Source organism: Nicotiana tabacum, chromosome 4, assembly GCF_000715075.1.
Source record: "Nicotiana tabacum cultivar K326 chromosome 4, ASM71507v2, whole genome shotgun sequence".
In the NCBI taxonomy this organism is placed as follows: Eukaryota; Viridiplantae; Streptophyta; class Magnoliopsida; order Solanales; family Solanaceae; genus Nicotiana; species Nicotiana tabacum.
Window position 1 is genome coordinate 83,311,269 of NC_134083.1, and position 54,981 is coordinate 83,366,249.

Here is a 54,981-nt window from a genome sequence, read left to right on the forward strand (position 1 = left end):
ATTTTGAGATAAGTAAAAACATGAGGAAAAAAAAAAGATAGAATAGTCAAAATTAAGTACAGTCAGACTTCTCTATAACGGCATCCATATATAACAACACTTTACAATAAAAACCAAGCTTTTCCGGAACCAAATTTCATGTTATGTTATAATATATGTTTTTTATAACAGCACTTTAGTATAACATCTAAAAATGAAATAATGTCTGAGTCCTAAAATACAATTCGTTACTATATATATATATATATATATATATATATATATATATATATATATATATATATATATATATATATATATAATGCAGTATATGAAACATTGAACAAAGATGTCCTCAAGGCCAAAACATACTCTTGAGGAATTAGTGATTATTAGAGAAAGGAAAAGAGGACGATTCCATAGCAAAATGCAAGGTAGTCTAGAAACTTGCCAACTTAATATTCTCTACGTTACTTAATATTCCAAAATCAACAAGTAAGCTCCAAATATACATTAAACATCAAAATACTTAAAATTATAAAAAACAAAACCAAAATTTTAAGAAAAAACTAATGATAACAAATTCTGCACATTTCTTAATGTTCAAAGGCCAATTCTATTGTCCAAGTACAAAATGGATTGTGATGGCATAAAATTCATTTCCTGCACCAACTCATTAATTAAAAAAAAAAATGATTTCAAAAATTCAGCTTACGATAAATATACTTCACCCTTTTTACTCCTTTTGATGCTATCCAAACTCATATATGCTCCAATAAATCACGAAATCCACAAAAGCAAAATAACGTAATAAGAATTTTCTTAAGCAGAAGAAAACCTTACCCAAAAAGAAAATGATGGATCAATATTTCCTTTCTTTCCCTTCCTTGTCCTTGTTTCATTTTGGTGAATTCATTAGTTGGGGAAAGGAAAATTCTAAAAAGGGAAGAAGAAAGAAACCAATTTGGAGGGGAAATATGGCAGTGGAAACGGTAGGAAAATTAGGGAATTAGGCCATCGATATTCCCTTACTTCTCAAGTTTTGAATTTTACTAGTCTTTCGGTTGGAATTTCCTTATATAGAAATAATAAGAAAAAGAATGGTAGAAATTATTGCCAGCAACTTCGCCGGAAAATCACTCTAGTCAGTCTATGCATTCCAACTGGTGAAAGCCCTCTCACTCCCTTTAAGCACTTCCAGTCTTGTTTAAATATCGTCAAAATACAACAGAAAAAACAAATCCTCTATAAAAGCTTGTTCCAAATCTGAAAAGGGTTAAGTCTGAAAGTTGTTTATGGTGGAAGTTTGTAGCTTAAGGGTGTGTTTGGTATAAATATTTTCTTGAAAAACAAGTAGTAATTTTATTTATTTTTTGGTGTTTGGTACGCAAATTAAGGAAAATAACTTCTCAACAGTATTCATAAATAATTTAGATACAATAAACATGAAGTCATAAACTTTCGAATCAACAACCTTCCTAACCCATAAATTTGATAAACTTCTGAACCGCTAAACTTTCGAACACGCAAATCTTCGAACCCGTAAACTCTATAATTTCTAAATCCGCAAACTTCCAAACATATAAACCTCTGAACTCATAACTTTGGAACTCGTAAAATTTTGAACTTGTAAACCGAAAAAATAAAAAAAAACAGCACTGAAAATATTTTAAAAAAAATTGCCGGGGGGGAGGAAGGGTTAATGGTGCAGAAAAACGAAAAAAAAACAGAAAATAGAAATTTAAAAATACAAACAAAAAAAATGAGAGGGGTGGGGTGGGGTGGGGGGTGACGGAAAAGAAAAAAACTGAAATCTGGAAAAAAAAAATAACTTTTTGGAGAGGGGGAGGGGGTTGGGGTTAGATGTGAGAGTAAGTAGAGTTTTTGAAAAATGTTTTCCTAACTTTTTTCAGGGAAGTCATTTTCCTCCAATTTCAGGAAAATATGATATCTAGGAAACCATTTTTCAAATTATTTTGTGCAACCAAACAGTAAAAAATGGGAAAAATATTTTTCGCCATACCAAACACACCCTAAGTCTATTCATTCCAACCGGTGATCTCTGCATGGAGATTGTTTAACAAATTAAGGGGTCGTTTGGTAGCCGGTTAGAGAGCAGTTATCCATGTATTCAACCTAGGATAACTTTATACATTATTTGGTTAAAAAGAAGGGGAAAATAATCTCCACATGGAAGCTAGCATAAGTTATACAATGTTTGGTTGTTTTTTCCTCTTTTTCACATAAAATGTAATATTGCTAATCCAATGTTTGTTTCATGTTTTTCTTTTCCGCATAACTAATAGATGTATAAGTTATGAGGGAATCTATATATTATTTATGCAGGATAGAAGGTAGAATAACTTATACATATATTAATAATACATGTGTTAAAACACAAAACGACAAGAATACCTTTTATTCAAACTTCGTGGTCGTTTGGTGGGAAATGCGATTGTAATTTTCGATCAGCACATTTTTGGACATAGATGACCGCAAAGATTGCCTAAGAAGAGAGAACTTGTTATATGAACATGTTTTAAAAGAACTACGATAATATTGTGAACTTACCTTTAATTGTTGTAAGTCGCTTTATTTTGTGTAAATAACTATCCCATATAGTGCAACTATATTTCTATGTATGTTCACTCTGATCAAATGTATTTTATTTTAATTCACACGTATATACTGACCCCATCAGATGCTCAATCAATTGGTTGAAATAATTGGTGAGAACAAAAATATTAATAACGGACTAAAAAGTCAAATGCCTGAGCTATGAGAGAAAAATTCATACTTCCCATTCCTATGTAATTTAGCATAGCAACTGCTAACATTGATAGAAAAAACTAAAAGGTCTATGTACTGCTTTGAAACAATTGAGATATAAGTCAAATTATAAAATTTTGGATAATTAGCTTCACTGTAAGGTAACACAATTGACATTTAATTCAGATGTTTAACTAACTTTATACTTAAAAATATTATCCCCAAAAAATACATTGATGTATAGCTTGCATGCAATAACCATTGTCTTTTTAAGAATCGCTTAAAACTACTTGAATTCAAATTAAGTATATCAGACATCTCGATTCTCAAACCTAAAATGCTAATTGAGCAAATATATACATTTATTTTTTAAATTAATTTAGAGTATATTTTTACACACTACCCCCCCCCCTAACCCCCCCCCCACCCCCCCCCTTTTCTAGATTATTTTCTTACTATGAAATTTTATATAATTCTTTCATTTGAAAGGAAGTTTGACTTATTAAAATTAGCTACATAAGAATTTAAAATATATTTTTATATTTTAATTTATTTCTTAAATTATGTCAATTGTCTATGATTTTGATTTTAGTTTTATCCATTATAATGTTCTCAAATGCGTGTATCTTATCCATGTAGTATGACTTCTCATATTATTATTTAAAAAAAACTTTTCTTGTCAAGGATTAATAAGTTTTATCCTTTTATATATCTCTACAGTAAAATTGTTTATTTACATATATTTTTTCTCCTTTTTAATTCTTTGTCCATATTATTGTGTTACTCATAACTTAAAATAGTTCATATCCTTGTCTGTTACTCCCATTATAATATTATAGATAAATTAGACTTTTTTAATTATAATAGTTTTTTATTTAGTTTTATTCTTTTATTCTACTGCTCAAATTAATACTTAAATTTATTACAGGTAATATCAATATTAATTATTTATTATCTTTATTTATTTAACAATTTATGTCAAATTTTATCCTCTCACACTATCTCTACCCTCTCTTTTTATATTATTTTTTCTACTATAAAATTTTATATAGTTATTTTATTTAGTATTTAATCCAATAATGGACAAACAAAAAAGAAGAAGAGCATCCACTCATATTTTCTTATACTTCACCAAAGTCTTGAGGTATTCTTTTCCGTCCTTGGAGTTTTCTTTTCCTATTCAGAAGCTTGGATGATATATGATTTTTTTGTTTTTCAATTCAAAAGTTTAGAAAATAATTGAGTTGATTTGATTTTAAGAAATAAATAGACATAAGATATATAGATTATTTTTTATTTTATTCTTAATCTTCTTCTTCTTCTTCTTCTTATTATTATTATTATTAGGAGCAGCATTAGTGTGTATTGATAATACTTCCATATTTATCTTTATAACTAGTGAAATTTTTCGCGCTTCGTGTGAATATAAGAAATATCACTAAATTTTAAAAAAATAAAAATAACGACATATAGTGGATGAGAGAGATATTTTCTGTAAATTAATATGGATATAAAAGATAATTCTACATACTGATAAATCATATACTTGTCATTTTAATTAGAATTAGATTTTAGGTAACTGTATTTTTTCCTGATTTTCTTTTTAAAAGGAAATAAAAGAGAAAGGATTTTTAAGAAAAAGATTTCACTTACATATATTATAATTAATGAGGAGGAAGTGAGAGGTTAATACATGACTCTTTAAGTACAATTATATGTTAGAGGCATGTAAATAGATAATTTTTTCATTAGATAGTAAAACATCAGCTTTGCTAAAATTTCTCCTATTCAAATAAAAGAAATATGAAATAAAAGTAAAGAAACTAATAACGAAAATAAAACAAAACAAAAGAAAAGAAATATGTGGAAATTGCGGCGTATTCTTTTTTCTATTCCTTCTCGTTATGCCCTTTTTAGCCTTCATCTTTGTCTTTTCTTTTCTATTCATTAGTTTCCCTCTCATATTCTCCATTCCAAGGAGAACATAGTACTTCACTTCAGAATACTTGCTCAATTATTTGTATCCTATCAGCAAATTAAAAAAGCTTTTTTTGTCTTACAAATAATAGGCAATTCAAAGAAGAAAATCAAAAGATAACTTTCAAAAAGAAAGATAATTATCACAATACTTCAAAAAGAATCAAAAGTTACAAAATAAACCAAATACTTTATTTTATTTTGTCGTACATATAATACATGATCCAATCATATGAATAAAATAAAAGACAATTTACTACTTACTTTATAAAAATCACAAGTAGAAATGACGTAGAAAATAATTTCTATTATACAAGAAACAAACATGCCGATGGCTCAGCAAAGAAGAACTTGCGTCTGCGACTTTTAGCTATAACACTTTTTACTAACTAAAAGAAATAAGAAGTGTTGCCAAAATATCCAATGAAGGGCGTATTTCAATATTTAAAATTTATCCCTTTTACACAATGAGTTGTTATTGGTTACTGGTTAGTAGTTAGCAGATTTCCAACAAAGTTTAACTCATAAGTAATTAATTTGAGTCTAAACGAAAATGTAGACTTGCGACAATCAAACGTTCATAGAAAATAAAGCAAAAGAGAACACACGAGAAAGTAAATAGAGAAGAAAAAGATACAACTTGAGACCTTAATCTTAAGAAAATAGAAGGAAATAGAAATGCAAAATCAATGTATAATTTTTCGAGTTCTTGTCGACACCCCCTCCCGCAATATCGATCATTATTCAAGAGCCTTCTTCCTCAAGCCAAACTAAAACATGAATCAAATATTGCCGTAAATATGACAGCATTACTATTTCAGGTAAAGAATAAAAAGGGTTGTCTTGGGTAGGGGTCTCATGAAACAAAGTTATGAATTTATATAGGAAAAAATAGATAAATACCATAAGGTATATATTTTAATTTTTAAATTAAATATGTGGGGGTTATGAATATAAAAGGCATGGGAGTTATGGATATTATTAAGAGTAGAAGTTAAGGTAGTATGAGTTATGAAAATAAAAATTTAAATTTTAAAGTAAATAAAGGACAACAAAGATAAATGGAAATGATATTCAAGTGCTAAAGCTACGTGAGCTTTGTTCTAGAAAACTACTACATGTGTTCCTTATTACTCATTTACTCCATTGTGTTAAATAGATTAAATGAGAGAAATGGAGGGGAAGATTAAAAAAATGAGATAAATTATCATAAACTACACATTAAACATTTGGAGGTTATGAATATGAAAGGGATTGGAGTTATTGAGACTATTAAAAGTATAGGTTATGAAGATAAAGAGTTGTGAGTTATGAAAATAATTTTTTTTTTAATATAAAATAAATTGAAAGAATGATGAAAAATTCCCAAAATAGGAGAAAAAAGATAAATATATTTCTTGGCTTAAGAGAGGTGCCACCTCACTTTTATATTGCTCTCTTTTATATATTGAGAGAGATATTAGTTAAGATAAAGGTATTATTTTTATCCTTAAACTCATTATAAAAAAAAATCTTATTAGTCAAGATAGGGCAGTTGACTGTATCTTTAGAAAAATATTCACTTTCTTTCCATTCCAATTCAAAAGAATCTTATTTACTACCTTTACATTTATTTTTTCTTTAAAAAAATCTTACCTTTCAATTTAAAATAAATATTATTATGAATATTATCCTAAATTGCCAAGTGACTTTATAATAGCTTGCCACTTGACTTAACCACAATGCTAACTTTCTTCCTTTAATTTAAATTTTTTTTTGAAAAAAATCTTACTTTTCAATTTAAAATAAATATTATCCTAAATTGTCAAGTGGCTTTATAATAGCTTGCCACTTGGCTTAACCATAATGCTAACTTTCTTCCTTTAATTTTTTTTTTATAAAAAATTTTTACTTTTCAATTAAAAATAAATATTATTATAATTATTATCCTAAATTGTCAGAGTGGTTTTATAATAGCTTGTCACTTGGCTTAACCACAATGCTAACTTTCTTCATTTTATATATATATATATATATATATATATATATATATATATATATATATATATATATATATATATATATATATATACTATAAGTGGGGATAACCGGGCAGCTCATGGTCAATATGTCTGCCGGGCAAAATTGTGGGTTATCTTCAATTTTATTGCTTTTTTTCTTTTTAAAATTGTAGGAATACTCTGCTAAAGGATTCAAGCATTTTCATTTTATTTTTCAAAGTGGACATGCAATCTCTTTTTGTATAACTCCAGTTTAAATAGATAGAGCAAAAGAAAGAATTTTACAACAAATTATATATGTTTTGATATATACAGTGAACTCACAATGAAAGACAATCTATCCACACAAAAAAATACTAATATATTTCCGTGTTTAAAATGAACAGACACGTGCTTTTAAAGGAGCTTATAGTTAAAAGATAATAACCATTGTTTGAAATAATAATTTATTTTAAAAAGATGAATTTAATAATTAAATATAAAGTAACGAGTCAGCTGTAATAGTTCAAAGATAAAAAAAATCTTATATTTTATTTTGAATTAACTTAATTGATTTTATGATACAACAATAATTGTTGCACATAATATTGTTCTTGAATACCAAAATATTCGTTGTACCAAATAATGGGTTATCCAATATTTTATTTTTAGTAAAAAAAGAAGTCCATGCATATGGTAGAGGTCAGATTAGACTTCAAGAAAATGATCGGAGATTACATTCTAAATACTGCTTTAAAAATGGTATTCTTTTCCATGCATTTGCAAATAAAATAAAAGAAATGCATATTCAACAATTTTGAGATATCCTGGATGGTTTACTTCTACTAATTGGATTTTATCCTCCTATTACCAAACGAGCTTGTAAATATGCTCAAAGCGGGATAAAAGTAAGTTGTGGCTGAAAGAAACAAATCAATCCCAAATAAAAAATCATAAAAAGAAGTAGTACTATGCATCTTTCAGCTGCTAATTCTTTTTAATAGTTTTCTTAATACTGAATCTTTTTAATACTTGACGACAAACAAATTACGATTGTATGGATAATTAATAATCTCTAATGATAGACGAGTAGACAAAAGCAGAACTCGATGAAATCGCGTATCATGAAACACACAGCTTGCACATTATACCTGAAAGCAAGATTAAATCATAAAAGTCAATAATTTCATTTAAATCAATTTAAATATTTAACTCAAAAGGTTAAGTGAAAAGGAAAATCTCACAGTATTGGGCCCGTGATGAGCACGGGTCAACTTTTACTAGCAGAAGATATAAATGTGAAAATGTTTAAGCTAAATGAAACGTTACGGCCGGAAAAGAAACAGAAGGAAAAAATGAAACGTCACAATTTTTTTGGCTCAACCAATTAAGTTAAAGGTGTTTTTTAAGGGGTTTCTATGACAAGATAAAGGAAAAAATGGGAGAAAAAAACAAAAAATTGAGAAAAAAGATAAATTGAATTCCTTATTTATAAAAGGTGCCATATCGCTATCTATTGTCCCTCATTTTTGGACGACTCTATTCTAAATTTTAATTGCACCAGATTCTCTACGGAATTAAAAATCTTATTTCCATTATGTAAAAATTAAAACGAATATTTCTTGTCTAATGAATTAAGTTGTAGTCTAGGTTATCATTTGAGAGTAATAATTGTGTTAAAATAGGCTTCACAACGTTTGTCGGAATGTATGGTACATGTCACTTGGTCACGTGATTGGGAATTTTAGACATGGACCAAACGTTATTATTTCACAGTAATGGAACACCTAAGCAGAAAAGGTTTTTGTCCTGTATGAAAAACAAAAATTGCCAAAATACATGTGTTTCGATAAATCACGAGTTTCATTGCAAAAATTAGGCATCATCTGGTAAGAAAAACTTTTTATTAGTAAGGAACATTGTCTCTTTCCCAAGATTGACGAATCAATTAATTGGTCATGTCCAATGTGTCTGTATTCAAAAGCAGAGGATTTAAAGAAAGGAACACAGCTGTCAGCACAACGATAGATAGACATTCAACTTTCAATTAAATGTTACTATTTTATAGGAATATAAAGAAAACTCTACACTTAAGAGGACAGTTAAAGAATCTTCGAATATGTAGAGAGAATATCTTAACGTATATGGCTTTATACTTGCAAATATGTAGAGCAACATCAACAAATCCAATGTAACAACTCTTTACTCAAAAAAAAGATAAAGTTGAATTTATACGTAGTTTTAAGGATACGTAATATAACTTGATACAAATTAAAAAAATAAGTAAAAGTATATCGAATATTAACTGTAAAAAAAATGAATACAAACCCAAATTGAATAGAGAGTGATTGATAAGAAAACATGATGAATCAATATCAAAGTCCAAAAAGGATAATATTTGCTAGATGTTATGTAAATCTCAGTAAATCTGAATGTGTGAATGAATGAATGTCCCTTTACAAATGATAACCACTCTTAATATAGTGGATGAATCATACTTTGGGTATAATTAAAAATACATAGTGAGGATCCCATGATAGATTAATTAATTGACTTTTCCTTGATTCAAGCCGTGATTTCCGCAGAGATTCTCTCCCCACTTGCAGCTATAACGGCTTTTTTATTTCTTGGCTCGGTCTCGATCTTGGCCGATCTCAACCTTGATCGGTCTCTAGGTCTCGAGCTCCATCTTGGCTGATCTCGATATTGATCGGTCTCTAGGTCTCGAGCTCGATCTTGGTCGAACTCGATATCGATCGGTCTCTAGGGTCCGAGCTAGACAATCTAACTTTGCATCATGGCTTCGATATTACAATGATGGACCTCGGACTATTATGTTCCAATCTTGATTTGTCATAAGAAGGGCAAACTCGGTTTTGACCGTATACAATCCTGCAGGTAGAATCTGGGGAAGGTAATATGTACACAGATCTTACCTCTAGTATGTGAAGGTAGAGAGACTGTTTTTGATAGATCCCGGCTCAAAGATATACTTGTAAATATGTATGCAATAAAAATACCTCTTTAAAGTAAATTTACATAAATAACACTTAAATATCCTCGATCATCTCACCTCAATTTGAGCAGGAGAAAGTAAGGAATTTAAAATTGGAACGTCACAAATGAAATGGAGAAGTAAACAAGGCAAGCCTTGGTAAAATGGCCGGCGTCCTTGACTATTTGTAGATACATGAAATTAAACATCTATATACTTAGTAGTTAGTAGAGCCATATTGGATAGGCTTGGCCGGTAACCATACATGTTTAGCTAACCTTATCACAGTGAAAATACAATTAGACAGAGAGTGATACAACAGCAACAAAAGTATGACATTTAGCTTCTAAGTAGAATGGAAAATTAATGGTTGTTTTTAAATGAAGAATTAACTCAAATAGTCGCCGACCCAACATTAGAGCAACAACAAAGTTGTATTTGTGTGATTGAACGGTCACATATTCGAATTGTGAAATATCTAAAACTGTTCCTTAGAAAGAGGTTGCTTCCTCATCTCGGCCAGCCGGCGAGAAAACAGTGGTGGAGCCAGACCTTGAAGAACTTGTTCCCGGAGGGTGCGTTATTGATTCCGATTTAATAGTAGAGAAACCCTTATCGGTTGTTGGTCGATGCAAGCCGGTATCTCGATATATATGCTCGATACCAAAAAGTCTTCTTGATCTGGTGAAAAAGGACTGCAATTGGGAAAACAAAGAGGTTGTGATGCCGGCACCTGGGGAGGCGATCACTATCCACGTGGAAGGGTATCTGAGTGTTTACACTTATCCTTTCACGCTGGGTCCCCTCGATTCAGTAATCGTTGATTTTTGCAAGAAATACCAAGTGACCCTAGGTCAAATTCACTCTTCTTTCTCGAGGATTGTGATACTGCTTCGTTTCTTTGTGAGCAAAATCGACAGGCTTCCCTTCACCCTTGACCACCTCGTAAGATTATTTAGCCCCTGACTTTACCGAGGTGGGCTGATAAAGCTTCAACACCGGTCCACCAAGGCGTTCACCTCGAGCATAGATGAAGACAAAGATCGGGGGTTGGATGGGCCAGTTTGTTTGAGTGAAGACCTTGAACCTAATCCCGGCTGAGAGTATGCCATTTTTCGAGATATGGAACATGAAACGTATGTATGATCCCTTTTTTTTTTTTTTTTTGTTTTTACTTCTTCATCTTTTCTTATCAGTGTTTTTCTTGAAGCAGACGTTGCTTGGATGCCGGGTGCGGTTCCCTACCTCGAGAACTGGGTCAGGAACCTGGTTTCGACGTCAACATACATCGAGCGCGCGTGGCGCGATTTGTCAAAGGGTCGGTGGGAGGCTCGTACTCATGGTAGGCCTTCTTCTCGGCTTTACCGATTTGCCTATCGTTCAAGCATTTTTTCTCAAGTATGAGTTTATTTACTTTCTCCTTTTGTAGGTCTCGAAAAGGATGCGGTTATGAGACCCTCGCCCAGAGATGAAGAGGCTTTACCGCCTATATCAAAATCAATGACGGAGATTAAGAGAAAAAGGGCCTCGAACCCTGAGGGTCAAAAACCCAAGAAGAGAGCGACCCATAAACCCAAAGGGAACACAATCCCACTGACTATGGAATAGGTCCTGAGTTTAAGGAAAGAAGAAGAAGAAGAAGAAGAAGAAGAAGAAGAAGAAGAATGTGACTCTGGGCTGGTGGCCTGTGCACGAGCTAGCACCGATATTCAAAAAAATTTGGTACCAGTGGAAGTTGATACTACTTCGTCCAGGCTTGATGAGGTCGGGGAGGAGACTTTGACCCAAGTTCCTGAGCCGAGAGGGACCGAGGATGTTTTACCTCGGGGAAAAGAGACCGTCGAAGAGGCGGTGGATGCCGGTGCAGGAACCGAACTTAAGGCTCCCCAAGACGAAGGTTGCGCCCCGAAAAACCTACTTGGGACAATAGAGATCGGGGATTCCCCCTTGTTTCCTTCATTTTCACAGTCGATGATACGTGACGCTCAGGTCGTGGAGGCCTATCATGGGGAAGAAGCCCATGAAGAGGAAGACCCTTTACGTGGTTATTTTGTCGGGGTAGAAGATGTCACCGATCTTGGTGACTCAAAGGCTCCGAAGAAAAGCTCGGGGGAGGTGGGAGTGTCATGCCTTTTCAACGAAGCTCAACAGGCCCTGAATCGGGTAAGTTCATATTTTCTCTTTCTCAATTTTCATACTTGTACTTTTCTTTCCTTGTATAATTCCTTTTATCTATTCTTGTAGGCTTCTGCGCTTCATCACGAGGCATTCCTACGATCCCGAGGGGAGATGAGTAGGTATGAAGCCAAAATCCGAAGGCTTACTAAGGAGAGAGATGCCTTCAAGCTTCTCAGTGAGCAGAAAGAAGGAGAAGCAAAAGGATTTCGGGATGAGCTAGACGCAACTCGAAAAGAGCAAGCCCATCTAACCGAGCAGGTAAAAAGAAATTTTGAAGTTAATGTCACTGACTCGGGCGTGATGGCTAACAGTTCAGTCCCACAGGTCCAACAAAAGTTTGATGTTATCAGGCAGCTTCATGTTGAAGTGGACGCAGTGAAAATGGAGGTCGAGGAGTGGAAAAAGAACATGGACCGCCTTGTCTCAGAAAAGGAGGTTACCTGAGCTCAACTAGCCTTGGCTGAGACCCAACTCCGAGGTTTGAAAGAGAAGGTCTTGGTGCAAGCCAAGAAAATCGAGGATTTCCAGTCTCGGTTGGACTCAGCAACCTTTGATCGAGAGAGACTGGCTACAGAACTTGCAGCGGCCAAATCGGAGGTCAAAACAGCCATGGCAGATGCTAATGCAATGGTAGCCGTCTACCGGTCCGATGTTGCAGCTGCTCAGGTTTGAGCAAAGGAGATTGCCGAAGCGGCTCAGGCTCGAGAAAAATGGGTTGTCGAACATGCTAAATGCCAGTCTCGAAGGGAGACTCTCGAGGAGATCTATGCTCGTGGCTTCGATCTTACAGCCGAGATTGAAAATGCTAAGGAGCTCGAGGCCGAAGCTAGAGTGTTGGCCTTTCCTGATGATGATGATGATTCCGGGAGTATGAGCGGATCTGAAAGCGAAGGGGGCCTCGAGGGTGAAGATGCTGCTCCCGGAGAGGACTAAGTCCTTTAGGATTAGTATGTTTTGTATTTCTTTTAAGACTGTTTCGGTCTTTTGTAGAGAAACTTGATCGGGACATGCTGCCCTTGTAAATGATTTTTGACATATATAAAAAACTTTCTTCCTTATAGAATTGTGAAGTTGTATTCTAAGGTCAGGGTTAAGATAATTTAATCAAAACCGAACTAGTGTAGCCCTTAGGCCTTTTGATCGAGTGAGTGCTTGCTCGAGCTCGAAGTAAAGTAAGGTTTTTAGTTGAGCGAGGACGGTCTCTCGAACTCAAAGCAGAAAACAGCCCTTAGGATTTATGGTCGAGTGAGTGCTTGCTCGAACTCGAAGTAAAGTAACCCTTAGGTTTTTAGTTGAGCGAGGACGGTCTCTCGAATCAAAGCAGAAAACAATCCTTAGGCTTTATGGTCGAGTGAGTGCTTGTTCGAACTCGAAGTAAAGTAACCCTTAGATTTTTGTAAAAAGGATTGTTTATGGCCTTGTCCCCTTTCCAGCTTGAAAGAGTTTCTTATCATTCGTATTTGTGAAAGTTGTAATGCCTTAGCATGAAATAGGGAATTGTTCAAGAGTTCCAACAATTTTGAACTCATTAGAGTTCTCGAGGCTTGATATTATCGAAGCCTTTTATGATTTTGCCTAGGGTAGCCTTTCTAACCCTGTTTTGTTACGAAATTCGGACGTCTCTGATTCGTGTTAATTCGTACGTAGCCTCTTTAGTCCGTACTTTTCGTCTTGAGCTTATTTGTTTTACTTCGAGCTTGCCTGAAGTATCAGTCCCCGAGTGGGGTGGCCGTGGCCTATAAAAATCCCTCTTTAGTTCGGGATTTTCCTCTTGGGCTTATGATCTTCGGAGTTTATATAATTTGATCTCATTGATTTTTTGGACGACAGCCCCCGATTTGTGGGGGTAATCATTCGAACTCCGGTCATGGTCAACCCTTAAGCTTGTTTTCATAATAGATTGAGAATATGAAGTAGAAGAACCTTTCTAAGTTATGAGATATCGGTAAAAAAGAAATTTCTCTTTATAAGTCATTACACATGCATACATGTTTTGTGCCAGGGCTTCGAGCAAACTACGCGGGCATGGTTCGTTTGACCATTTGGCCCTTACAAATTTTTCCTATCGAGACCCTGTTGCCATGAAGTAACTTCCTTGCATCGAACTTGTTTATTCGAGGGCAATGCTTCCCCCCAGTTAGTATTCGAGGTTGATTGTAAAGAGGCCTCGGATACTGTTGAATTGTTCTAAGTTAGCACGATCAATGGTTGCCTCATTAAAAACCTCACCGGAAAACCCATTTGGGACAAAACCGGTTTAAGGGAAAAAGAGTGCAATGCGTGCTTTCAGACCTAAAGGCTTCATGTTGAAGAATCCATCCCTGTTTCTGGTCAAACACCTGCAAGGGTTAGTTTCAAAATACAAATGAACATGTGAGGGTCATACCTTAGCAGTAGTATCATTTTATGTGTGATACGTTCCAATTACTCGGTAGTTGTTTGCCGTTTATCATACCTAGCTTGTAGGATTCTTTTTCGATGATTTCGAGAACCTGATACGGTCCTTCCCAGTACGGACCCAGTTTCACTTCATTCGGATTTCGGGTGTTGAGGGTGACTTTTCTTAGCACCAAGTCCCCGATTTTAAAATGTCGAATATTGGTTCTTCGATTGTAGTACCTCTCGATTCGATATTTTTGGGTGGCCAATCGAAAGAGAGCGACTTCTCGTCTTTCGTCCAATAATTCTAGGCTCGTATTCATGGTCTCGTTATTTGACTCTTCTGTTGCATATCGAAACCTGATGCTAGGTTCTCCGACCTCGACCGAATCAGAGCTTCGGCGCCATAAACCAACGAGAATGGTGTTGCTCCGGTAATGGATTTCGATAATGTACGGTATGCCCATAGGACCTCGGGTAGTATTTCTCTCCATTTTCCTTTGGCGTCGGTCATTCTCTTCTTAAGATTTTGGATGATGGTTTTTTTGGTCGATTCAGCTTGTCCATTCCCGCTGGGATGATAAGGTATTGATAGGATCCTTTTGATCTTGTGATCCTCGAGAAATTTAGTTACTTTCCTGCCGATGAATTATTTTTCATTATCACATACAATCTCGGATGGCATCCCGAATCTACATATGATGTGGTCTCAAATGAAGTCTATCACTTCTTTTTCTCTGACTTACTCGAAAGCCTGTGTTTCAACCCATTTAGAGAAATAATCAGTGATAAACAAAATAAATTGAGCCTTACCTGGGGCCGATGGGAGGGGGCCAACGATGTCCATTCTCCATTTCATGAAAGGCCATGGAGATAGGACCGAGTAGAGTAGCTCCCCGGGTTGATGAATCATGGGCGCATGTCTTTGGCATTTGTCGCATTTTCGAACGAACTCCCTTGCATCCTTGCCCATATCGGTCCAATAATACCCTGCTCTGATTACTTTGTGGACCAGCGAATCGGCACCAGAATTTTTTCCACAAGTGCCCTCGTGAATTTCCCGTAGGATTTAATCGGTATCTCCTGGTCCCAAAAATATTGCCAATAGTCCATCGAACATCCTTCTAAACAGCATTCCGTCTTCGGACAAGGTGAATCGTGCTGCCTTTGTGCGCAGAGCTCTCGATTTCTTTGGATCTGATGGAAGCTTCCCGTTCTTGAAGTACTTTATATATTTGTCTCTCCAATCCCAGGTTAAACTTGTGGAGTTTATCTCGACGTGACCTTTTTTGATTACCGATCTCATGAATTGTAGGACAGTCCCCGAGTTGAGTTTGTCATCTTCGACCGATGAACCTAAGTTTGCAAGAGTGTCGGCCTCGTTATTCTGTTCTCGGGGTACATGTTGCAAGGTCAAATTCCTTAAATCGATGTAGAGTCACATGTAGTTTATCTAAGTACCTCTGCATTCGATCTTCTCGGACTTCAAAAGTCCCATTAACTTGGTTTACCACGAGGAGGGAATCACACTTAGCCTCTACGACTTCCGATCCCAAGCTTCTAGCTAGTTCGAGACCTGCAATCATGGCCTCATTCTCGGCCTTATTGTTAGTCAATTTTATAGTTCTAATAGACTGTCTAACTACATTACCTGTGGGTGATTTTAGTACGATGCCTAGTCCGGACCCCTTCACGTTTGAGGCACCGTCCGTAAAGAGGGTCCAGACTCCCGAAGAGGTACCCGATTTTATAAGTAGTTCTTTTTCAATCTCGGGTACGAAGGCCAACATAAAGTTAGCCACGAAGTCCACCAAGATTTGAGACTTGATGGCGGTTCGGGGTCGATACTCAATATCATACCCACTGATTTCTATGGCCCATTTGGCCAATCGACCCGAAAGCTCGGGTTTGTGCAAAATATTTCGAAGAGGATAAGTTGTTACAACATATATCGGATGACACTGGAAATATGGTTTTAGTTTCCTAGAGGTACTTATTAAAGCAAGCGCTAATTTTTTTAAGTGTGGATATCTAGTTTCGGCCTCGTTCTTCTCGAACCAGGACTCCACTTACCGTTATCTCCGAGACAACTAAGTACAAGTAAAGTTGTTTGTCCATTTTCGGGGTATGAAGTAGCGGCGGGCTCGATAAATACCGCTTTAGTTCTTCCAAAGCATGCTGGCATTCTGGAGTCCATGCAAAGTTGCTCTTCTTCTTAAGTAGTGAGAAATATTGGTGGCTCCTATCTGAGGATCTCGAAATGAATCGTCCTAGGGTGGCTATCTGTCCTGTTAGCCTCTGCACGTCTTTTACATTATGCACTACCGTGATATCTTCTATAGCTTTGATTTTGTCGCGGTTGATCTCGATTCCCCGATTGGACACCATGAAATCAAGAAACTTACCCGAGCCAACCCCGAATTCACATTTTTCGGGGTTGAGCTTCATATTGTACTCCCCCAGTATATCGAAAGTTTCCTGCAAATGCTTTAAATGGTCCTCTGCTCGTAGGGACTTAACTAACATGTCATCAATATAAACTTCCGTTGATTTTCCTATTTGTTTTTCGAACATTCGGTTTACTAGGCGTTGATAAGTTGCACCAGCATTTTTAGACCGAATGGCATTACGTTATAACAGTAGGTACCGTACTTAGTGATAAACGAGGTCTTTTCCTGGTCTTCCAGGTTCATCTGTATCTGGTTGTACCCCGAGTAGGCATCGAGAAAACTGAGAGTCTTGTGGCCGTCCATGGCATCGATCATACGATCTATATTAGGTAAAGGGAAAGAATCCTTAGGGCATGCTTTATTCAGGTCTTTATAATTTATATGCATTCTAAGTTTGTTTCCCTTCTTAGGGACTACCACCACGTTCGCTAGCTATTCGAGGTATTTTACTTCTCGAATAGATCCTATTTTAAGAAGTTTGGTTACCTCGTCCTTGATGAAGGCATATTTGACCTCGGACTGGGGCCTTCTTTTTTTGCTTTACCGGATGGAACTTCGGATCCAAGCTTAGTTTATGAGTGGTTATTTATGGTGGGATCCATGTCATGTCAAGATGGGACCAAACGAAATAGTCCATGTTAGCTATAAGAAATTGGATAAGCTTTTTCCTAAGCTCGGGATTTAACCTCGTGCCCAGGTATACCTTTCGCTCGGGCAGACGTTCGATTAGCATGATTTGCTCCAGTTCTTCGACCGATGATTTGGTAGCGTCGGAATCATCAGGGACCATGAAGGATCGAGGGATCCCATAATCATCATCTTCGTCAGTCTTCTGCTTCTCTAGTTGGGTCGAGGCCGACGTTTGTGATTGCTATTTGGTGTCCTGTTTCTCCTTTGAATCTCATCTTTTTGTCGATGATAGTGATGATATCAGAATCACTTCATCGACGACAAACATTTCCTTTGCGGCCGGTTGCTCCCTGTAGACTTTTTTGATTCCCTCTGGTGTTGGGAATTTTAGAACCTATGAAGGGTCGAGGGTACTGCTCTCATGTTGTGGATCCATGGCCTCCCGAACATGGCGTTATATCTCATGTCGCTCTCAATCACATGGAACTTTATTTCTTGGATGGTCCCGTCCATGTTTACTGGCAAAATTATCTCACCCTTAGTAGTTTCACACGCCATATTTAATCCGTTTAGTACCAGGATTGCGGGCACGACCTGGTCCTGTAGACCGAGTTGCTCTACGACCCTTGATCGAATGATGTTGGCCGAACTACCTGGATCAATTAACACACGCTTAACTTGAGTTTTATTCATAAGTACATATATTACCAGGGCATCGTTATGAGGCTGCATGATTCCTTCCGCGTCTTCGTCACTAAAGGACAAAGTTCCTTTAGGTATGTAATCCTGAGTCCGAGATCGCTTCTCTCTTATAATCTATATCTTAGTGCATTTAAGCACCGGCCCCTGGGGGACATCGATCCCTCCGATGATCATGTGGATGATGTGTTGTGGCTCTTCTTGTTCGTTTTGTCTATTGAAATCTCTATTTTTAAAAGGGTTTTTGGCCCGGTCACTTAAAAACTCTCGAAGGTGCCCTTCATTGAATAACCGAGCTACCTCCTCTCTCAACTACCTGTAATCTTCAGTTATGTGGCCATGGGTGCCATGATACTTGCACATTTGATTGGGGTTTCTTTGGGATGGATCGGACTGTAGAGGTCGAGGCCATTTAGTATCTTTGATGCGTCCGATAGCCAACACGATGGTGGATGCATCAATGTTGAAGTTAGATTCTGATAACTATGGTGCTTCCTTAGGTCCGGTATGCCTGTCGAACCCATTTTTGTTCATCAGCCCCCGAGACCCTTAGCCTCAATTATTTCTCTTTTCGCCTTGTACGGAGTTGCGCCTGGGTTCGCTACCCCTACGATCTCCGTTATACGGCTAATAACGGTCCTTGTTCGACCTTGGTTCTCGGTCGATGTCCCTTTTAACAACGGACCCAGAACCCAAATGGTCGTCGTCGACTCTAATGTTCGATTGATATCGATTGTGTATATCAGCCTAGGTAACAACCGAGTACTCGATCAAGTTCTGCTTCAACTGTCGTGAATCCATCGAGCTTCGTTCGTTTAGTCCTTGGGTGAAAGCTTGAATGGACCAATTGTCAATGACCGGTGGTAGATCCATTCGTTTCATTTGAAAACGAGATACGGACTCTCTTAGCATCTCGTTATCTTTTTGCCTTACATTGAAAAGGTCCGACTTCCTGGTCTCGACCTTTATGGCTATGGCATGTGCTTTTACCAAAGAATCTGCAAGCATAGCAAAAGAATCGATAGAGTTAGGCGGTAAATTATGATACCATATCATTGTCCCCTTTGACAAAGTTTCCCCGAACTTCTTTAATAATACGGATTCGATCTCGTCATCTTCTAGATTGTTCCTTTTAATGGCACATGTGTAAGAGGTGACATATTCGTTGGGGTCGGTCATCCCATTATATTTAGGAATTTCGGGCATGCGAAACTTCTTGGGGATTGGTTTGGAGCTGCACTCGGGGGGAAAGGCTTTTGTACGAATTTTTTGGAATCCAAGCCCTTCAATATTGGTGGTGCCCCCGGGATCTGATCAACCCTGGAGTTATAAGTTTCTACTTTTTTGTCGTTTGCTTCAATCCTCTTTTCTCCTGACTCAATTCGTTTTGTCAGTTCCTCGAGCATCCTAATAATTTCGGGATTAGTCCCTGATTCTTGTTCATTTGATCTTACTACAGTTGGCCCCGTTTTGTGGGTGTCTTCTCGGGGTGGACCGGGCTCGGCCCTACTCGGTGCCTGAGTTTGGCTCTGCAACTGAGCTATTGCTACCTGTTGAGCTTGCAATATTTCGAAAATCATACGCAGGCTGATCCCGTCTTCTCCAACATTTTGGGTATTTCGAACTGCAGATCGAGTTCCACCATGAATGTTATTTTCGGGGTCGGAATGTTGGTTCGCCTCAATGGACACATGCGAATTAACGTCAGTTCGATCTATGGCCTAAGTTCCAACGGGGTCGACGAGTAGCCTTTCATCCCCGATCGTCAGGTTGTTGTTCTCATCTTGAAGGCCAGCTTCGTTGTCGACAGGTAGGGCTATTAATTGAGAGTTCGTCATTTTTAACCTGAAATCAAAGACACTTCCAAGAGCAAGTGTAAAATAGTGTATTTTACAGAGATTCGTACCAAATAACTACTATTATCCTTAGTCCCACGGTAGGCGCCAAATTATTTACCCGAAAAATGGATAAAGTTGAATTTATACGTAGTTCTAAGGATACGTGGTATAACTTGGTACAAATTGGAAAAATAAGTAAAGATATATCGAATATTAACTGTAAAAAGAATGAATACAAACCCAAATTGAATAGAGTGTGATTGATAAGAAAACAGGATGAATCAATATCAAAGCCCAAAAAGGATAATATTTGCTAGATGTTATGTAAATCTCAGTAAATCTAAATGTGTGAATGAATGAATGTCCCTTCACAAATGATAACCACTCTTAATATAGTGGAATCCTACTTTGGGTATAATTAAAAATATATAATGAGGATCCCATGATAGATTAATTAGTTGACTTTTCCTTGATTTAAGCCGTGATTTCCGTAGAGATTCTCTCCCCACTTGCAGCTATAACGCCTTTTTTATTTCTTGGTTCGGTCTCGATCTTGGCCGATCTCAACCTTGATCGGTCTCTGGGTCTCGAGCTCCATCTTGGCTGATTTCGATATTGATCGGTCTCTAGGTCTCGAGCTCGATCTTGGTCGAACTCGATATCGATCGGTCTCTAGGGTCCGAGCTCGACAATCTAACTTTGCATCATGGCTTCGATATTACAATAATGGACCTCGGACCATTATGTTCCAATCTTGATTTGTCATAAGAAGGGCAAATTCGGTTTTGACCGTATACAATCCTGCAGGTAGAATCTGGGGAATGTAATGTGTACACAGATCTTACCCCTAGTATGTGAAGGTAGAGAGACTGTTTTTGATAGATCCCGGCTCAAAGATATACTTGTAAATATGTATGCAATAAAAATACCTCTTTAAAGTAAATTTACATAAATAACACTTAAATATCCTCGATCATCTCACCTCAATTTGAGCAGGAGAAAGTAGGAATTTAAAATTGGAACGTCACAAATGAAATGGAGAAGTAAACAAGGCAAGCCTTGGTAAAGTGGCCGGCGTCCTTGACTATTTGTAGATACATGAAATTAAACATCTATATACTTAGTAGTTAGTAGAGCCATATTGGATAGGCTTGGCCGGTAACCATACATGTTTAGCTAACCTTATCACAGTGAAAATACAATTAGACAGAGAGTGATACAACAGCAGCAAAGTATGACATTTAGCTTCCAAGTAGAATGGAAAATTAGTGGTTGTTTTTAAATGAAGAATTAACTTAAATAGTCGCCGACCCAACATTAGAGCAACGACAAAGTTGTATTTGTGTGATTGAACGGTCACATATTCGAATTGTGAAAGCAGTCATTGATGCTTGTATTGGGGTAAACTGTAAACTATTTACATTACACCTCTTGATATGCGGTCCTTCCCGAATTATGCATACTTCGTATACTGGATTGCCCTCTTAATCACCTACCCAACCACTTAAACTACGATCTTTTAAATTTGGCTTCCCAAGAAAGTAAAATGGAGCCAAGAAAACAACAATAATATGTTGTAGAGGGATGAGTTTCTAACAATCGCTCTAGTATCAGCCGCTATTCATTTTGATAATTTCCTCATTAGATTAGACTTTGTATTGGACAACAACAATATCAAATGTACTTTTTATTTTATTTTATGGAATTACCAAGCTTAAAATTAGACTGTCAACAAGCAAAATAATAGCTTGTTTGGCCAAACTTAAAACAAGCAGAATAATAGTCTATTTAGCCAAACTTCAAAAATCATTTTATTTTCAAAAATCAGTTTACTTCAAAAAATGCTTTTGAATTTGAAGAAAATTGGCCAATCAGGCTATAAGGTGGGAGGCGTCGAGTGGGGAAAGAGCGATTCTGAATCTTACCCTTATTATTTTTAAAAAGATAGCCACTTTGCTTTGAAGTTTCAATATTCAGCAGAAGGACAACTAATGAACCATCTATGGTTTCGGTGATTTGCTGATTTTCGGGAATCATATTTGTCTCACATTCTTGTCTAATGTATGCGCGCAGAAAATATAAAAAGAACAAAAAAACACATTCTTTGATAATTTGTCATTAGATTAGACTTTTTAATGGACAATAACAATATTAAATTAGACTTTTCTTATTCCGCTCAAGGGTTGGTTGAGATGGTTGGTGGAAGATCTTAAATTGATTTCACCAGTAATCTACTCAGTCACAGCCACTTTATTGCACAATAAACAGAATACGAAGTTGTAATGCTTGGAGTAGGGAGGGACTGATTCTTGCCCCTTTTATTTCTAAAAAAAGAATGCCACTTTGCCTGAGCAAAAGGACATCCAATAAACCAACCATGGTTTCTGTGATTTGCTTATTTGGACATCTATCTGTGTATCACATTGTTCTTGTCTAATGTATACGTGCAGAAGATAAAAAAAAGAAAACCATATTCCTTTTCCCTTTTTTTCCCATTGTCCTCTGGCGGTGTCCAAGACCACCTTAATAAACACTCTTTACATAAGTGTTAGAATAATTTGAACACCCTTATTAAATTTTTTGATTTAGCCGCCGAAAGTAATCATGCTTAATTCTTGGAACATGGTCCTAAAATCTTTGTATCGACTTCAACAAAATTTCTTCATTTCCCAGTTTCTCTATCTTTATGTAAGTGCCAAGATTCTCAATTCTCACTTTGTCGGCTCTGCACATTCAAAAACACCCTGAATATATGCTGGTTTCTCTCTTAATATAACCTGCTACCACTAACTACATTCTATAGTGAAATTACTCTTCCTCTCTTTATTCTGCACAGAGACAGAAGCAGCTTTCATTAGTGGGATATTTAGTGGTAATATTTGGTTCTTGAATGTATATCCATCAAGATCTGTAATGGGATAATATAGTGGGTACATTTTTTGCGGGAGAAGTCCAAGAAGATAAAAGGGTCAGAATATGGACGGCTGTTTTTTTATTAGTAGCATTTCTTTAAGCTTTTGTATGGATCTGGTAGGTTTGGTTTGCTTATGCAGCTGAGCATAACTGATGCATTTTTGAATAGTACTATTCCGAAATTTTGTTAGCTGTTAAACCAGCTTACATTTGATTAAGGAAGTATAATTTCCAAATTAGTAGGTTTTAGTTACAGGGTCATTTTCAGTGGAACCTCACAAGGTGGAAAAGGGCAAGAATATGAAAAAGGGAATTTTAAGCAGTAAGATAAGGCGTTGGAATCGTGAGCAAATAGCAGAACAGAAGAGAAGGGGAAAAAGGGGGTCCATGTTCTGATCACGTGCTGCTGCCTCATCTTTAAGAAGATAGATATAATAAAAAACAATTAAGCGTTACTTTTCGAGCCTGTTCTTTTCAGCTTCACTATCTATCTATCTATCTCTTACCAAGATTCATCCCCATTTTTGCTCTTGTTGTGCTTTAGAGGCAAACATCAATTCTGGTAAGTTTTTCATCCTTTTAGTTTTAGTGAAAGCTATATGCACTATTTCATAAACAGCCCTTTTCATATTTTCACGTTTTGCTTCTTTTTGCCATGTCAAGATGTGCTTTTTGTTTGTCAATTGCATCAACGTCATGAAATCAAGAGTGTGACTTTTAGTGGTCGATGAAGTGCGTTGAGAGGCATAAGAACTCTGGTTCAAATACAAAAACACTGAGTGATTTCTTTTACCGATAATTATATTGGAGGAAGGTAACATGTACCCTGAAATTAGTCGCAAGCTGGCCTGGACATTATGGTTATAAAAGAATTTGCATAAACATCATGATTGTGGAGCAAAAAAGAAAATCATTTTTTTTTGTTTCAATTTGAACATTCTTTTAATTATTTCTTGCCAAATATAGATGTGGGCTGTGGCATTCAAGAGTCGTGTAGGTTGGGGAGTTTGGCAAAGTAGGCAATCCACTTACTACACTATATCACTGTAGTATTTTGTAGTATACTATTAACTTGGTGACCTGTAAATTTTGTACATATACATATAGAGTAGAGTGGGAGGGGAGGTGTGGGGAGTGGGGACCGAGGTGGGAGGAACTTATTATGGTCCTTACAAATAGCCTTAATTTACGTGGGGCTCAACTTTGGTGTGATTGATTTGATAATGCAACTGCCGTTGAATCATGTGCTTTTGGTTTTCGTTAATCTCACACACACACTTGTACGTTTTCTTGTTTTCTTCTTGCTCCTCTTTACACTGTGCTAATCAAAAAATGGAACTGTTAAATACATAGTCTTAGCTGTAGCTTTTGGTTGAATCTAACCATTTGTTTCAGAGGCAGCAAAGAGTAAGTTTCCCTTTCCTTGTTTTGTTTGTTAACTACAATAAGAAAGAAATGCAGATGCCTATGAGTTTTTACTTTTCTTGTTCCTTCATTGTGCACAAATGCATTCTGCTGCAAGCTGAAGCCATTAAGTGGCCAAGTGGGGTTAATAAAAATGGATTTTCATGCCTTTTAACTTCTTTATTAGGGGATGGAAAATGGAGATGTGGCTCAGTGCCAATTAGGTGTTATACATTGAAATGTTGCTTCAAAAGTCTTTGTGAATATTTCATTTCTTTCAGGATTTATCACATGATAAAGAATTTATACTTCAAGTGACCCAACTTAGTCTAAGAAGCTGCTGAGGAGAATGGATATCGACTACGGGAAGTGTTGGGACACTTCAAAGGTGTGTATATTTCATTGTCCTTCAGTCTGCGGAAGCTTCGAAACCATAAAAGCATAATCTTGAAGTTTTTGGACTGTATTGATGCTTGTATCATATTGATGAATTACAGTCATAATCTTTCTGTCTTTACTTTGTTAATTTTGCATGATAGAAGTCTTGGAAGAGTACACTGATTCTGGCATACCAAAGTCTTGGGGTAGTGTATGGTGATCTCAGTATTTCCCCTCTCTATGTCTACAAGAGCACATTTGCAGAAGACATCCATCATTCCGAGACCAACGAAGAGATTTTCGGCGTTCTCTCTTTCGTTTTTTGGACTTTAACCTTAGTTCCTTTGTTCAAATATGTCTTTATCGTACTTCGAGCTGATGATAATGGAGAGGGTATGTACCATAAATCCCAAAGATGTTTTTGGTATTTGGTCTAATTAACGAGTATTTGGTCATTAAACTGACCTTTATAGACTTTGTTTTTGGTATTTGGTCTAATTAACGAGTATTTGGTCATTAAACTGACCTTTATAGACTTTCTGCTGCAGGTGGTACTTTTGCTCTCTATTCCTTAATATGCAGGCATGCCAAAGTAAGCCTTCTTCCGAACAGACAAGTTGCCGATGAAGCTCTTTCTACCTACAAACTTGAGCACCCTCCCGAGACGAAGAACAGCTCAAGGGTGAAGTTGCTTCTTGAGAAACACAAATTCTTGCACACTGCTTTGCTAATCTTGGTGCTTCTTGGCACTTGTATGGTCATTGGAGATGGACTACTTACTCCAGCCATATCTGGTAGGCTGTTTTCCGTTAAATTCATGTTCTCTAGAATTATCATAGATGCTGATATGGAATCTTCTTTCATGTGCAGTATTCTCTGCAGTTTCTGGCCTTGAGTTATCAATGTCTCGGGATCACCATCAATGTAAGCTGCTTCATCATTGCACATCAATGAAAACTGGGTTATTTCTTTTCTTCCTTTTATTTTGAAATGTATTTTCTGTATAAGTGTTCAGCACCGCATATCTTTAAAGAAGTTATTGTTTAATTATGACTCACTTCCACTTTTATCTACTTACATCCATGTTTTTTCTTATGCAGATGCAGTGATTCCAATAACTTGCTTCATATTAGTCTGTCTGTTCGCATTACAACATTATGGCACACATCGAGTTGGTTTTTGTTTTGCACCAATTGTGTTGATCTGGTTACTCTGCATCAGTGCTCTTGGATTATACAACATTATCCACTGGAATCCACTTGTTTATAAAGCTCTTTCCCCCTATTACATGGTAAAGTTCCTGAAGAAAACAAGAAAAGGAGGATGGATGTCTTTGGGTGGAATTCTCCTCTGCATAACTGGTAATATGTCTTCTTATACTTTTTTTTTGTATCACTTTGGTCATAAACTCTGTTTTTTCGATATATGCTCTGAAGTCCGGTATGCAGCTTTTATAAAAATCAGGTGCTGCCAGCTAGAACATTATAAAAGTGACACTATTCTACCTTGCTTTGTGTGGGTTTACCTGTTCATGTGTCAGGTGCATGTTCTGTGGCATTTAAAATCAAGTCAATTGGCAAAATATAGGGTCAAATTTGCGCTAGCACGTGAGCTATGGTTCCAGGATTAGTTGACGTCTATTCTAGAAAAAATTAACATGAAATAAGTTTAGCATGCATCATCAACCTGGACTTGATTGAAATTAGTAACATGAGATTACTTGGTTGGAAAGTGCATATATGTGAATCAGGAATAAACAGATGAAGTATCTGTTCAGTCCAGGTTCATATAATACAATTAGCCAATAGCCAGAGGCGGCTCAATAGTATTGGAGGCCTAAAGCCAAGACGTAAACTTGTTTACTAATTTTAGATATTTTTATTAAAGTTTATTTTTTTTTCTTTTTGAGATGCAATTTCATCTTGACGATGTAACCAACCCCTTTAATCTTTGTTGTAACATTACTAACCTTTGATAAGATTTTATTAAGTTTAATTTTGAATTTTTTCTTTTCACATGACCGTCAACATAACTTACTATATAGCACTGCCTCCCAAAGTAACAATCATGTAGAAACTTGTATTTACAAAGATGATAAATATTTTACGATCTAATTAGCTTGAAGCGTGCCTATAGAGATCTTCAAAGAAGATATCTTACAAAATTAGAGTTGTAAATAAAATTTATTCAAGTTAGAGTAAGAAGACCTAGAAAGTAACTGCAAATTTAACTGCCTTTTACATTCATTTGAATTTTCTCAACCAACTCCGAAAAAAGACAACATCAAATATAAAACTATGTTATTAACGATTGGTGACAAGGTAGCAAAAGATGGTTGAAAAAATTTCTTATCACTATTTAATAATAAATACAATTAATATTCAAATTACATATTATAAGAGTAGCTTTTGGGGCCTCTAATTTTGTGAGACCTAAAGCGGCCACTTTAGTGGCCTGGGGGTTAAGCCGCCTCTTCCAATAGCTAAATATACTCTCTCTGTCACAAAATGGTTGTCCGCTTTCCCTTTCCAAGATCTAAGCAAAGTTATCTTTGAGAATTTTTAAAGTATTATTTCATCACTTTGACATGGAAAAGGTTGCAACTTTTATTTCTCTGTTGTAGTTTCAGAATGTCTTTGAGTTTTACATTTGAATAAATGAATTAATTCTATATCCAATATAGCTCCAAATACTGGTCAAATTGATCATAAGAGAAAAGAAACAAACAAAAATGTGAAGCAGAGAGAATTGTATATGGATGTAATGTTTGGCCTGATACTTATAATAATTTGATATTCATCGTTATCCACCTTTCTCATGCTTTGAAGCTAAAATGTGAAGGATATATTCCTAGACGGGTAGACTTGGTTAGGGTATAATCACGGTATCAACAGTTTACTATAGAATAGGACATAGTGATTCACTGCAACGATTACCCAGTGTTTCATTATTGAATGTTGAAATGTTTTATTATTGTATAACAGGTTCTGAAGCAATGTTTGCTGATCTTGGACACTTCTCATATTCTGCAATTCAAGTAAACTCCATGAACCAATGTTTTGTCTTTCTGAATGCTTACAGCAGTAGATTGTATTTCTAATTTGTTATCCTGCCACAGATTGCATTCACCTTTCTGGTTTATCCAGCGTTAATTTTGGCATATATGGGTCAAGCAGCTTTCTTATCAAAGCATCACCACACCATTCACAAGATTGGTTTCTATGTATCAGTTCCAGGTAACATTTTTCATTCAATCAGTTGGTAGAGGAAACAATATTAATCAAGTTCATGTGGTACAAGGGCATGCATAGTTATGTTTGATGTGGGCTGACCAATCTCTCGTTTTAACTTGATTGCTTGGTACTGTAGTTTTCTGGATGGAGTTTGAGCTTTCAGTTTAAACACTTAAGTAGATAAATTTGTAACGTCTCTTTTCAAGAAACACAATCAGTTTGGTATTTAACTAGATACTGAGTTTAAGACAGTAATTTGACATGTATAATATAGCTCGTCCTCAAAAGAAAATAATAATAAATCTTTGGTTGAAAGGTGACAGGGAAAACATCTTTAAGATTTGATGGTTAAATGACGTTGAATTGTTGGAAGTTCTGAAAGTTTTATAGAATAATATCACCCATGAAATGGTCAAACATGTGTGATATCTTTAAATGGAAAGATTGTTGGGACTGAGGGAGTAAAATTTTTACATTCAAAGTGAAAACAAATCAGCTCCAGGGACGTCTACTACCGTTCTTACTATTCTAAATGACATTCCCTATGCATGAATCATCATTTGTACAGTAAATTAGCTACCCGGAATGCAAAGTCAACCACTGTTCTAGAATGTGAGAATTTTGTTGTCAGCAGAAATTGCAAACATGCTAGTTGATATCCTTAGAAATGTATTTAGTGTTTAACTTATTCAAGTCCTTCCGTGATGTAACTGCATATGTATGAAGTTGAAGCCTGAATGGCCTGACGTATAAACATGATACAATTATTTTGGGACTGTTATCCAGTTGTTGCATTAAGACATCTGAAGTGAACTAGTGCCTATTGTGAAGGGCGTGGACTCTGAAAATGATTTTTTTGAAGTGCAAGTCAAGTCTGTCTATTCTCAATCAAACTGTGGGTATTTCCAAAGTGTTTACTGCATTAAGGTGTTGAATGGGATTGGGTTATATAACTCCTAGTAGTTATTTTATTTTTCATGAACATAAGCCGGTTTTGTAGAACAAGCTTCTTGATCATGTTCATCCACTTTCATTTGAATTCTATGCATATTTATCAGTGAGTTATTCCTTTTCTTTTTCATTTAACTGCAATGTAGATTGCGTGAGATGGCCAGTGCTAGTAATAGCAATTCTGGCTTCCGTTGTGGGAAGTCAGGCAATCATCAGTGGAACATTCTCAATTATCAACCAGAGTCAATCCCTTGGTTGCTTCCCAAGAGTCAAAGTTGTTCACACCTCTGCCAAAATACATGGCCAGATATACATTCCTGAGATCAATTGGATACTCATGATTCTTTGTGTTGCTGTGACTATTGGATTCAGAGATACAAAGCACATGGGAAATGCGTCAGGTACTAGAACCAACCGCGCGTTCTCCAATCCACTTTATAAAGGCATCAAATACTATCTACTGTCAGTCATTTTTAAAGCCTTTTACTGTTATGCTTAACTTCTTAGATGTGGCTTATTGTGTATCTTAAAAATCTTTTGTTCCTTCTTATGCTAGATGTTTCCTTGCTATGTTCTATAGAAAAAAAATGATTCATTTGCCTAGCTTTCTTACAAGACAATTCGTTGCTTGTTGCTTTTATAGTGGCTCATCAGCTTTTTCCTTCTTCTCCGCCTAAACAGCTGCCTTTTGTTTTCTTTTTTCGATTCGTCCTTCTTCTCCCTTCTCTTTATGATTATGTAGCTGTATAGAAGTTCAGAAAACACTTAACTTGCTACTTCAGTGTTATCTTAAGGCGTCGCAATTTCTTCCTTTATCAATTGCAGGACTAGCAGTGATGGCGGTGATGCTGGTGACCACTTGCCTTACTTCATTAGTTATCATCCTCTGCTGGAACAAGCCTCCAATACTGGCCCTCGGGTTTCTCCTTCTATTTGGATCTATTGAGTTACTCTACTTCTCAGCCTCTGTCATTAAGTTTCTTGAGGGCGCTTGGCTTCCAATCCTGCTTGCACTCTTTTTGGTTACTGTCATGTTTGTTTGGCACTATGCCACAGTTAAAAAGTATGAATATGATCTGCACAACAAGGTTTCATTAGAATGGCTGCTGGCACTAGGTCCAAGCTTGGGTATTACTCGAGTCCCTGGCATCGGCCTCGTATTCACTGATTTGACTTCTGGGATTCCTGCCAACTTCTCACGTTTTGTTACCAACCTCCCTGCCTACCATCGCATACTTGTTTTTGTGTGTGTGAAATCCGTGCCTGTCCCTTTTGTGCCCCCGGCTGAGAGATACCTTGTAGGCCGCGTTGGTCCTGCAGCTCATCGTTCCTATAGATGCATTGTCCGTTATGGTTACCGAGACGTTCACCAAGATGTCGACTCCTTTGAATCCGAACTTGTCAGTAAGCTGGCTGATTTCATCCGGTATGATTGGTACAAGACGCACGGAATCATTGACAACGAGGATGACGGCTCACGTTCTGGTGCATCGTCGGGAGAATGCAGACTGACCGTTATAGGAACCCTGGCTTTCTCAGGTACACCAGCTTTCGAGCTCGAGGACAATGTGCAACTGGCAAGTGTGTCCGTCGGGTTCCCTACAGCTGAAAGTGTGACAGATGTCATCGAGATGCGACCAGTGGAAAGAAGAGTGAGATTTGCCATAGATAATGAGTCGGAAGTCGATTCACGGGAAGAAATGGATACTCAGCTGCAGGAGGAGCTAGAAGATTTGTATGCAGCACAACAAGCTGGGACAGCATTCGTATTAGGACATTCACATGTAAAAGCAAAACAAGGATCATCTATGTTGAAGAGGTTGGCTATTAATTATGGTTATAATTTCCTTAGGAGGAATTGTAGGGGTGCAGATGTATCCCTCAAGGTGCCTCCAGCTTCCCTTCTTGAAGTTGGGATGGTCTACATTGTTTAAGTTGTAACAGACCAACCACGCATCTCGCTTTCCTCGTATAGCTTTGTATCTTATTAGAACGTTCTTATTTAGAGAGGTAATTGTAATTATGCAGATTACTGAAGTTAATCATTTTGATCTCTTATCTATTTAAATTTAAATTTTGATGTATCATTAGAGAACAGAGAAAGTATAAAAACAGCCGCAAATATAAGGGCTGTTTGTGTGCTCCTTCTTGACAAAATACTAACAGAAACAGCTAATGCAGTTAAGAACTCCTTTTTCTATTTAGTAACTAATCTAATTCAACACACACAGTAATATTTTCTTTTATAACGATGGTGTTAAAACAAACTTGTGCACACCGCAATCACTTGCTCGCTTTTGGCAGTGATTCAATTGTGGTTGTTAAGATTGTTACGCCAACTGTTTCACCACTAATTAGTCATAGCCTTGGGACAAATATAAAACTTATTCTGCTTCTCTTAATAATAATTGTCTTTGTTTTAAAACGAAAATAAACAACAATAATAACAACAAACCCAATTTGATCCCATAAATAGGATCTGTACGCATACCTTACCCCTACCTCATAGAGATAGAGAGGTTATTTCCGATAGATCTCAGGCTCAAGAAACAGTCAAGCAACCAAGTATGTTTTAAAATGGAAATGAGGTGCCAAATATTTTAGACCTTATTTCTTATTCTGAATATAGGAAGAATCTTGGACAAAATTCATTTACCACATGATAGAGGCCAGTGGTCAAACATTCTTGCCACTTGTAAGGGGTGCGAGATAGTACTATTATTAATGGGAAAGGTTTCAAAATTTGATGTTAATTTTAGTTGTGAGCCAAAAGCCACGCCATCTGTTATCAACCACCAGTTATCACTGGCCCTGCATTTTTATTCTGAAGTCTAAAAATAACTATGCCACAAACAAATTTCTCAGCTTCCACCCCATAGATGATAGACCAATATAAAGCTGCAGCTTGGAAGTGAAATTACTCACTAGTAATTAAACCTCAATTCAAAAGCAATGGGACTCAGAGCTATTCCCATTACAGCTTCTCAAAATGGTGTTATGCCTAACTATTTGGGTGGTTCAGAATATTTCCCTAGATGCAGTAGTAGTATTCTTCCTAGCAGTAGAACCTCAAAACTTGTATTCGCAGTTTCAGCAAAGGCAAAGAAAGAGGATACAGAAGAACCCAAGGAAAAGAAGAAGCAATCTTTGTTTTCAAGTGTAACAGAAGCTCTGGATTTTTCTCAGGTTAGATCAGCTAAAGACGCCGAGCTTATCGATGAAGCTAGAGAAGCAACTCAATCTGGCGAGAGGATGTCCAGAGAACAGGTTTTTTTCTTGCCTAATTGGCAAGTATTAATCATTTGCCAATAACTTATGAGTTTAACTTAGATATAACTACACAAAACGTTCCAAAAAAATAGAATTGGTAACCTGAAAAACAAAATATGTTATACAACATGTTAAAATATATTGATAGTATAAAAAAAAATTCACTTTCGGTGTATAAGTTATGTCTATTTTTTATTAGAATTAAGCAAGTCATATTACCTATTTACTCATGAAGACCTTTTAATGGCCTTTCTATAGTATGGAGCTCTGAGAAGGAAGATCGGTGGGACATACAAAGATTTCTTCAAGTCCTACATTGAAGGTAATTAATTATAACTGATCAATTTAACATCTAGAAAATAGTGAGTTGCTGGTAAACACCCTCCACTTTCAACCAAGAGGTTAGTGAGTTTGAGTGAGAGTTCTTGGAGGGAGGGAGCCGGGGATCTATCGGGAACAGTCTCTCTACCCATGGTAGGGGTAAGGTCAGTGGCGGAGCCATAATTTTCGTTAAGGGGTATCAAAATTTATAAAAGTAAATATATCAAAAAAATTAAGGAGAATCAATACACGGTATATATACATATAATTTATTTTTTTACCTAGTTACACAGTGTATTTTTCCCGCGAAGCAAAAGGGTATCATTTGACACCCCTTCCTATAAGATGGCTCCGCTACTGGTTAAGATATGCGTACACACTACCCTTCTCAAACCCCACTAATGAAATATATTAGGTTATTATTGTTGATCAATTTAACTTCTATTACACAAAATGTAATTAATGTGTGGCTTAATTAGCATGCAATTGACCGTTTCATTTTATTTTATTTTTCTTTGAAACAGTAAAAGGGGAATATGTGGAGGAGGGATGGGTAGACAAAACGTGCAAGGTATGCAAGAAGGATACGAGAGGAGAAGCAAGGCAAGTAGACAATTTTGGAAGATATGCACACGTGGCTTGCCTTGAGAGATCCAAATCTGGAAATTTTTTCACCAAGCTCTTCTCAAAATGAATTCTATCGAGGGCCACTTAGTACTGATTCATATTTTATTTTTCTTTGTATCTTTGTGTTCGTGGATACCTTTTTTAAACTCATAAAAGTACAAGAATATGAATATTTCTTTTTTTGGTAGAAATTTCCAATATCATTATTACATCATTCTCTTTGGCCATTTTATATTTCTTTCTCTTCGGATGTTGAAGAAAATGAAACTAGAAAGCAAATCAGGAGTCATCCTGATGATGAGTATCAGTGGTCTAAGCCTCTTGAATAGAGTTAGTCGGAACCCATGCTGATAAAAATATGCTGAATATCACTATTATAAAAAATTAATCTACTATTTGTATGGTATAAAATTGGTTTATGCCATATGATCGAATGCTAACATGACACGTGGAACCAAAAATAGACAAAAGGCAAGTCAAGTAAAAATAGACAAAAATTGCAGAGAATATTTGTATTGCCATTATATGTTCATCAATGACCATTTTATTATCATTTAAGAGGAGTTTGATCCTAGGATCTTGTTCCCTAGGTAAAACTATAAATAACATGTTCAACAACTATTGTATGGACACGAAGTTTTCTTCATACATAAGCTATATTTTACCTTTTCTCTCAAATCTCAATTAAACAACTTTATTTGCACTTTATCATTGCTTTCACTTTTGTCCTCGGAGGCATTGCGCTCGGGGCCAGACTTGTCATTTTCTTCAATTTTCATTGCTAAATCTCATTTTTAATCGTAATCTCTTTATCATTTTTTTGGATCGAATCAGTTCGCTTGTCTATAAACCACGTAACAAATTTAATTATACAGTTTTACGGGTAAACAGTTTGGTGCCCACCTTGGGACTTAGACAGTTGCGTAATTATTTTGATCCTTGCATTTATTACTAACTTGTTTTGATTCTTTCCTTAGCGGAAAAAAATATGGCAGCCAATGATGTCAACATCACACACAATGTTGAGGGGAACAAATAATTGTCCCAGCATGATAATTCAATCACTGAGACTTGCAACGAAGAGGATGAGACAACCTCGGTTAGAGATAGCCAGTATCCTCGGCATGTGCGGGAACTGCCTCCCGATGATGCGGAGGAGGAACATGTCCTGGAAACAGTAAAAATCCTGAGAGAACAGCAGAAAGCAATCATGAAACACCTCTTAAGGCAGGATCAGGCTTTGACGGAGTTGAAACAAGCATTGTCAGGCACCTCCAATAACGCGAACGGAAGGGGCTCGATTCCTCCCAGCATTCCTGCAAACCAAACGGCTTAGAGGGTCGATAACAACACCCTAAAGGGTGAAGTCGGCTTCGATGAAGCCGGAGGGACCGGTAGAGGATTTGGGAATAACAACGGGAATGATCCCTTTAAAGCCGAGCTCATGAGGTTTATGAGGGAAATGAACGAATGAATGAATCAAAATGCGAAGGAATTTCACACTCGGATGGATCAGATTCCTGGCGCGCCACCAATACTAAAAGGCCCAGATTTGAAAAAATACACACAATTGCCCTTTAAACCGAGTGTAGCACTAGAGTTAATCCCTAAGAGATTCAATTTACCGGACATACCAAAGTACGATGGAACTTCAGATCCACAGAAGCACATCACAACTTACACTACGGCTGTGAAAGGGAACCATTTTGTTTCAGCATGAGATCGAGTCGGTCTTGCTGAAAAGGTTTGGTGAAACCCTCACAAAGGGGACCCTGACATGGTATTCTCTTCTATCCGAGCATTCAATTGACTTTTTTGAGATGCTTGCAGACTCGTTCATTAAAGCTCATACTGGGACAAGGAAGGTTCAAGCCAAAAAGGCGGACATATTCAAGATTGCGCATGGCGAGTCTGAACTGAACTGATATGAGAGTTTGTGATCCGGTTCCAAAAAGAGATGATGTTGCTATCGGCGGTACCAGATGAGTGAGCGGCAGAGGCATTCATAAAGGGTCTAAATTCATGGAGTTGTGATGCCTCCCGAAAGCTGAAAGAAATCCTGCTCGAGTTTCAAGAAACCACATGGGCGGACGTCCATAACCGATACGAGTCAAAATAAGGATAGAAGACAATCAACTCGGTTTCTCGGTAATAACCAAAGGATAGGATCGAGACAAAAACCAGGACAAGTTTAAAAGCGACTTCGATGTGAATCGGCGGTCCTCTAAAGGTCATTTTCTGTCGTATGAAAGAACCAAGGGATGCAGCAACAAAGGATTTCGGTCCTCGGATAAGTTCGCTCCCGATAGAAGAATCAACCGTAACCAAAACAGCAGGTCATTACAAGAGAAGGAGGTATTAGGGGCCCGAGACTCCACATATCCTAGGTAATCAGATTACAACTTCAACATCAGCTTAGTAGAGTTGGTATCAGCGATGAGGAATATCAATGAAGCACGGTTCCCAAAGCCAATTCGATCTGATCCTAGTCAAAGGGATCTCAATTTGTGGTGTGAATATCATGGGACTCACGGCCACAGAACTGGGGACTGCCGAAATCTTCGCAAAGAGGTGGCGACATTACTGAAAAATGGCCATCTTAGGGAATGTTTGAGTGTTTGAGCCAAGAATAACTACAGCCGAAGATGGGACAATACAGAGCCTTCGAAGGAGGCAAAAGACTCCCCATCGGTTGATTATCAATATGATTTTTGGGGGAAGTGAAGTCAACGGTGTAACCTTCTCAGCGGCCAAGAAAACAAAGATATCAGTAACTCACAACAAGAGACTCCGGGAGGTCACAGAGGATGATATCACCTTCATGGAGGAAGACGCTGATGGACTTGTCATACCACACAATGACGCTCTGGTAATCTCTCACAATGTTTTAGATTTCAAAATTAAACGTTTTGGTTGACCCAGGAATCTCAGCCAACATCATCCGATGGAGAGTGCTGGAGCAAGAAAAAGTTGACCGGAAGCATCATTCCGACGACAAAACTCTTGGTTAGATTTAACTTGACAAATGTGACAACCCAAGTAGAGATTTTGTTGGCCACAAATACCAAAGGATTGATCAAAACCAACCTATTAGAAGTGGTAGATGGAGATATGGGTTACAATATAATCCTTGTAAGGCTGTGGATACACGAGATGAAGGTCGTACCCTCAACGTATCACCAGTTATTGAAATTTCCAACCCCAGAAGGAATCAAAGCAGATAAGAGGAGACCAACAAGCAGCAAGGGAGATGAACGCAGTAACTATTTCCACCAGTAAAGGGAACAAGCATAACAAATACCAATTACAGGAACCGATGCCTTCTCCCTCTCCGAATGAAGAGAAAAAAGGCGATGAGTCATCGAAATCCCACCAGGTGCCGAGATATTTTTAGGTACCAGAGGAGACGGATGCGACCAAGTCCACCGCAGAAGAGCTCGAGCAAATGGCCCTTGATCTCGTCCAATTTTACTCCTCTATTTGAGGATATAAAAATGGTCGAAGCAATAGTAATACCCAACAAGAGTCGGGGTCGAATTTCGCAGGGAGCTATGTGAATGGGTGTTAGTAGTATATATCTTAGCGTGTGATTTTGTATATCTAAATTTGCACTTCCGCAATAATTGATTTCATTTGAAAATCTAAATTAAACTACGATTGCGATTTAAAAAATAAAACTAGGAAATTGCTTTTGCTTGTTTTTCAAATGATATAAAAGGCCTAGTTCTATTACCTTCACATAGGTGTTTGTCTAATGAGTTATAAACTTTAAAGCTTGTTTTATTGGTCGGGGTGTATTATAGATATCAACACTTAAGTACCCACTCACTACCTCTCGGTCAGAGAGTCATTTTGCCCAGTTTGGATTTCTCAAGTCCAAATGGGTATTAAACAAAACAGTTGATAATAAGCTCTAGTCGGGTTTTACTATGTCTAGGTTCAACCCTTTAATTGGGCTTATCAATCTCTCGATTGACCCAATTTCTTGCTAGCCAAGTTTTCCTAGACTAAGTCTCTCTTTCTCAAGTAGAAACCAAGTCAAATAGGCATGAAATAATATTTACAACCATTAATTCTTCACATAAAAGCAAGAACTAGGCTAGATAATCAACACCCAACCATAAACAAGCAATAAATCAAACATCCATTAAGTTTACACACTAGGGTTGAGTCACAACCCTAGTGAAAATCTAGCTACTCATGCTTAAATTGGAATAAAAAGAAGAAGAAGTGATAATTAAACCCATATTGATAATTAAAATGATGAAATCAATATTCAAAAAGCTCAAAATAGCAAAAACTACTAAAAAGAGTAAAAGAAACCGTCTACTGTAGCAGCTGATGTCAAAACTTAACCTAAAAAAGTGAAACTCTTCTATTTATACAGTGCTGGAATTTTTAGACAAAAATGCCCTTTCGGAGGTTCTGCGGCCGCACAATTCCATGTGCGGTCTGCACTTTGCTTCAGCCTGACAGGATTGGAAACTTGTGGCCGCACAATTCTGAATTGCGGCCGCACTTCTCTCTTTCTGCGGACAACACAAATATGTCTGCGGCCGCACCATGCTATTCTGCGGTGCGCACAAATGTGGTTGTGGCCGCATCATGCTATTCTGCGGCCGCACAATAATTGTGCGGTCCGCACTCTTGTTGAACTTGAAATGCAGGTTCTCTGAACTTTGGATTTTACCTAGTTTCTGCGGTCGCACAATTTCATGTGCGGTCCGCATCTTGCAACCTTCTCTGATGGAATTGCTTCATGACCTGTGGCCGCAGATGGTATTCTGCGGACCCCACTTTTAGCTTTTGTGTTGTTTTTGTCCTTAATTTCAGATTACTCCTTCTTGAAGTGGATTTCATCTTAGGAGCTCATCTTCCAATATTCCCGCAATTAAGCATATTTTATCAGTTTTCGGGAACACAATTAAGCGCTTTTGGACTAAAACGAAAGCAAAAAGGCGCTAATAAGTAGTCAAAATCCCTACTTATCAACTACCCCAAACTTAAGCTTTTGCTTGTCCTCAAAAAAATAAGGTAATTCCCATCTCCACAAGTTAAGAGCCATTCTAGCTAATCAAAGGTGAATCAATCACACATCAATTGGGACTAACAATTACCCAAGACACTTATGAATTATCAACAAGGCAACAAGTTAAACTTTTAAGCACGAATAGTTCTAATGTGATACTTGAGCATCAAGAATTGACTTTATTAATCAAGGAAGCTCGCTCTTTCATGTAGGTCATTGTGGATCCCAAACTCCTCCTTCTCTACTCTTTTTTTTGCCTATCTCACTTAAGAATATAGCACTCAATTCACAAGTTTGTGAAAGGTTCACTCATCTCTCTCAAAAGAATGTCGCAAGTACGGCTTTAAGTACCATAGGCTTGTCCCTCATGTGAATCACCACTAATGTAAGCTTACTCAACTTGAAATCACGTAGGGCTTTTTCGGGATGCAATGAAGGCTTTTGGAATGAGGTTGGAAAAGCTATGATAGAACATGTTCATCTTTCCTTAAGCACTCCATTTTCTTTTATCTGCTCATGCTTTTGCCAACTCTTTAAAGCATTTTCTTTTCCTTAGGGGAACTAGAGAGACTTAACATCACTCTTTCTTGGCCATGTTATTCATTTTCTCCTTCTCCGCCTTTTCCATGCTTTGCATCATTACTTTTCTCTGAATCCCTTTAACTTTTCAACTTATTCACTTTCTTTTTGCATTTTCCTTTTTGCTCTTTCTTTTTCTTGCCTTTACTTCTCTTCATTTCTTTTCTCTTTTGCCTTGATACTTTTTTCAAACTCCTCGTCTCTTCCCCAAACTTACATTTTTAGCCAATTGTTTCACAAAAGTGTTAAGGAAAGCTCGGGTGCCAAGAGAGGGTCACAACAAACTAGGTAAAGGCTTGTAACGTGGTGATCAAATGAGAAAGTTTTTAGGCTCAATTGGGTTGATTAGGGATAACAACGAACCATGGAAAATTTCAAACGGGTCAAGAAGAGCCTACAATCACTTCTTAAGCCAAGCAAAACTTAAAATTTCGCCTAGAAATACATTCGGGACAAGTTCTAGACCATTTGCACAGGTACTTGGACTTGCACCAACAATATCTCACCTCTCATGCAGCTGGATTGTTAAAGCGGATAGAGTCGAGGGCCCACAACGACCATATTCAAGATTGAAAATCACTATGGTTCGACTAAACCACTCGATGATTGCCTAAGTCAACACAAGAGTCACAAGGTCACTAACTAGAGCTATTTCTTTTCAAAAACTTTATTGTTAACCATAAGCACGTAGTTAAGTGTGTTGGTACCAAGTGAAGCATGTTTGACTCTTCGAGCCTGACTAAATTAGGTCTTTTTATTCATTATTACTACTATTCTTACCTAAACACCAAAAATGGACTCAATCCCTTAAGAAGGTTGTCACGTCATCCATCGTTAAGAGTCACCCGGTTCACACACAAATTACCTTTGGAAAGAACCGTGGCATTAAGAAAACTAAAGGCTTATTATTCACTAAAACATAAAAAGAAGCTACAAAATTAAAAAAGAAGCTACTAGATTAAACATAGACTAATTAGAAAACAGAATAAAGAAGCTAAAAAGCAAACTACTGAAAGCATAATGAATATACATAATGAGAAAGGAAAAGAGAGAATATATACATCAAGAGAGAACAGAGAGAATATATATACAGAATAAAGAGAAAGAATAAAATATTATCAGTTATTACAAAGAAAGTGTCTAAAAGTCATCCAAATAGCAAATAACTCCACCCACCGAATAAAAATAAGCATTGTCCCCAATGCTTAATCAAAACAAGAATAAAGAAGGGTAAGAGTGAAAAAGACTCCCTATGTGAACTTGGACACCTCCATGTCCATAGCAGCGTCACCGCCCTCAGTCTCCTCTAATTGGATCTCATCATCATCGGCTCTGGGAGTAACTAGGTTGGTGAACATCTGGTGCACTGCCTCAGCAGTGTCGGCAGCCAAGTCTGGCTCCTCAGACTGGCCAGCTGGTGCTACTGGAGCTGATGGTGCTGCTGGATCTGCTGGTGCAGATGGGTCTGATCCTATGAGCATATCAAATGAAAGATCACCAGTTGCAGCTATCTTGGTCACCTCTCTCCTCAGCCTGTCAACTGATTTCCTGGACGCCTGGGATTTCTTCATTTTCTTTACTTGCTTCCCCAACTCCTCAATCACTGCTCCATGTGCTACCAAGGTATCCATGATGGTGGTCTGGTTCTCCAAGATCTTCTTCAATGTATCCTCCAATGTCGGAGGAATCTGGGGTGCCGGAGTGGATGACTGTGCTGCAATAACACTGGATATGTCTGATAGCTTTGCAGCGGTTGTCTGCATCCAGTTGTTGAGGCTCACCAGTGTTTGGGAGACTCACAGTGCAGATAGTGGATGAGCGGGCATAGGCACCGGCTTGAAAGCCGATGTGGAAGGCATTGATTCTGAAGGACCTAAGGAGGTGTAGGCATAGCTGTTGTACCATCAGAAGGCTCTGCTGAAGCAGATGGTATGTCAACTGTCTCAGCAGCTACCCCGGCGGGCTCATTAGACTGGCCCGCAGTAGTAGAGTGTTGACCTTTTTTCTTTAGGTTCCACCACCTTTCAAAGAATACCATGGAAATGGCTTCTTCGCCTGCACCTTGGTATCAAAATCCCTCGGCTCCACACCCGCATCCGTAAGGTACTCAGTGATAGTGTTGGGATACAGGTAGAAGGTATCGCATTGCCTAGCGACCACAGACATGTTGGCCTACATCACGACACCTACATTGATTGGGTACCTGGCCATGATAGAAGCGACTAGCACTGCCCGCTAAATTGGAAGATTTGTTTCATTTTGGCATGGGTCTAGTCTGCTACACGCGATTGTTTGCCATCCCTTTGCCTAAAAATTTAGGGTGTTCCACTGAATGGGAACCCCTGCTGTGATCCATGCTGGAGGCGGGCCTGAAGATACAAGAATCTCAGCTAACCATGGTCGAACTGCATCTACTAGTGCTAACTTTTCCAAGTATTGCACAGGCTCCACATCCTCAAACCCTAAATACGTGTTCAGGGTGCTCTGATCGAATCTCACCTTTAGGTTTATCACTTTTGTTACACTGGTCCCTTTCTTTATATGCGCCACATTGGCGTAAAATTCTCGGACCATGTATTCCTTGGCATCTACCACACTTTTGGTGAACCACATCTACCCCTTCCGCTCCCGAAACTGTCTCAACACTACCGGGTTGTATTTGTCAAGGTCTTTTATCATGAACTGACGCTCAAGAGTGAGCGATCTCATTGGCCACCACTCTCGGAAGCTTGTGAAAGCAGCCAGACTAACAAACCTATCTTCCCAAATCTCTTTCTTCTTCGACCTCTCAAGGTCGAGAACTCTAGTATCACCCCCTCGGCCATCATCCGGAATATCATCAACATCCACTGTAGTAGAAGCTGCGTCCGGGGCTTGTGTGGATGAGGGCTCTGAAGCCTGACTGTCACCTTCCAAACGCTCGTGTCATGACCTAAAATCCCAACCTGTCATGACGGCGCCTATCTCGATACTAGGCAAGACAATAATCTCAATAAAACACAATTTCTCTTAAGTTTGGAAATATAATATTTAAATACGATACAAAATCCCACAAACACTGATACGAACACTCCCTAAAACCTGGTGTCACTGAGTATATGAGCATTTAATATGAATACAAGTCTGAAAAATATGGTCTATGATAATCTGAGGCCAAATACAGTAACAAGGAGATAGGGAAAGAGAGACAAGGTCTGCAAAATACGGCAGCTACCTCTGAATCTCCGAAAAATTAACTGTGCGAGAAAATCAACACCCGCTATGTCCAGAAGCACCTGGATCTGCACACAAAGTGCATGGTGTAGTATGAGTACAACCAACTCAGCAAGTAACAATAATAAATAAGGAATTGAAGATAGTGACGAGCTACATAGTTATAGTTCATTTCCAGTAATTCCAATAGAGAATAGACATGCTTTCAAATCCAGCAGTTTAAGTCAAATCAATTTATACAGTTCAAGTTCATGTAATCCGGATATAAAATCTTTAGAGAATTTCACAACAATGACAAATAGAAACTAAGTGCAACAACAAATGAAAAGCAAGTACAGCCTCTTAGGGCAACAATCACTCCACTCGTCACAACAACTCAACCACTTGGCTCTCAGCCCTCAGCACTCACACCCAATGGGTATCCACGCTTACTAGGGGTGTATAGACTCCGGAGGGGCTCCTACAGCCCAAGCACCATAATCTGCACGGACAACTCACGTTCCATAATATCCTTACCTCACCGACAGGCCCTCGGCCTTACTCAGTCCAACCTCTCTAGTCTCTCGGGCTCTCAGAAATCACAAAGATAACATAGTGTATCAACAAATATCCAGAAAGATTGAGGTATAATACGCAAGAAAAATCATGACTGAGTACAAGAGAGAAATTAGCAAATAATTCAACAAATACGCGACCTCTGCGGGTCCCAACAGTACTATAACATAGCCTAAGCATGATTTCTAACATGATTTATAGTCAAATTTCTTCAACCCATAGAGAGCATATAGCTAACAATAAATTATTCAACTATACAGTTTCCACGGGATGGACCAAGTCACAATCCCCTCGGTGCACGCCCACACGCCTTTCACCTAGCATGTGTGTCACCTCCAAAATGATCACATGACACAAAATTCCGAGGTCTCATACCCTCAGGGCAAGATTTATAACTGTTACTTACCTCAAAATGTGAAATTCTTTACTCTGCTATGCCTTTGCCTCGCAAATCGGCCTCTGAATACCTCGAATCTAGTCATAAATAATTCGTTTCAGTCAATAAAATTTATTGGAATTAATTTCATAAGCAAGTACTAATTTTCCATAAAAATTCAAAATTTATCTAAAAGATTGTCCGTGGGGCCCACATCTCGAAACCCGACAAAAGTTATAAAATCCGAAAGCCCATTCAACCACGAGTCTACCCATACTAATTTTACCAAAATCCGACCTCAACTCGACCCTCAAATCTACAAATCTTATTTTCAAATTTTTAAGCTCAAATCTCCGATTTACACCTCAAAAACATGTAATCTAGTCGGATTATTCGATGATAATTCAATATTATGGAGTAGAGATGATCACAAGGGACTTACCTCAAGTTTTCCTAGAAATCTATCAAAAATCGCCTCTCCTCAAGCTCCAATTTGTCAAAAATGGCGAATGGGACGAAGTCCCCTGCTTTATAATTCTGCCCAGACAGCCCTCGATCCTGCCTCGATCCTGGGCCTTCGATCGTGTTCCTCGATTCTGGGCCTTGATCCTTGGCCTCGATTCTGACCCTCTATCCTGGCCCTCGACCCTGGCCTTTGATCCTGCCTTCGATCCCGGGCCCTCGATCCTGACCCTCGACCCTGGCCTTCGATCCTGCCTTCGATCGTGGCTTCGATCCTGGGCTCGATTATGGCCGTATTCTGGGCATGATTCAGGGCTCGATTCTGGGAGATGGAATTTGCAGTAGAAGGAAATTGCAGCAGCTATTTTAGTCCACTTTTTGATCTGTTAAAAATCCAAAACTCACCCGAGGCCCTCGGGACCTCAATCAAATATACCAACAAGTCCTAAAACATCATACGAACTTAGTCGAGTCTTCAAATCACATCCAACAACACTAAAAACACGAATCACACATAGATTCAAGCCTAATGAACTTTGAAACTTTCCATTTCTACAAACAACGCCGAAACCTATCAAATCATGTCCGATTGACCTCAAATTTTACACACAAGTCATAAATGACATAACAGACCTATTAAAATTTTCAGAATCAGATTTCGACCCCGATATCAAAAAGTCAACCCCCCGGTCAAACTTTCCAAAAATTTAACTTTCGGCATTTCAAGCCTAATTCCTCTACATACCTCCAAAAAATTTTCCGAACACACTCCTAAGCCCATAATCACCATACAGAGCTATTGGAATCATAAAATTTCAGATCCGAGGTCGTTTACACCTAAGTCCATATCCGGGTAACTTTTCTATCTTAAAATTTTCAGTTATGAGACTAAGTGTCTCAGTTCACTCCGAATTCCTTCCGGACCCGAACCAACTAACCTGATAAGTCATAAATTAATTGTAAGGCGTAAATTGAGCAGCAAAAAGGGGAATGGGGTTATAATATTCAAAATGACCGGCCGGGTCGTTATATTCTCCCCCTCTTAAACAAACGTTCGTCCTCGGACGGGTTTAGAATAATACCCGGAGTCTCAAATAAGTGTGGATATTTGCTCCGTATCTCCTGCTCAATCTCCCAAGTAGCTTCTCCGACTGGTTGGCCTTTCCACTTCACCTTCATGATGCTATATTCTTTGACCTCATCTTTCGAACCTGCCGGTCTAAAATAGTCATCGGCTCCACATCATAAGTCAAATTACCGTCCAGTTGTACTGTACTGAAATCCAGATTATGAGACGGATCCTCGACATACTTTCGGAGCATGGATACATGGAACATTGGATGAACACCTGATAGACTAGGTGGCAAAGCAAGTTCATAAGCCACATCTCCAATTTTCTTAAGTATCTCAAAAGGCCCAATATACCGAGGGCTCAACTTGACTTTCTTCCCGAACCTCAACACACCCTTCATGGGTGAAATCTTGAGCAGAACCTTCTCCCCAACCATGTAAGTAACATCACGGACCTTCCTATCGGCATAACTCTTCTGTCTAGACTGCGCCATGCGAAGCTGTTCCTGAATCACTTTGACCTTCTCTAAAGCATCCTGAACCAAGTCAGTACCCAATATTCTAACCTCACCCAGCTCAAACCAACCCACCGGAGACCGACACTGTCTCCCATATAAAGCTTCATACGGAACCATCTGAATGCTTGACTGGTAGCTATTATTGTAAGCAAACTCCACGAGTGGCAGAAAATGATCCCAAGAACCCCCAAAATCAATGATCAAACGCGCAACATATCCTCCAATATCTGAATAATGCACTCGGACTGTCCGTCCATCTGAGGGTGAAATGTTGTACTCAACTGAACCTGTGTGCCTAATTTTCGCTGCATTGCTCTCCAAAAATGTGATGTAAACTGCGTGCCCCAATCTGATATGATGGACACTGGTACACCGTGTAGGCGAACAACCTCGCGAATATAAATCCCAGCTAACCGCTCCGAAGAATAATTAGTACCAACTGGAATAAAATGCGCAGATTTGGTCAACCGATCTACTATCACCCAAACAACATCAAACTTTCTCAAAGTCCCTGAAAGCCCAACTACGAAATCCATGGTAATGCGCTCTCATTTCCACTCCGGAATTTTAAGTCTCTGAAGCAATCCTCCCAGCCTCTGATGTTCATATTTTACCTGTTGACAATTTAGACACCGAGCTACAAACCCAACTATATCTTTCTTCATCCGCCTCCACTAATAGTGCTGCCTCAAATCCTGATACATCTTCGTGGCACCTGAATGAATGGAGTACCGGGAACTGTGAGCTTCCTAGAGAATCAGCTCACGCAAACCATCTACATTAAGCACACATATCCTGCCATGCATCTGTAATACCCATGTCATCTCCAATAGTGACTTCCTTGGCATCACCGTATTGAACCGTGTCCTTAAGGACAAACAAATGTGGATCATCATACTAGCGCTCTTTGATGAGATCATACAAAGAATACCGAGAAACCACATAGGCCAAAACTCGATTCAGCTCGGAAACATCCAATCTAACAAACTGATTAGCCAAGGCCTGAACATCCAAGGCTAAAGGCCTCTTTGCTACCGTTAAGTATGCTAAGCTGCCCAAACTCTCTGCCTTATGACTCAAGGCATCAGCCACCACATTGGCCTTTCGGGGATGATAGAGAATGGTAATATCATAATCCTTAAGCAACTCTAACCACCTCCGCTGTCGCAAATTAAGATCCTTTTGTTTAAACAAATGTTGTAGACTCCGATGGTCAGTATATACTCACACTGGACACCGTACAAGTAATGGCGCCAAAATTTTAAGGCATGAACAATAACTACTAACTCAAGATCGTGGATCGGATAATTCTTTTCATGTGCCTTTAACTGTCTAGACGCATAGGCAATCACCCTACCGTCTTGTATAAGCACTGCGTCGAGACCAATACGTGATGCGTCATAATATATAGTATAAGACTCTGAACATGTAGGCAACACCAATACTGGAGATATAGTCAAAGCTGTCTTGAGCTTCTGAAAGCTTTCTTCACTCTCCTCTGACCACCTGAACGGAGCACCTTTCTGGGTCAATTTAGTCATAGGCAATGCAATAGACGAGAATCCCTCCACAAAACGATGATAATAACCGGCCAAGCCAAGAAAACTCTGAATCTTATTAACTGAAGATGGTCTGGGCCAACTATGAACTGCCTCTTTTTTCTTCGGATCCACCTTAATTCCTTCACTGGACACTATATGTCCCAAGAGTGCCACCGAACTAAGCCAGAACTCACACTTAGAGAATTTGGCACAAAGTCTCTCCTCTCTTAGCCTCTGTAATACAATACCCAAGTATTGTGCATGCTCCTCCTGGCTACGTGAGTATATCAGAATATCATCAATAAATATACGATAAATAAATTAAGATATGGCTGGAACACACTATTCATCAAATGCATAAATGCTGCTAGCGCATTGGTTAGCCCAAAGACATCACAAGAAATTTATAGTGGCCATAACGAGTTCTGAATGCCATTTTTGGAATATCCGAATCCCGAATTTTCAACTGGTGATACCCAGATCTTAAATCAATTTTGGAGAACACCCTCGCTCCCTGAAGCTGGCCAAATAATTTATCAATACGCGGCAAATGATATTTATTCTTGATTGTCACTTTGTTCAACTGCCTATAATCAATGCACATCCGTACAGTACCATTTTTCTTTTTCACAAACAGAACCGGTGCACCCCAAGGTGACATACTAGGCCTAATAAACCCCTTTTCCTCAAGTTGCTCTTTCAATTCTTTTAACTCAACCGGTGCCATACGATACGGAGGAATAGAAATGGGATGAGTGCCCTGCACTAAGTCAATACCGAAACCAATATCCCTGTCGGGTGGCATACCCGACAGGTCTGCAGGAAATACATCCGGAAAGTCTCGCACGACCGGTACTGAATCAATAATAGGAGTATCAGCATCAACATCTCTCACAAAGGCCAAATATGACAGACATCCCTTTCCAACCATATGTTGGGCCTTCAAATAAGAAATTACCATGCTAGGAACAAAATCTAGAGAACCTCTCCATTCAACCTTTGGCAACCCTGGTATCGTCAACGTCACGATTTTTGCGTGACAGTCCAGAATAGCATGACATGGAGACAACCAGTTCATACCCAGGATTACATCGAAATCAACCATACCGAGTAATAAGATATCAACTCTAGTCTCTAGTTCCCCAATAGTTACCACACATGACCGATACACACGGTCTACAGTAATAATATCGCCCACCGGTGTAGATACACAAAAAGGTGAAACTAAGGACTCACAGGGCATATCCAGATAATAAGCAAAATACGATGATACATATAAATGAGTGGAACCAGGATCAAATAATATAGAAGCCTCCATGTGGCGCAGTGAAATAATACCTGTGATCACTACATCTGAAGCAACAACATCTGGCATGGCAGGAAAAGCATAGAATCGGGCATGACCGCCACCTGACCGGCCTCCCCCTCTTGGGCGATCCTTAGCTGCCTGACCCCTAACCCGAGCTGGCTGGGCGGGTGATGTTACTGCTGGTGCTGGTGCTGGTGCTAGTGTCGTTGGTCGAGAACTCTGTTGTAGAGCCCCACTCAATAGCCTAGGACAATCTATCTTGAAATGACCCAATTCTCCGCACTCGAAACAACCCCTCCTCTGACGGAACTATTGTTCCTGATAACCCGAAGAATTACCTATAGAAGCCTGAGCTGACGAGGCATGATGAGAACTCTGCGCTGGTAGTGCACTAAATGAAGACTGGCTTGAGTGAGCACTGTAAGAACCGTGGCTAGCTGATGCGCCACGATGAGCTGGACAACCCGTCTGAGCATGTTTGTAAGAACGACCCCTACCGCGATAAAACTAACCCCCTGAAGGAACACTGCTGAGATCACCTGAACCACGAGGCCTCTTAGCCTCCCTCTCAACCCGCTCCTGGCTGCAAACCATCTCAATCTGACGAGCAATGTTGACAACCTCGTCGAAAGTAGCACCAGACACTCTCTCTCTAGTCATGAGTAATCGTAGCTGAAAAGTGAGGCCATCTATGAACCTCCTGATCCTTTCTCTGTCTGTGGTAATTAACCAGATAGCATGACGGGCCAATTCTGAAAATCTTATCTCATACTGTGTCACGGACATATCACCCTGACGAAGCTGCTCAAACTGCCTGCGCAGCTCCTCTCTGCGAGACTGAGGCACGAACTTCTCCAGGAATAGACCGAAGAACTGCTGCCAGGTAAGGGGTGCTGCACCGACCGGCCTACATCTCTCGTAAGCCTCCCACCATCTGAAGGCAGCCCCAGAAAACTGAAAAGTAGTGAATGAGACCCCACTGGTCTCTAGAATACCCGCTGCCCAAAGCATCCGTTGACACTTATCCAGAAAACCCTAAGCACCCTCTGACTCCGCACTGCTAAAAGATGGAGGTCGAAGCCTCTCAAATCTATTAAGTCTACTCTGCTCATCATCTGCCATAACAGGAACTACCGGGGCCTGAGCAGCTGTAGCCGGCTGGGCTGGTAGTGCCCTTGGTATCTAAAGTCCTTGTACTACCTGATCTGGAGTACGGGCAACAAGGGTATGAGTACCTCCCCCGGCCTGAGAAGTGGCAAGTGCGGCCTGAGCCGAAACCACCGGAACCAGACTAGTGCAAGATGCCAATATCTGGGCCAAAGTCTCCTGAAGGCCTGGAACCTCAATGGGCATAGCTGGTGCCTGAGCTGATCCTGTCGGCTCAGCTATATCTGGAATCTGCTCCTGAGCTGGAGCAACTAGTGGTACTATAGGTGCTGGTCCAACTGTGGTACAAGCTACACCTCGACCTCTACCTCGACCCCGGCCTCTACCACGGCCTTGGCCTCTCGTGGCCCTACCTGGTGGCATTGGTGGCTGACCGTCCGATCCGATAGTACGTGTCCTCACCATCTGTGAGAGAATAGAGTAACAGAAATTTTAGTTTCCGAAATCAACAAATTCTCAAGACAGAATACAAGAAAGTGAAATTTTCCTAAGGATTCTACAGCCTCTCGAAGATAAGTACAGACGTCTTCGTACCGATCCACAAGACTCTACTAAACCTACTCATGACTCGTGAGACCTATGTAACCTAGGGCTCTGACACTCACGATCTAAAATTCCAACCTGTCGTGATGGCGCCTATCTCGATACTAGGCAAGCCGATAATCTCAATAAAACACAATTTCTCTTAAGTTTGGAAATATAATATTTAAATACGATACACAATCCCACAAATACTGATACGAACACTCCCCAAAACCTGGTGTCACTGAGTACATGGGCATCTTATATGAATACAGGTCTGGAAAATACGGTCTATGATAATCTGAGGCCAAATACAATAACAAGGAGATAGGAAAAGAGAGACAAGGTATGCGAAACACGGCAGCTACCTCTGAATCTCCAAAAAATCAACTGTACGAGAAAATCAACCCGCTATGTCCAGAAGCACCTGGATCTGCATACGAAGTTCAGGGTGTAGTATGAGTATAACCAACTCAGCAAGTAACAATAATAAATAAGGAATTGAAGATAGTGACGAGCTACACAGTTATAGTTCATTTCCAGTAATTCCAACAGAGAATAGACATGCTTTCAAATCCAGCAGTTTAAGTCAAATCAATTTATACAGTTCAAGTTCATGTAATCCGGATATAAAATCTTCAGAGAATTTCATAACAATGACAAATAGCAACTAAGTGCAACAACAAATGAAAAGCAAGTACAGCCTCTCAGGGCAACAATCACTCCACTCGTCACAACAACTCAACCACTCGGCTCTCATCCCTCACCACTCACACTCAATGGGTACCCGCACTCACTGGGGGTGTACAGACTTCGGAAGGGCTCCTACAACCCAAGTGCCATAATCTGCACGGACAACTCACATGCTGCACGGATAACTCACGTGCTATAATATCCTGCACGGACAACTCACATGCCATAATATCCTTACCTCACCGACAGGGCCTAGGCCTTACTCACTTCTCAACCTCTCTAGTCTCTGGAGCTCTCAGAAATCACAAAGATCAACCCAAACAAAGATAACATAGTGTATCAAAAAATATCCAGAAAGACTGAGGTATAATATGCAAGAAAAATCATGACTAAGTACAAGACAACAATTAGCAAATAATTCAACAAGTATGCGACCTCTGTGGGTCCCAACAATACTATAACATAGCCTAAGCATGATTTCTAACATGATTTACAGTCAAATTTCTTCAACCCATAGAGAGCATATAGCTAACAATAAATTATTCAGCTATACAGTTTCCACGGGACAGACCAAGTCACAATCTCTTCGGTGCACGTCCACATGCCCGTCACCTAGCATGTGCGTCACCTCCAAAATAATCACATGAAACAAAATTCTAGGGTTCCATACCCTCATGACCAGATTTATAACTGTTACTTACATCAAAACATGAAATTCTTTACTATGCAATGCCTTTGCCTCGCAAATCGGCCTTCGAATGCCTCAAATCTAGTCACAAATAATTCGTTTCAGTCAATAAAATTTATTGGAATTAATTTCATAAGAAAATACTAATTTTCCATAAAAATCCAAAATTTAGCTCAAAAATTGCCCGTGGGGCCCACGTCTCGAAATCGGACAAAAGTTATAAAATCCGAAGCCCATTCAACCACGAGTCTAACCATACTAATTTTACCAAAATCCGACCTCAACTCGACTCTAAAATCTACAAATCTTATTTCCAAATTTCTAAGTTCAAATCTCCAATTTACACCTCAAAAACATGTAATCTAGTCGGATTATTCGATGATAATTCGATATTATGTAGTAGAAATAATCACAAGGGACTTACCTCAAGTTTTCCTTGAAAATCTATCAAAAATCGCCTCTCCTCAAGCTCCAATTTGTCAAAAATGGCGAATGGGACGAAGTCCCCTGCTTTATAATTCTGCCCAGACAACCCTCGATCCTGCCTCGATCCTGGGCCTCCGATCGTGTTCCTCGATCCTGGGCCTCGATCCTGGCCCTCGACCCTGACCTTCGATCCTGCCTTCAATTGTGGTTTCGATTCTGGGCCCTCGATAATGGCCCTCGACCCTGGCCTTCGATCCTGCCTTCGATCATGGCTTCAATCCTGGGCTCGATCATGGCCCTATTCTGGGCACGACTCAGGGCTCGATTCTGGGAGATTCTGGGCTCGATTCTTGGAGATGGAATTTGCAGCAGAAGGAAATTGCAGCAGCTATTTTAGTCCACTTTTTGATCCATTAAACCATCTGAAACTCACCCGAGGCCCTCAGGACCTTAACCAAATATACCAACAAGTCCTAAAATATCATACGAACTTAGTCGAGTCTTCAAATCACATCCAACAACACTAAAAACACGAATCACACATAGATTCAAGCCTAATGAACTTTGAATGCCGAAACCTATCAAATCACATCCGATTGACCTTAAATTTTGCACACAAGTCATAAATGACAAAATAGACCTATTAAAATTTTCAGAATCGTATTTCGATCCCGATATCAAAAAGTCAACCCCCGGGTCAAACTTCCCAAAAATTCAACTTTCGGCATTTCAAGCCTAATTCCTCTACGGACCTCCAAATATTTTTCCGGACACGCTCCTAAGCCCAAAATCACCATACGGAGCTATTGAAATCATAAAATTTCAGATCCGAGGTCGTTTACACCTAAGTCCACATTCGGGCAATTTTTCTATCTTAAAATTTTCAATTATGAGACTAAGTGTCTTATTTCACTCCGAATTTCTTCCGGACCCGAACCAACGAACCCAATAAGTCATAAATTAATTGTAAGGCATAAATTGAGAAGTAAATAGGGGAACAGGGTTATAATATTTAAAACGACCGGCCGGGTCGTTACAGTTTGGAAGTGCTCTCAGAGGAGGAAGGCTCGTCTCTAAGTTGGTATCTGCCATGTGGTTGTTGTGGCTGTAATTGAACAGCAGGCTGCTCTTGCAATGAGTCACCCTATGACGCTTCCCGAGATAGGATATATGAACTAGACTCGGAAGGCTCGGGCTGTCTTCCTCGGCCTATTATGGCTTTCTTACTGATTACCCTTCGGAGGGCGAGAGGTAAATTGCTTTTGCCTCTGCCTCTAGAAGGTTCACCCCTCCCCTTTGATATATCACCACGACCTCGTGATCTAACCATTTTCTATAACAAACAGTAGCAGGAGTCAATTATAGTTCAAGTGTAGATAAACAAAACAAAATATGTTTGTAGTGAAGGGAAGTGCGGTCACTTGCACAATTGCAAGTGCGGCCGCATCCTGGGTTGTGCGGACCGCTCAATTCGGACTTGCGGCCGCAGAGATGAAAATGTGGTCCGTACAATTTTGAGTGCGACCACACACCTGAACTGCAGTCCACATAATTGTCAGTGCGGCTGCACTATGAGTACCTCTAAATGGCAACTCTCTAAAAACTGAATTTGGCCTGATATGCAGTCGCACACACTTTTCTACGGCCGCAATGAGATTACTGCAGTCCGCACAATTGCAAGTGTTGTCTGCACATTATTGCCTTACCAACTGCCCTAGTCAACACTTCTGCAGACCACATAGTTTCTTGTGCGACCGCAGATTTCAAAATTAAGTCGGGCAGATTCCTTAAGGGTTTCGATTTATGTACAAATTGGACATGGTAATAACAATTAAACATCATAATCAGGATAACCAATCCCCAAATAGCAATTAGGACTTGACCCACACAATTTAAACCCCACATGGTTAGAAAATTGACTTCTAATGACAAACGGTCTAAAATAACTAACAAATTGTAAGCTAAACTAAGAAAATTAAAGAATCCTAGAAATGATTTGAACATACACGTGATGAAGTGGTGCTAAGGAATGATCACAGATGCGTATCTAGGTGGTAGATGATTGAACAGATGTGTGCAAAGTTTTAACCCTTTTTTGAGTGCTCAAAGAATGAAAAGTTTGTACAGTAAATTTAGCATTACTATTTATACAAGAAGGACGAGTGCGGCAACAGAATTCCTTCCGCGGTCCACACTTTGCTACCTAGAGGTTCACATTCCTTTGATGATCTGCGGTCCGCAGATTTAGCTGTGCGGTCGCAGATTTTGGTGCGGACAGCAGAATTTGTTGTGCAGCCGCACTTTGGCTGTTTCTCTAACAAACAAACTTCAGAGAGTTTGTATTTTTCCATCTTAATTTGTGCGGTGCGCACAAGAATTGTGCGGCCGCAATTGCCTTCTGTTGTAGCATTCAAAATTGTGCGATCCGCACTTTTTTCTTACTTAGACAATTGTTCTGAGCATAGTTCCTATAAACCACATTCATTCCAATAACACACTTTAAATCCAGTTAGTACAAAATAAGAACTATCTAAAGAAGAAGAAAAGAAACATGGGTAGCCTCCCAAGAAGCGCCTGATTTAACATCGCGGCACGACGTAGATTACCATCACTTCAAATGAATCACTGCCACCACATGGCCATCATTAGCTTGTCCCAAATAATGCTTCACCTGGTGACCATAGACTCGGAATACCTCATCATTTTTGTTTTTCAAGTCCAATGCACCAAAAGGTGTCACACCCACAATTTCAAAGGGACCACTCCATTTGGATTTCAGTTTTACGGGAAACATCTTCAATCGTGATTTGAATAACAAAACAAGATCGCCCACCTTGAACTCCTTGTTTCGGATGTATTTGTCATGAAGGTACTTCATTCTCTCTTTGTACAAGGACGAACTTGCATATGTATGGTACCAAAACTCATCTAATTCATTCAATTGTGCAATCCGCAAGTTAGCAGCTGCATCCCAAACAAGATTTAACTTCTTTAAAGCCCACATGGCTTTGTGCTCGAGTTCCACCGGAAGATGACAAGCTTTTCCAAACACCAACCGGTATGGAGACATCCCGATAGGAGTTTTGAAAGTAGTTCGATAAGCCCATAGTGCATCATCAAGCTTCTTTGACCAATCCGTCCAATTAGCATTCACTATTTTGGACAAGATACTCTTTATCTCCCGGTTGGATACTTCCACTTAACCGCTTGCTTGTGGATGATAGGGAGTCATGATTTTATGAGTGACACCATACTTGCTGAGTAAGGTATTGAAAGCTTTGTTGCAAAAATGTGACCTCCATCGCTTATGATAGCCCGCGGAGTACCAAATCTTATGAAAATATTCTTCTTCAAAAATGCCACCATACTTCTTGCTTTATTGTTGGGTAGATCAACGGCCTCAACCCTTTTAGACACATAATCAACCGTGACCAAGATGTAGGTGTTTCCACAAGAACTCACAAAGGGACCCATGAAGTCAACACCCCACACATCAAAGATATCAATCTCCAAAATGGTAGTGAGAGGCATTTCATTATTCTTCGAGATTCCACCGGCCCGTTGGTATTCATCACATCTTTTCACCATATCACTTGCATCTTTGTAGAGAGTGGGCCAATAAAAACCACAACTTAGCACTTTAGCTGTCGTTCTTGCTCCACCATGGTGGCCATTATACGGCAAAGAATGACAAGCTCCAAGGATTTCACATTGTTCCTCCTCCGGTACACATCTTCTAATCACTCTATCTGTACAAATCCGTAAAATGTATGGTTCATCCCAATAATAGTCTTGACAGTCTCATTTGAGCTTCTTCCTTTGGTTTGAAGACAACTCATCTGGGATGATACCACTAACAAGA

The 54,981-nt window shown here is 38.8% G+C and overlaps 3 protein-coding genes across 10 annotated transcripts; all 3 read left to right on the forward strand.

The window, feature by feature from the left end:
* The first annotated feature begins 23,120 nt into the window (after positions 1 to 23,120).
* Positions 23,121 to 30,836, forward strand: LOC107791389 (potassium transporter 2). 8 transcript variants are annotated; one of them, XM_016613448.2, is made up of 10 exons: positions 23,121 to 23,348; positions 24,472 to 24,578; positions 24,730 to 24,961; positions 25,117 to 25,362; positions 25,439 to 25,492; positions 25,669 to 25,929; positions 27,553 to 27,605; positions 27,687 to 27,804; positions 28,899 to 29,153; positions 29,578 to 30,836. In XM_016613448.2, the coding sequence occupies exons 2-10, from the start codon at positions 24,540 to 24,542 to the stop codon at positions 30,684 to 30,686; spliced, it is 2,367 nt and encodes a 788-aa protein (XP_016468934.1). In that variant the 5' UTR covers positions 23,121 to 23,348; positions 24,472 to 24,539; the 3' UTR covers positions 30,687 to 30,836. The 8 variants fall into 8 exon arrangements, with proteins under 8 accessions (XP_016468934.1, XP_075108225.1, XP_075108228.1 ...); XM_075252124.1 differs by having other exon boundaries at positions 23,211 to 23,348; positions 24,733 to 24,961; XM_075252127.1 differs by lacking the exon at positions 23,121 to 23,348 and adding an exon at positions 23,486 to 23,600 and having other exon boundaries at positions 24,733 to 24,961.
* Positions 30,837 to 31,593: 757 nt separating this feature from the next.
* On the forward strand, positions 31,594 to 33,161 carry LOC107791388 (uncharacterized). The gene is made up of 3 exons (XM_016613446.2): positions 31,594 to 32,019; positions 32,281 to 32,344; positions 32,868 to 33,161. The coding sequence occupies exons 1-3, from the start codon at positions 31,705 to 31,707 to the stop codon at positions 33,035 to 33,037; spliced, it is 549 nt and encodes a 182-aa protein (XP_016468932.1). The 5' UTR covers positions 31,594 to 31,704; the 3' UTR covers positions 33,038 to 33,161.
* Positions 33,162 to 35,406: 2,245 nt separating this feature from the next.
* LOC142180011 (uncharacterized) lies at positions 35,407 to 36,249 on the forward strand. The gene is made up of 3 exons (XM_075250928.1): positions 35,407 to 35,578; positions 35,697 to 35,839; positions 35,893 to 36,249. The coding sequence occupies exons 1-3, from the start codon at positions 35,407 to 35,409 to the stop codon at positions 36,247 to 36,249; spliced, it is 672 nt and encodes a 223-aa protein (XP_075107029.1).
* The last annotated feature ends 18,732 nt before the right edge of the window (positions 36,250 to 54,981 follow it).

Excerpts from the sequence above, each read along its gene's own strand:
- LOC107791389 (XM_016613448.2), top strand. The coding sequence starts at position 24,540 with ATGGATATCGACTACGGGAAGTGTTGGGACACTTCAAAG. Across the intron at positions 24,962-25,116 it reads AGCTGATGATAATGGAGAGG|GTGGTACTTTTGCTCTCTAT; the intron begins GTATGTACCATA and ends TTTCTGCTGCAG. Across the intron at positions 25,930-27,552 it reads AATTCTCCTCTGCATAACTG|GTTCTGAAGCAATGTTTGCT; the intron begins GTAATATGTCTT and ends ATTGTATAACAG.
- LOC107791388 (XM_016613446.2), top strand. The coding sequence starts at position 31,705 with ATGGGACTCAGAGCTATTCCCATTACAGCTTCTCAAAATGGTGTTATG. Across the intron at positions 32,020-32,280 it reads AGAGGATGTCCAGAGAACAG|TATGGAGCTCTGAGAAGGAA; the intron begins GTTTTTTTCTTG and ends GCCTTTCTATAG. Across the intron at positions 32,345-32,867 it reads CTTCAAGTCCTACATTGAAG|TAAAAGGGGAATATGTGGAG; the intron begins GTAATTAATTAT and ends TCTTTGAAACAG.
- LOC142180011 (XM_075250928.1), top strand. The coding sequence starts at position 35,407 with ATGAGGAATATCAATGAAGCACGGTTCCCAAAGCCAATTCGATCTGAT. Across the intron at positions 35,579-35,696 it reads AAATGGCCATCTTAGGGAAT|TCAACGGTGTAACCTTCTCA; the intron begins GTTTGAGTGTTT and ends GGGGAAGTGAAG. Across the intron at positions 35,840-35,892 it reads TACCACACAATGACGCTCTG|GAATCTCAGCCAACATCATC; the intron begins GTAATCTCTCAC and ends TGGTTGACCCAG.